At 29.4% G+C, this 69547-nt stretch overlaps 5 protein-coding genes, 1 non-coding gene and 3 pseudogenes across 6 annotated transcripts; all 9 read right to left on the bottom strand.

The window, feature by feature from the left end:
- Positions 1–11265: 11265 nt before the first annotated feature.
- Positions 11266–18815, bottom strand: LOC110651048 (CSC1-like protein At3g21620). Its single transcript, XM_021806239.2, has 12 exons — positions 18492–18815; positions 17673–17990; positions 16968–17114; positions 16563–16698; positions 15554–15655; positions 14680–14799; positions 14434–14514; positions 13499–13839; positions 12712–12957; positions 12068–12392; positions 11680–11913; positions 11266–11584 (listed from the first exon to the last, which is right to left on the bottom strand). The coding sequence occupies exons 2-12, from the start codon at positions 17984–17986 to the stop codon at positions 11324–11326; spliced, it is 2307 nt and encodes a 768-aa protein (XP_021661931.2). The 5' UTR covers positions 17987–17990; positions 18492–18815; the 3' UTR covers positions 11266–11323.
- A 2621-nt stretch (positions 18816–21436) lies between these two features.
- LOC110651046 (uncharacterized) lies at positions 21437–24827 on the bottom strand. Its single transcript, XM_021806236.2, has 3 exons — positions 24429–24827; positions 22614–23909; positions 21437–22037 (listed from the first exon to the last, which is right to left on the bottom strand). The coding sequence occupies exons 1-3, from the start codon at positions 24609–24611 to the stop codon at positions 21810–21812; spliced, it is 1707 nt and encodes a 568-aa protein (XP_021661928.2). The 5' UTR covers positions 24612–24827; the 3' UTR covers positions 21437–21809.
- Positions 24828–33946: 9119 nt separating this feature from the next.
- Positions 33947–34053, bottom strand: LOC131169906 (small nucleolar RNA R71). The gene has a single exon (XR_009140853.1). It is a non-coding gene; the product is annotated as a small nucleolar RNA R71 (small nucleolar RNA).
- Positions 34054–36145: 2092 nt separating this feature from the next.
- LOC131169337 (ribonuclease 3-like protein 3) lies at positions 36146–37294 on the bottom strand. Its single transcript, XM_058128553.1, has 3 exons — positions 37162–37294; positions 36566–36705; positions 36146–36424 (listed from the first exon to the last, which is right to left on the bottom strand). The coding sequence occupies exons 1-3, from the start codon at positions 37292–37294 to the stop codon at positions 36146–36148; spliced, it is 552 nt and encodes a 183-aa protein (XP_057984536.1).
- Positions 37295–45606: 8312 nt separating this feature from the next.
- On the bottom strand, positions 45607–46228 carry LOC131169335 (ribonuclease 3-like protein 3; annotated as a pseudogene).
- A 377-nt stretch (positions 46229–46605) lies between these two features.
- Positions 46606–47239, bottom strand: LOC131169334 (ribonuclease 3-like protein 3). The gene is made up of 2 exons (XM_058128552.1): positions 47027–47239; positions 46606–46884 (listed from the first exon to the last, which is right to left on the bottom strand). The coding sequence occupies exons 1-2, from the start codon at positions 47237–47239 to the stop codon at positions 46606–46608; spliced, it is 492 nt and encodes a 163-aa protein (XP_057984535.1).
- Positions 47240–47616: 377 nt separating this feature from the next.
- LOC110651047 (ribonuclease 3-like protein 3) lies at positions 47617–48253 on the bottom strand. Its single transcript, XM_058128551.1, has 2 exons — positions 48038–48253; positions 47617–47895 (listed from the first exon to the last, which is right to left on the bottom strand). Exons 1-2 carry the CDS (start codon positions 48251–48253, stop codon positions 47617–47619), a joined length of 495 nt encoding a protein of 164 aa, XP_057984534.1.
- Positions 48254–48626: 373 nt separating this feature from the next.
- Positions 48627–52601, bottom strand: LOC110651049 (ribonuclease 3-like protein 3; annotated as a pseudogene).
- A 2060-nt stretch (positions 52602–54661) lies between these two features.
- On the bottom strand, positions 54662–56737 carry LOC110652138 (ribonuclease 3-like protein 3; annotated as a pseudogene).
- Positions 56738–69547: the final 12810 nt, after the last annotated feature.

Below are 69547 nucleotides of genomic sequence, written 5' to 3'. Positions count from 1 at the left end.
TCAGGTCCACCAACGCATGCTGCAATATAAAATACGCAAGCTGTGTCATATATTGTGTAACTTTCTATTTCTTTAAAATTCAACTTCAAATTTTTCTCTTTAAAAATTTATAAATCAGCTCTGATTTTTCCAAATGGTTGCTCTGATAAAAAAATCATCAAAATTCTTCATATTTCAACCTACAAAATAAGTAAATTCTATAAATTAAACTAAGAAATATGAAAAGAGAAAATTAACTAAATAAAGGCTAATTTCTATCATAAAAGCTATAATCAATGGTAAATTAGTTGCAAGAATTATACCTAAATAATGATATAAAATTCATGCATCAATTATTATAATGGCTAACTTATGGCCATTGAATTAAAATAGCTAAGTAAATAAAAAATATTTTACTGTTATAAAAATTGAATTTAAATATTTTTATTAACGTTTTTTAATTAAATAATATTTAATTATAAGATTAAAATTTTATTTAAATAGTTTCTATTTGTATATCCATATATAGTATGTCATCTATAAAACATTTGATAAATATCAATCACTCTACTCTCATCAAGTACTTTCATTTCACCAAAGTGCTCTCAACTTTTTTTTTTTTATTTACTCTGATTTTTTTATTATTTCTTTCAAAAGTTATTATTTATCATTCCTAAAATTTATTTATTTAAATGTATTTAATTAATATTTATTTAATTACTATATATTTTTGTATAAATTTCTTATTTAATACGTCTTAAACTTTTTATATACCAAATGTAATTATAACTAATATTTTGATTATTTATATTTTATTATCATTAATTTTCAACAAAAATAATTTTAAATTTTAATTAAATATCTAAATTTTTATGCATAAATTATCTCTCAAATATAATTTTATGTAAAAGTATAATTTCAAAAATAGAATATAAATATGATTATATTGAAAATTTAACTGGGAGCAAATATGATTAAGAAAAATAAAATTATAATATTAAAATTATGTAATGTCTTTTAAAAAATAGTATATTTTTTAATATTTATTATATTAATAAACAATAATGATTTTAAAATTTTAATTTTTATGAAATATATTTACCCTATATCATAAATTTTAGTAAAATGATAACCATTTTTTAAAAGAATTATTTTATAAAAAATATATCAGATTAATAAAAAAAATTTACACTTTATAAAATTTAAAAGATATAATATTTTTAAAAAATACATAATAAAATGTTATTTTTAATTAATAATAATGTTATATATTTTCATTATTATTAAAATTAAATAATTCAATTCATTATTAATAATTTAATATATTTTTTTATTTCTCTTTTAATTATCGTTATTATTTACAATATTACTTAACATTTATGATTTAAATTATTATTTTCTTTAAAATTTTAATTTTTAAAAATTAAGATATTTTATAATTAAATGTAATATTTAAAAATTACATATATTATTTTATAAATACTAATTATTATTTAATTATTTTATTTATCTTTTAATTATTATTATAATTATTTACAGTAATACTTAATATTTATTATTTAAATTGTTATTTTTTTAAATTTTAATTTTTTAAAAAATTAAAACCTTTTATGATCAAATGTAATATTTAAAAATTATTTATATTATTTTTTATATATATTTATTTGCGTAAAAATATTATTTGTCACGTGTTCTTAATAATAATAATAATAATAATAATAATAATAAGTCATTAATAATCATTAGTTTAAAGAAAATTGATAATTAATTTGTGATTTTATAATCAATCATAAATATTCTCCTTTATATTAATTATTATTTAATTTTTTAATTATAATTATTATTTAAAATACTGCCTTAATATTTATAATTTAAATTATTTTTTTTTAAATTTAATTTTTAAAAATTAAAATATTTTTTAATTAAATATAATATTTAAAAATTATTTATATTATTTTATAAATACTAATTATTATTTAATTTTTTTATTTCTCTTTTAATTATCATTATTATTTATAATACTACTTTAACATTTAAGATTTAAATTATTATTTTCTTTAAAATTCAATTTTTAAAAATTTAAGTTTTATGATTAAATGTAATATTTAAAAATTATTTATATTATTTTTTAAATAAATTCATCTATATAAAAATATTATTTATCATATATTACCTTCTATAATAATAATAATAATAATAATAATAATAATAATAATAATAATAATAATAATAATAATAATAATAATAATAATAATAATAATAATAATAATAATAATAATAATAAGGTCATTGATAGCCATTAGTTTAAAAAAAATTAACTATTAATTTGTGATCTCATAATTACTATTAATTTGTAATATCATAATTTACTATCATATAATTTAATTAACCTTAAATTATTTTATGTCTTTAACAAATGTTTCTGTTACTTTGTTATATTGTCTATTATTTTTATTAGGAAATATTTATTAAAAAATTTGAGAGACAAAAACTATATTTTAAATAAAAAATTATAAAAATAAAATATAGACATTTGACTTATTTATAATATATATAATTATTTACATTAATAATTTTATATTTTTTTATTTCACTTTCCTTATATTAATTAACGCTTATTATTATTATTATTATTATTATTATTATTATTATTATTATTATTATTATTATTATTATGACCAACTTATGAAGATTTAATTGAAACGGTCCAATAAATAAAAAATATTTTACTATTATAAAAATTAAATTTGAATGTTTGTTACCTTTTTTTAATTAAATAATATTTAATTATAAATTATTTTTTATTTAAATAGTTTTTATTTATTTGTCCATGTATAATATATCATACAATGCATTTAATACATATCGAGTACTTTTTTCTCATCAAATATTTTCATTTCATCTAAATACTCTTAAATCTTTTTTTTTATTTATACTATTTTTTATTTTTTTTTCAAAAATTATTAATTATCATTCCCAAAATTTATTTATTTAAATATATTTAATTAATATTTATTTAATTATTATTTTTTTATAAATATCTTAATTAATAACTTTTAAATTTTTGAATTTTTTATTTCATTATAATTATATATCTTTGACTATCTATATTTTATTATTATTAATTTTTAATAGAATTATTTTTAAATTTTAATTAAATATTTATATTTTAATATATAAATTATCTCTCAACTATATTTTTATATAAAAGTAGAATTTTAAATATAAATTACAAATATGATTACATTGAAAATTTAGCTACAAATAAAGATGATTAAAAACAATTAAAGTTACAGTATTAAAATTATAAAATTTGTATTTTGAAAATAATATATAATTTTTTAATATTTATTATATTAATAGAAAGTGAGGATATTTTAATATTTTAATTATTATAAAAATATATTTATTTTATATTATAAATTTATGTAAAGTGATAACCATTTTTGTCAAAAAATTATTTTATAAAAATATATCAAATTAATAAAACATAATTTACACTTAGATATATTATTTTTAAAAATAATATAATAAAATGTTATTTTTAATTAATAATAATGTTATATATTTTAATTATTATTAAAATTAAATAATTCAATTCATTATTGGTAATTTAATTTTTTTCATTATATTTATGACAAAAAATATTATAATTATATATTTTTAAAATAATATTATTTTATTATTAATTTAATATATTTTTTTATAATTTATAAAAAATAAATATTAATTTAAATAAATTATGATATAAAATAAAAAATTTATAAAATTTAAATTATTTTTTAAATAAAATATTTTAATTACATTTTAAACGAAATAATCATGAAAATTATTACTAATATATGTATAAAAAGAATTAAATAAATATTTTAATTAATTATATCGTACATTAATAAAAAATTTATTATTATAATAAATAAAATTTATTTAAATTAAATTAAATAAAAGATAAATTTTAATTTAAAATTAATTTAATAATAATAATTTATGTTATTTAAAATATAATTAAAAATTAAATTAAAAAAATAAAAATTATAAATTACCTAAACATTGTGGTAGTTTTCAAATAAGAAATAGGTAACAGCATTCACTCCACTGGTAGGAAAAAAGAGTAGCATTCACTCCACTATTGCACTTGTGATCTCTTTTTGCAATCCATTAAAAAAAAAAAGTTTATATATATATAATTAAAATATATTATTACTTATAAAAATAAATAAATAAAAATAAATAAAAAATATATAAGTGTTACCATAATGATTTATAATTAAATAATCATGTAATTTGTAATATTCAAATTTAATTGAATAAATATGGTTACATATTTTATAAATTTTTGCTATAATTATATAATTAAATTAAATTATTATTTTTTTAATTTTAAATAATAAAAATATTATAATAATTAAATGACAATCAATATTATGATAAAAATATTTATAATTTTTTTAATTAATTGCATAGGTTTAAATATGTATTAATTAAATTACTTACAGTTACTCATTACTCATCATAATAATGAAAAAAAAAAACGACGACAATTGCCAACACACATATTTCATCGGTAATTTCCAATATATTGCCGGTAGAAAAGAGATACAAGAGAATTAAAATATGAAATAAATTTTATTAACCACAATTTCAATAAAATCTAACATGTACCTTCTCTGAGGATTATTTTGATTAACGACTTCATTCTGCCTGCTCTGATCATTTCCTCCATTGTTTCCATCATCAGCTCTATTTTAATTCTCCATATTTTCAATTTTCTCCTCTTGTTCAAGCCTTTGTTGCTCTTCTTTTTCTGCTTCCTTTCTCTTCTTAGATTCCTTTTTGTTAGCTCAATATAATTTTTCAATTTTAGGGTTGAACAATAATTGAGTATCACTTGTGCTTTTCGATCGTCTCATAAATAAGAAAAGTATCTGAAAAACACAAGGAACGGTAGTGAAAATAAAAGAAAATAAAAATTCTAATATACTTAAAACAATTAAAATCCAACTTAAAACCACACAATTCCTCGGCAATGGCGTTAAAAATTTGATGTTGCTGTAAAATAGCTTCCGCAAGTGCTCGGGTCACAGTAGTATAGTTTTAAAAATATTGTTCCTACAGAGAATTGTGCTTAAATTTAAAATAAACGAATAAGCTAATTAGAATGCTAAAATTTAAAGATATTGATAACAAAATTTAAACTTAAAATTAGTATTTGAGGAATTTAAACTAAATCAAACAATCAATTAAACTAATTAAAGTAGATGATTAAAATTCAAATTGAAATCACGAATTATGAAATTTGGAGAAATTAAATCTAACTTCAATAAAAATTAAAGTGATTCTAGAGATAGGACTTTTCAATATTAATTGTATGTGGTTTATCCCCAATTTAACCAATCACACGAGATTTGCAATCTTTGAAGGAAATCAATTCTTAATTCTTTGAAACCTTTCTCAAACATTTCAAAGTTAGTTTTCATCAAATCAATCCCTGTTTTCACGATATTTCAAACCTGATAAAAACCTATTTAAAACTGTAATTGATTATAAAAGTCCTCTTAATCTTCTTAACTTATTTCTAACACCAAGAAAACCAAGTTTATTGTAAGATTATCTATCCTAAACATTCACTTTTTAGTCCATCTATAAAGGATTAAGACTTAACTTAATGAGAGCTCTTTCATCAAGCAAGACAATAAACTCATAAGCAATAAATAAAAAATGCAGCAAATCTCATTAAAATAGCTAAATCAGTTCAAAAGCCACAATACAAGGCAATATTTACATACCTATCCCTTAAATCTCAAAGATTTACTCATAAATCATGATTTCAAGACAAACCCAAGTGAAGAAATGAGGAAGAAATGAAAATCTAAGCTAAGGGAAAGAAAAAATCAATAAAAATAGTGAATAATCTGCTGCTAGAACACTGGAGAAGACGTCCTCTTGGCTGCTGCGACAACGATCCAAGGTGCTTCTCTCTCTCCTTCTCTTTCTAGCCAAAAAAATCCTTTGTTTTCTCCTTGTCGTAAGAGAGAGAAAAAGATGATTTTATATCCCTCATGGGTCTGCCCTAAAAATGGGTTAAAAGACAGAAGATTCTGGAGAAAAGATGATGTATTAGGTCAAATAAGAGAAAGTGCAATGTCGGCATTTTCATTAAAATGACATAAGCTAAATCAGGTTGTGTTGCGCTTGTGTCATAAGTTGTGCAACTTTCTAGACAATTTTCGGGACTCATCAGGTCCACCAACGCATGCTGCAACATAAAATACGCAAGCTGTGTCATATATTGTGCAACTTTCTGTTCCTTTAAAATTCAACTTCAAATTTTTTTTCTTTAAAATTTTATAAATCAGCTCTGATTTTTTCCAAATGGTTGCTCTGATCAAAATATTATCAAAAATTCTTCATATTTTAACATACAAAATAAGTAAATTCCATAAATTAAACTAGGAAATATGAAAAGAGAAAATTAATTAAATGAAGGCTAATTTCTATCATAAAAGCTATAATCAATGGTAAATTAGTTGCAAGAATTATACATAAATAATGATATAAAATGCATGCATCAATTATTATAATGGCTAATTTATGGCCATTGAATTAAAATAGCTAAATAAATAAAAAACATTTTACTGTTATAAAAATTGAATTTAAATATTTTTATTAACGTTTTTTAATTAAATAATATTTAATTATAAGATTAAAATTTTATTTAAATAGTTTCTATTTGTATATCCATATATAGTATGTCATCTATAAAACATTTGATAAATATCAATCACTCTACTCTCATCAAGTACTTTCATTTCACCAAAGTGCTCTCAACTTTTTTTTTTTTATTTACTCTGATTTTTTTATTATTTCTTTCAAAAGTTATTATTTATCATTCCTAAAATTTATTTATTTAAATGTATTTAATTAATATTTATTTAATTACTATATATTTTTGTATAAATTTCTTATTTAATACGTCTTAAACTTTTTATATACCAAATGTAATTATAACTAATATTTTGATTATTTATATTTTATTATCATTAATTTTCAACAAAAATAATTTTAAATTTTAATTAAATATCTAAATTTTTATGCATAAATTATCTCTCAAATATAATTTTATGTAAAAGTATAATTTCAAAAATAGAATATAAATATGATTATATTGAAAATTTAACTGGGAGCAAATATGATTAAGAAAAATAAAATTATAATATTAAAATTATGTAATGTCTTTTAAAAAATAGTATATTTTTTAATATTTATTATATTAATAAACAATAATGATTTTAAAATTTTAATTTTTATGAAATATATTTACCCTATATCATAAATTTTAGTAAAATGATAACCATTTTTTAAAAGAATTATTTTATAAAAAATATATCAGATTAATAAAAAAAATTTACACTTTATAAAATTTAAAAGATATAATATTTTTAAAAAATACATAATAAAATGTTATTTTTAATTAATAATAATGTTATATATTTTCATTATTATTAAAATTAAATAATTCAATTCATTATTAATAATTTAATATATTTTTTTATTTCTCTTTTAATTATCGTTATTATTTACAATATTACTTAACATTTATGATTTAAATTATTATTTTCTTTAAAATTTTAATTTTTAAAAATTAAGATATTTTATAATTAAATGTAATATTTAAAAATTACATATATTATTTTATAAATACTAATTATTATTTAATTATTTTATTTATCTTTTAATTATTATTATTATTATTTACAGTAATACTTAACATTTATTATTTAAATAATAATTTTTTTAAATTTAATTTTTTAAAAAATTAAGACCTTTTTATGATTAAATGTAATTTTAAAAATTATTTATATTATTTTTTTATGAATTTATTTATGTAAAAATATTATTTTCCACATAATAATAATAATAATAATAATAATAATAATAATAATAATAATAATAATAATCATTAATAGTCATTAGTTTAAAGAGAATTGATCATTAATTTGTGATTTTATGATCAATCATAAATATTCTCCTTTCTGTTAATTATTATCTAATTTTTTATTTTTTTAATTATCATTGTTATTTACAATAGTACCTTAATATTTATAATTTAAATTATTATTTTTTTAAAATTTATTTTTTAAAAATTAAAACATTTTGTAATTAAATATAATATTTGAAAATTATTTATATTATTTTATAAATACTAATTATTATTTAATTTTTTTATTTCTCTTTTAATTATCATTATTATTTATAATACTATTTTAACATTTAAGATTTAAATTATTATTTTCTTTAAAATTCAATTTTTAAAAATTTAAGACCTTTTATGATTAAATATAATATTTAAAAATTATTTATATTATTTTTTAAACAAATTCATCTATATAAAAATATTATTTATCATATATTACGTTCACAATAACAATAATAATAATAATAATAATAATAATAATAATAATAATAATAATAATAATAATAATAATAATAATAATAATAATAAGGTCATTGATAGCCATTAGTTTAAAAAAAATTAACTATTAATTTGTGATCTCATAATTACTATTAATTTGTAATATCATAATTTACTATCATATAATTTAATTAACCTTAAATTATTTTATGTCTTTAACAAATGTTTCTGTTACTTTGTTATATTGTCTATTATTTTTATTAGGAAATATTTATTAAAAAATTTGAGAGACAAAAACTATATTTTAAATAAAAAATTATAAAAATAAAATATAGACATTTGACTTATTTATAATATATATAATTATTTACATTAATAATTTTATATTTTTTTATTTCACTTTCCTTATATTAATTAACGCTTATTATTATTATTATTATTATTATTATTATTATTATTATTATTATTATGACCAACTTATGAAGATTTAATTGAAACGGTCCAATAAATAAAAAATATTTTACTATTATAAAAATTAAATTTGAATGTTTGTTACCTTTTTTTAATTAAATAATATTTAATTATAAATTATTTTTTATTTAAATAGTTTTTATTTATTTGTCCATGTATAATATATCATACAATGCATTTAATACATATCGAGTACTTTTTTCTCATCAAATATTTTCATTTCATCTAAATACTCTTAAATCTTTTTTTTTATTTATACTATTTTTTATTTTTTTTTCAAAAATTATTAATTATCATTCCCAAAATTTATTTATTTAAATATATTTAATTAATATTTATTTAATTATTATTTTTTTATAAATATCTTAATTAATAACTTTTAAATTTTTGAATTTTTTATTTCATTATAATTATATATCTTTGACTATCTATATTTTATTATTATTAATTTTTAATAGAATTATTTTTAAATTTTAATTAAATATTTATATTTTAATATATAAATTATCTCTCAACTATATTTTTATATAAAAGTAGAATTTTAAATATAAATTACAAATATGATTACATTGAAAATTTAGCTACAAATAAAGATGATTAAAAACAATTAAAGTTACAGTATTAAAATTATAAAATTTGTATTTTGAAAATAATATATAATTTTTTAATATTTATTATATTAATAGAAAGTGAGGATATTTTAATATTTTAATTATTATAAAAATATATTTATTTTATATTATAAATTTATGTAAAGTGATAACCATTTTTGTCAAAAATTATTTTATAAAAATATATCAAATTAATAAAACATAATTTACACTTAGATATATTATTTTTAAAAATAATATAATAAAATGTTATTTTTAATTAATAATAATGTTATATATTTTAATTATTATTAAAATTAAATAATTCAATTCATTATTGGTAATTTAATTTTTTTCATTATATTTATGACAAAAAATATTATAATTATATATTTTTAAAATAATATTATTTTATTATTAATTTAATATATTTTTTTATAATTTATAAAAAATAAATATTAATTTAAATAAATTATGATATAAAATAAAAAATTTATAAAATTTAAATTATTTTTTAAATAAAATATTTTAATTACATTTTAAACGAAATAATCATGAAAATTATTACTAATATATGTATAAAAAGAATTAAATAAATATTTTAATTAATTATATCGTACATTAATAAAAAATTTATTATTATAATAAATAAAATTTATTTAAATTAAATTAAATAAAAGATAAATTTTAATTTAAAATTAATTTAATAATAATAATTTATGTTATTTAAAATATAATTAAAAATTAAATTAAAAAAATAAAAATTATAAATTACCTAAACATTGTGGTAGTTTTCAAATAAGAAATAGGTAACAGCATTCACTCCACTGGTAGGAAAAAAGAGTAGCATTCACTCCACTATTGCACTTGTGATCTCTTTTTGCAATCCATTAAAAAAAAAAAGTTTATATATATATAATTAAAATATATTATTACTTATAAAAATAAATAAATAAAAATAAATAAAAAATATATAAGTGTTACCATAATGATTTATAATTAAATAATCATGTAATTTGTAATATTCAAATTTAATTGAATAAATATGGTTACATATTTTATAAATTTTTGCTATAATTATATAATTAAATTAAATTATTATTTTTTTAATTTTAAATAATAAAAATAATTATAATAATTAAATGACAATCAATATTATGATAAAAATATTTATAATTTTTTTAATTAATTGCATAGGTTTAAATATGTATTAATTAAATTACTTACAGTTACTCATTACTCATCATAATAATGAAAAAAAAAAACGACGACAATTGCCAACACACATATTTCATCGGTAATTTCCAATATATTGCCGGTAGAAAAGAGATACAAGAGAATTAAAATATGAAATAAATTTTATTAACTACAATTTCAACAAAATCTTTACCAAACACAAAGATTTCATCGATAAAAAAAATAAGAAAATAAAAATAAAATTTTAAAATGCACCAATCTGCCTTTGGCAAAAATTTTGTTGGTAAAAATAAGAAATAAAAATAAAATTTTAAAATTCAATAAAATTACTGATGACAATCTTATGTGATTTCGTTGATAAAAAAAAAAAAGGAAGCAAATAGAAATAAAATTTTAAAATGTAATAAAAAATTTTACCAATAACAATAATTATTAATCACAAGGATTTTATTAATAAAAAAAATAAAATTTTAAAATTAATAAAAATTTTATCAATGACTATTAGCGGTCGATAATTACATAATTATATGGTTCCGTCATTAAATCACAAAAAGATGTGAAATTCACATATTATCAAAGGAATCAACTTCCTGCGTGAGAGTTGACAAACTCATTTACAATTTGACAAACTCCAACCAACTAATGACATAGAAAAGGCCAGGGAAAAACAGTTTCAAATTTGTGAAAGTTCCTGATCTTCAGGCAGTAGGGATGAAAATGAACTACCACATTTACTAGCCAATGTTGTATGCCTTCGAGACTGGCGCTTCGTTGGGACCAAAACAGGTTCTTTCTCTCTTTCTTCTGTAGCTTCTTCGCCGTTGCTGTCATCTCCGGCTCTGAATACTGGGTGGATATATGCAGTCTCAAGGAAGCTTTTCAAGTTCAGGTTGGGCTCCCTTGCACGTTCTAATGTGTCTTTCATCATGGCTTCCTGGATAACCGAAACAATTCCAAGAATAGAAGATGAGATTATGGTCCAACTGACAGAAGATAAACCAGTTATGACTAGCTGCAAATTTAACCAACCTGTAGAGGATATCTAACAAAAGCAGGTTCATAACGTCCTTTGCAGAACCTATGGAACCATATTGTCAATACTGGAAGTGTAACAAGCAATGGAGTTGACTGAGCAGCATGTTTTGTGCTTAACAATCCCATCAATAATAGTTGTGAGACGACTAATGCAACTATGATACGTCCATGGACATCAGGCCAGAATGCTGCAGCACTCTCATACTCTTGATTGTAAACATTTATAAGCTACAAGTTTACACAATAAATTATTTGAGCAACAGTCCTCAATAAAAAGATATCCAACCATGCAATGTGCGCCCTCCACTTAGCAAAACAATTTGTAAACTCATGCCTGAGGGTAAATTGAATGTTAATTTTGCAGCAGAATATAAATTTTTACCTGATGACGATGAACAACATACGCCAAGCTAAAGAATACTATGATGAAAGGAAGTAATATAGGAGAAACCACTGCATAAACAAGGCCAAGTAAGAAATAAAGTTGTATTTGTGGTTCTCCTGTGTTGAAACCAGAAGTCCCAGGATCCATTGCCTCTTCTCTATCCCTTTCGGTCTTCACCAAGAAGAAGTTTTTCAAATGATAGAATATTAAAGGTTTCAATCTTAATATCTCCCCAGCAACTCCGGCCCACCCATCAACCATAATATAAGTTATGAAGAATGTTGCTTTCATAGGAATTGAGGCACCAATTATCTTCGGTATGCTGCAAAAGCAAATACCTGATATTAAGATGATATCAGAAGATGAAAACTCCCCTCTAGCGCATGCAAAATAAGCTGTGCATAACAGATATGGGTTAGGGTGTGCATGATCTCCTCTCTAATGTATGCAAAATAAGCAGTGCATAACAGCCGCATAACGCAGAATATAACAAGATCTTTTCTAACCCTGAGTACTGACTAAAGTAGGCATAATGAAAACATACACATGCAAATATATAATATATGACTGAAGAGGATCATTTTCCTAAAAATCAAACAGCCATTAATAAATTTTAAAGTATTGAATATATGAGAACATACTCATTTGCAGACTGGTGGATAAAATTATTTAGCTGTTGAAATGCAGTTCCAGTGATTATGCTCCCAAGAAATACATTAATAAATTGGAAAATATAGCATCTAGTTGCAGATCTTCTCTCTAGCCCTGACAGGCTGATGAATCCTTCAAATTTAGACATTAACATCAATATTGAAGGAAGAAATATGAGAAATATCTTCAAAGCAATACCAGGAAGGAAACCTTGAATGAATGAGTTTATGACTTTCCTGCACGAAAAATAAGTCTGTTAATGTAAGTCAGAGATAAGATCATTCGCTCACAACCAAGCGCATATTGGGCAAAACAATAATTAAAAGCAAAAAGGAAAACAAAAATGAAAAATAAAGAAAAGGTAGTTTTCATAACTATGATAGGTAAATGTCAAGCTAAAAAATAGTAAATTTTTTGCACACATCAAACTTTCTGCAAGACTTGGCAAGTAATAAGCTTTATTGGCATACCGAAACTCCTAAAGCAATAGAACAACTTACATAATCATAGGAAGCAAGAGAATCATGTGCACTGACTGCCAAATGATACAGAGTACAACAAAAAAAGATTAAATGAAATAATCTATAAACTTCTCCAATCAGTATAGATTGCATACATTTAACACAATATAAGCATCTAACTTGTTTGGCAAGCACAAACAGATCTACTACTAACATAATGATATGACACAGTGCAGCGCATAAAAAGACATTCATTATTAGATATAATAACATAGCATATTAGTGTAAGATCACCATAGCACAGGATGATACTTACATTTCAATTATGGATTTCAGAAAAGGCAATGATTTCTCAATTCCCTCAATGTTTGCAAGAGTTTGTACAAATGCAATGGGGATCATGAAAAAGAAGGTAAGGAAGAAAAATGCAACTGCAACAATAAGCCTTCTCACTGAAAGTGATACAAATGGAATTGCCAAGTTATCCCAGTATACATCTCGTGGTTCTGGAGCCCACTCAGTTAACCATATAGTTGGATTTCTAGATTGTTGAGTTTGTGCACAAACAGCAGCCCCCCATCGAGTCTGAAAAGAAACAAATGCTGCTGGCATGATAGCCTGCCGGCTATTCGCTATCTTATCTATCTCCAAGGAAATCTGGAAATTATTTATTTAGAAATAACATACAGTTTATCATATGCTTCAAGATTAAGCCACAATTCAATAAAATGTTGATAGTAACTGACAGCGTTAACACTTTTCAAACAGTAAAAAAATATACGTGGATACACTAGATTCAAACGATAAATAATGAAATTAATTATGGGTGCCAATGAAGATTTGAGGAGCATCTGGTCAAATTGACTGTGTTATACAGTAATTTCAGGACTTTAAAAAAATTGCAAAAATCAGAAACTGCTTCAATGCATATGGAAATGTTCAAAAAATAAATAATGAATTAGTACAAAAACAGTAACTTGAGAATTTGCAAATAATACCTAAAATATGCCTGCTTAAAAGATGCTAATATAATAAATATGAAGTCAGGACAGAACATGCACAATAGGAATGGTTAAGAATAAGTAGAAAGTTAAAATAATAGTTAAGACATTTTTAATCTAAAACGCAGAACTAAGGACAGAGATAACGTGCACATAGGAATTGCCAAGACAACTAGAAAGTTAAAATAATAGTTAGACATCTTTAATCTAAAATGCAGAACTCATAAAACTTTTCAGCAATGCCACATACTTCTTTTGACAGTTTCTCAATTTCGGATGTATGGTAATCAATTGCATCCACTGTCTTTCCCCAAAGGCCAAGAAAACCGGTCTGTATGATAAGATTCTCACTGTATACGTTAGTGCTTAAAAAAGTTTAAAACAACATTATGGCCATAACACTATTTACGGATAACAACAAAACCAACCAAAAGGGAGTGGATGGGGGAAGAAGCTATGGTAAAAATTCAATAAGGATATCATTAGCAACAAATACCTTCAATGAGGGCTTTTTAGATTGATTTCTTGAATATTTGAGTTGATAGAAATCAAGCCAATTTTGCATCTTCTTCTTCTTATTGACCAACTCAGAGAGTTTGTTAGCATTGTAAACAACCTGCTACAAAAAATTAGCTTCAAGGAAAAATGAATAGCAATGATTCATGTAGCCAACTGAAATTATGATATCTTCTAAGTGCAATTAACTGGTTACGAAGAGAAGGTTAGCAAGATATAAATACATAATCTAAAGATTTTGTCAATATCATCATTGTAAATAGAATCTGACAAACTTCTATGTTAGCTAATGGGAAATAAGCTTGATAGAAGATATGGCTACTATGCTGAATTTTCGTCTAAATGAATGACTGGCAAGAAAGTTGATGAATGGCGTGGTGTGAATTTTAATGGTGAAACAGTTATGAGGGAATTGGAAACAAGCTAACAGGAATCAACAAAATCAATGCCAGCTACTTAATTCCAAGTGCACTTGTTCCAATTTTCTTCTTTACCATGATAAGTCTGCTTTGAAATAACTTGAATGAAAGGCAAAAATAGAAAGGAGTTCAGAGGCGTCCTGGGCCATCTGAGATAATCTAAGATTCTTTTCCGAACCTGCTCCATTTCTGGTGGAGTCGTACATAAATGTAAACATCCCATTGCACTTAATGGGGATATAAAATATAAATAGTGATTGAGGAGTTGTTTACACCAAAATGTTTATCTTGTTGATACATTTGATCTTGATTGATAGTAACAAAAGAAATTTAACTATTTCTTACTAGTTGCAGATACTCTTATCTCCACTAGCCTACTCATGCACTGATTAATACATTTTTTTTTTCACATATGGATATGTAACGACATCAAACCTGATGAGTGAGATAGTGATCTGGATGGTTGACCACAAAAAAATGTTCCATGAGCTCACTGACTGATTCATGAGGGTCTGGTGGCACATTTCTAACCAGTACCTACAACAAAATTTACAAATTTGACAAATCTAGAGCAGGAAGAAAAAAAGATATTTATGATTCTTCAATGAATATAATTTTAAAAATAAGAAGACTCAACAATGACTGTCAGAGTATCATGGATGCATAGTCCTAAATTATCTTCCTAACAGCAACAAAAAATGTGCACAAATTAAGTTGCAAGACCAAACTCCACAGAAACAACAAATTTTAACAGAATTAAGGGGGACAGAACACAAATTTCAAAATCCTGAACTCTTGGGAACCAATTTGAAGAAAATCCCAGGGAACTCCAACTCTCTATTTGCAGCAACCATGAAGGAAAACCTCAAGAGAAAAAAAAAGCCAAAAAAAAAAAAAAAAACCCTCTATACTTTCAGAAAGCCATGAGCCAAAAACAAAATGCAAGCATCTCAAGAAAGGAGTCCTTCACAAATGGCAAGATACAATCACATGCAACTGGAACCATGTCATTCATCAAAAATGCAGAATTCAAAACAACTCATGATTTACGATTCAATGAATGTTTATGTACTTTCTAGTGAAAGAATTCAGTATCTAACAAATGATGACTAGCAAGCACACTAAAACTGATGCGTGGTTGCAGACCATGTCATCAGTCATGATCCCATTTAGGGATTTTATGTTGATAAAAATGTTTTCCCCTGTTTTCTTCTCCTTTCAGCTCTATTATTTTCTCTCTCTGTATCTTCTCTTCTTTTTCTCTACTCCTATCTCAGATAGATATATCTGACATCTGATTAATCCAAACAGATTCATTCGTCCTATATGTTACTTAAGGAAGCTACTTAAAACTGCATTTCTTTGATTGATGTTAAGTGTTGAACCTTGATTCCAAGCCAAATTTGCAAATGACATTAGCTGAATGATACAGAGTTACTCTTACCGTAAACTGATCAGGGCGCCGATGTTCTGATGCAAGAAAATGCAACCTCATCGAAGCTACTATCTCATACTCCTTTTTTAACACATAGCATGTCCAGAAGGCGAAGACATAAGCCATTAGCAAATGGGCCCAAAATCTGCAACCAAAAAACTGGTAACTGAAAAGTTGAAAGTTAAGAAAATATTGTTAAAATGCAAGAATATGAATTCAATCTTCAAAAGAATCAACACCAAAAAAATTATCCAGCAAGTGGAATGGAAAGCAGTCTCAACCAGGCATGGCGGTTTCATATGATTGAGAAGGCACAGTTCACAATACAGTTAGCCAAAAGGAAAATCAAACACAATGATATAAAAGAAGTTGATAACAACAAAAAAGAGCTTAGATTCAGCAAGTGTTGGATACCTGGTTGATCCCATTGGGATATTTGATATAGAGAGCTTATCCAAATCACTGTAAATCAAATTTGAATGTTCTAACATGCTATCAGTCCAATTAATTGGCACTAGGATGGTAAATGCCAGGAATGTAATAGGAACAAAAATTTTAAGCCTGCACTCAAAGAGGACAGCATTCAATTCATCAGCACCAGAACACCTATAAATCAATACCAACTACAAAAGAAGCATTCACTTGATAAGTCAGAGTCACATATTTAAAAAGCAAAATGTTATTCTGTGCAAGGAAAAAAAAGATTAAATTCTTAGCAGTCCATAACCAGTTGACGATACAAATGAAACAAATTGGCCAAGTTGCTCAAAATTGCTCTCTCGCTAGCTATCTCCTTCAGTATTCCTGCTACTTAAGGAGAAGCATGATTACTTTATGCACACTGATTGCTAATAACTTATCTTCTACAGCTTTCCTAAAATATCGTCATTTTGTTTAGTCCATTACAATAATCAGGACTATGCAAAATTCAGAAATTCATACCCAGTTTCTTTATTCTACTGACACAAATTTTTATATTCAAAACTAATAATACGTAAAACAGCAGTTGGGACATTCAAAATGTGAACTAAAAATCCACAATCTGGTACGTAGGTCACAGTAAAATCAAATGACCATGGATCATAAATGGTAAAATGAAATGATCAACCAAAATCATACCCTAACAAGTAAATCCTCATGTAGACAGCAGAGTCCAATCCTGCATGGTCAATTAGCTCAGGTTCCGGCATTCGCAATGCCGCAGGCATCCAGTTCAAAAACCTTACATATGATCTAAAATCCAAATTCACAAACTTGCCAACAAATGCTCCTGTGCCTAAAGGACTGCTCCTTAGACCCTTGATATACCACTTAGGGAAGTAGACCCTGTCATTGACAGGTTGAATCCGAAGTATAGCAAATGCCAAGAAGAAAGAAAATGCACCGAATATATTGATAGCTGCTGCCACTCCTATATCACTTAGTGTTGCCATATGTCTGCTTAAAATAAACAAGAAGTTCTTTTTACTGCAGGAGAAAAGCTAAAACCTTTTAACAACATAAAACAATCCCAAAAAAGAAAAATAGAAACTGAAGCAGAATCAGAATTCTGTTTGCCTGCGAAACGCCTAAAAATTAGATTTACAATCACAAGAAATTGTCATTCAAACAACCTACAATTATCAAATGTCAAAATCAGCGAATTATTTGAATATAAATTTTCAATATTTTTCTCCTTAAAAAAACAGTCAAAATAAAAAATGGAATGTTTTGACACGATTTTTCTCAATAATCTTCATTTTCTGAGAAACCAAACAAGCTTAATTTTTTTTTTTTTAAATCAGAGATTCATCCAACAACTAACCAGTTAGAAGAAACCGAAAGAAAAAGAAAAAAAACTTATACTTTCTCAGTAAACAAACAAACTTTTTTTTCCAACAACCAAAGAAGAAAAGTAAAAAAAAAAAAAATATTGCAAGAACCCAAAAGAACTCTCACCTTCGAATTTGCTAAAAGATCGTGGAAGTGCAGCTTTTGAGTTCGAAAGAAATCAACGTGCTCGCGAGAGTGAATGCGCAATGACAGAAAGCAACAAGTACAAGGAAAACTTGTTGGGAGGGGGGCGCGGAGGGGGTGTTGGGGTTGTGAAAACTGAAAACTCAATTAGAAACTTCGTGTTTTGGTTGCTTTCTGGGGGCAGAAATATTTTCTCCCGTAGTCCAAATCAAATGAAGTCAAATTGATGCATGGATTATATACGTTCTCCCCGGGCAGTGTTGAAGTTATATAATAAAATAGTTAGTGTCAACAGAGAGAAAGAACGAGAATGGAAACAGGTAAGAGAGAAGAAGAAAAGGTAGTGAGGTGGCACTGGAGAATTCGTTTTATATCCATATTAAATTCAACCCTATTGCCTCTTAGTAAAATGGCCAATGTAGCTTTCTGGTCGGCTAACCAGGCATTGGCGTGCATCCAATCCTCCACCCTCTAAAGGCATTGGCGTGCGTCAGGGTGTTTGATAAATTTAAAAAAGTAATAAATCGTTGATATAATATTTGTCGATTATAATTTATATTAATTATATTTTTAAATTTATTTTTTATCAGTTAATAATTTATTTTATTTTATTTTTTATTTTAATTATATTATTTTTTTATTTAATTTAAAAATTAATATTATTAATATTTTTATATTTTTTATTTATAATTTTAATATTTTAATTAACACATTTTAATTTTTTATTAAAATATTTTTTATTAATAATATAAAATATTTATTTATATCTAAAAATTTAAAATTAATTATAAGTTTTTTTATCAATAATAATAATTACTTTATTATTTTATCTATATTTTTAAAATTATTTAATTAATTTTTAAAAAAACTTTAATTATTTTTTTATTTTAATAATATAATAAATAATATAATATATTAATTTGATAATTATATATTTAATTTAATAATAAAATAATAATATAATATAATAAATTTATAATTTTATATTTATTTCAATAATAAAATAAATTATAATATATACCTTTATTAGTCATCTCACATATCAACAGTAATCGCTAAATATAATTTTACTAAACACTTAACATAAATCAGCTATCAGCTATCAATTAACAGTAACAATTATCAGCTAATAATTATTAGTTGTATTCAACAGTTAAACCAAACAAGCCCTTAATGAGTTTTTAAGTTGATTCTTAAATAAGTTGGTTAATTTTTGTCAATTCTCCCTCAAGTTATAAAGTTACTGCATTTTTGTCCTTCATTCGTTACTATAAAATTTCATTAACTTCAAAATTTGTTACATTTTAATCTCTCAATTTTTTGAAATTGTTATTATTTTCATCTTTCATCTTCAATTTGTTACCCTACAATCCCTTAACTTTAGAATTTGTTACACTAAAATTTCTCAATTTTGAAATCTGTTATACTTTAGTCTCTCAACTTTTTGAATTAGATATTGTCCATAACAAATTCAAAAAATAACAAGAAAGTACTTCTAAGGACAAAAAACTAATAAATAATTGATTAAAAAAGGAATCTTAAAAAATTGCTTTGAGATTTTTCTTTTTAGTTTTAAAAGAGAAGGAATAAATAATGATTTACTTTTTATTTTAATCGAGAAAAAAGACAGATAGAGAGAGTGATAAAAGAGAATATGTGGAGGATTAGATAAAGAGTTGAGAGAAAGAGAGTGATATGAATTTCATATATGATATTTTATTATCATTATTTTTTTTATTTTACATTGTGATATTGTCACGTATAAAATTAGCCGGATATATTAAGGGTTTTTAGCGTGAAAGATTAAAGTATAATAAATTTTAAAGTTGAGAGATTTTATGGTAATTAGAGAACGAAAGAGTAACAAATTCAAAAGTTGAGGAACTAAAGTATAACAAATTATAAAGTTAAGGGATTTATGATAATAAACTAAACATGAAAGATAGAAGTGTAATAATTTCAAAAATTGAATGATGACCGATAAAAATTAGTATGAACAAACTTTATTGGCTTATTTAATTTTAAGTTTATTATTCTAAACTTAATCAAAATTATATAATTTTAAATTTTATAATTATAAATTTTAAATTTATTAAGGTTGTAAATAAATTGAACTATTTGAAATTTGATTCGATAAAAACTTACATGATTATTTATTTTTATATAAGTTCATGTTTAAATTATTGATATTCAGCTACGTGAAATATTTGATGAATTATAAAATTTTTAAAGTATATGCTAAAATATGAGATTTACTCATAGGTCACTGTAAATGACTGATGATATCACTAATTTTGTTGGGTCTCTTTGGAGCTACTGCAAGCTTTCATTACTTGGTATCCTAACAATACAAGAAGTTCATCGACTTATTTAAGGGTGAACATTGGAAGTAAAATTTTTACCTAACTAAACTTTAATCGATTTTAAAATACTAAAATTAATAAAAATTTGAATTTAATTAAAAATAAAAATATTTAATGGATTATTCATTATAACTAAATTTTAATTAATTGTTAATAAAAATACATTCAATTATTTTTATTTATAAAAAATAATTATGTTTTATTTTTAATAAAAAGATAATTATAAATTAAATATTATTAAAAATTTGCAAAAATAATAATTATAAATAAATTAATATATTAATTAAAAAAATTAGACTATTTTGATTAATTTGGTTACAAACGATTCGAATTGAATTTTTTCGGGTCCTCCCACGTTGGTAAGAGCTACGTGTTTGACTACTGATTATAAACATTGAATTATAATAAAATTTACCATTATTGATTATGAAAATACATACCAGCCACAATTACCAAAGTATAAATTAATCCAGATGAATAAATGGCTATTTAATTCTTAATAGAAAGTTAAAAATTTTAAAAATTCTGTGATGACCATATGATTCAAAATAAAAAAAAAAAAAATTACATGAAAAAGACCACTGCCATTCGATAATATGAACACCAATGTTTTAGCAGGGACATCAATCTTCTTTATTAAAAAATTTACAAAATTTAATAATAATAAACCAGGTACCCCAAGCAATGATGAAAAGCTACACACCCGATATTAAACAATCAAATGATACAACAGTTTTTTCTTTCCCTTTCTTTTTATGTCACCCCTTTTCACAAAGGACAAGAGTCGATTGTAAACACATATAATTAATCAAAACACCTATAGAGCAACAAGGTCCAACTCGGGTAAAAATTGGATTTGCTAGATCATGCTTCCACGCTACATGATCACATAGCCAGCCCCTCGTGCAGTTGTGCCTCAAAGCTTCGTTCTTCTCATTTAACTTTTTGGATGAACGGCAATTTGGTGGATATCCATCTCCTTCAACATGATGGATCGTCCGCAAGAGTCGCATGGGGCTGTTCTTGACCCGCAAATACTCTCGTGCTCAGATAATCCTCTTAATCTGTCCCTCACATCCATAGCTGAACTCCCAGCTTGAACCATATCGCCGCAAAATCGGCATGTAATGAGGCGTAGGGGACAAGCTGAAGCCTGGTGTTGTACCTGCCACAGGCAAATAAATAAATAGGTAAATTGTTGTTCCCTAACAAATTAAGATGCCAGCAATGAAATGCCACACATTATATGCTTGCTATGTTTCGTTTTCAATGATTTTTGGAAAACTTTTTATCACACTTCCATTTTAAGATGACATTTTAAATCCTCAATCCAGGGGGCAAAGGATTAACCCTGACAAGTTCCTCATCTTCTGCAACTTCAAATGGTTTAAATATCATCTCAACATTTCAGACCTAGAATTAATTCTGGAATTTCTACCTTCATCATCCATAGTAAACACCACAAAATCATCTAAACAACTGATCAATGGTTTTATCTTAGGCAACCAACTGGGCATCGTGCCTCAATGATTGGAATGCAACATAACAATAGACCCATGTCTCTTGCATTGACCAATTAATTGGGCCACCCAACATAAGTCCTATAATTCGACAAAAAAAACAGAAGTCCTATTAAGGCATTTGATGGTATGATGCACATATGCAGTGTTAATATTAATTAAATAATAGAAATTCTAAATTTAAATTAGGAAGAATAAGACAAAGGGTTCCACTTGCTTACCATCAGTTCCTTCTCAAGGACTACTCCACAGGGACACTGCAGTGGTTCATGGAAAACTTTCATGTGCTTCTCTATTTCTCCCCTATGAGAAGCTTGCCCACATTTCTCACAATGCACGTGGTTTTGGGCCTCCTCAATCCTCAGCACAATTCCACAACCAGCATGCTGACAAACAACATTATGTCTGCTACAATATGCTTCATGCAGTGCTATACTTCTAGAGGGTATAAAATGCTTGCAATTCCTACACTCTACAGTATCAATCTCCACAGATGAGGAAGATCCAGTTTGTTGACCTATCTTAAAATTATTATTACCTTCAACGCTAACCAATAGCTTGTATTTTGTTGTTGCCTTGAAACCATATACACCAATGCTGTAAGTATCCACTCCCAAGTTCTTATCATTAGAGTTGAGGATCAAAATCTTTGAACCCACATCATGAGAAGACCATTCATGTTGATGTCGAGTTGGAAATATGAGAGGATGTTTGGACATGTAAAGATCAGTATCACCACCACCAGTTTCAACATCTATCTTTACTTCAACTCTGACATCCCCAGAAGCAATTTTTTCCCAAGTATCATCATCAATAGAAAATTTATAATAATCATAGTTCCCTTCTTCAACCATTCCTGACAGTGACATTCCTAAAGTAAGTGGCTTCAGGATATGTTGATTTGTGCTCTCTGAAGCTGAATCTGAACCTACTACATCAACCTCAATATCTGTTTCCAGGACAGAGACGCTAGACGAAGGTTTCAACTCTAGAACCCGCAACTTGTATGTTAGTATCCCATGGTTGACAGTGATCACATCTCCTTGAGAAAGAGTGGCATGCTGCCGAAGCGTTGTTTCAAGCACAGCCTTGTGATTGGGGATGTCTGAAAAGCCAACAACTTCAGGTTGAAGCTTTGCATAAGTTCCTTTGGGCAGCCAGACATAATGAAGCTCAACTAGAGGAGCATTTGGAGCACCTACAGGAAACAGGTTATTCCATACATGAGGAGGAAGCCCAACATAACCTTCGTCTGCAGTGAACTCAAGAACACCCGAGTGGGTTGTCTGCTGCTTTGGGTCATTAGCCTTTGTCTCAGATGGACTTTCTTGATGAATCACTGATAATTGCAAATATATTGGTCCTTTGTCGAAAGCACCTTGATCAGACAAATCTGTGAAACAGGAAGGAGGCAATTTAATCTTGTCTCCACTACCGTTAAAAGATACAGCTTCCAGTATACGAGAAAACATTATTCCTCTCCCAACAAATAAATTTTCTTGCATTTGCTCATCAGCCTGTAGAGGAAACCAAGATTCATGAGCATCACAGCAACCATTTTAAATTCTAATCAATTTGAAAATCGGATATGGAAACAGAGAAGAGAGTATGAATATCTCTTTCTACGCCTTATTGGCTTGTAACATTATATATATATATATATATAACCCACAACAATTTGTAAACTGCGTAGAGATGGTCAGTTACATCACACGCATAATTTCAAAGATTAAAAAAAATGCCCAATTTCATAAGATAAATTAGGAAATTAATAGAATCACCAAAATGTGATCATAAACAAAAACCCTAAATCAGAATAATCAACATCAATTCATAATTCATATTATAATAGAAAAAGAAACAGGTAATGCAGAGCGATCAATAAAGCAAAAATAACAATTAAATTGAATGAGGAAAAAAATTCAATCTTTATTAACTAAAGGGGAGAGAGAGAGAGAGAGAGAGAGAGAGAGAGAGAGAGAGAGAGAGAGTTTCAACATTTAAAAAACAGAAGGGAAGATGGCTAGGTGAAAGACCTTGAGCTGGGCTTCAATAGCATCAAGCCTTCGAGATCTCTGAGCAGCTTCAATGGCCTCTCTTTGCATTTTGGCTTCTGCTTTTGCTATTCTCTCTCTTTCGAGTTTCAATCTGGCTTTCTCCTTCCTCTCTCTTTGCTCTTTTTGGAGCTTCTCTGCAGCCCTTCTCAGCTCAAAATCCATCTTCGCTGTAAAAGAAAAATCTGTAAGAAGGGTATGATGAATCAACGCGTATATATAAGTTAAGGTTTGTTGTTGGATGCGTCGGTAGTTGGTGACACAGGTGACGAATGAGGCTGCGGAGAGAGGGCCTAGAGAAGGAATTGGGAATCTTCCTCAATAAATAAAGAGGCTTGCGCAAGCGCACACGATTCATTAGACTAAGCCTACGTTTGGGAATGTGTTAGTAAAGGAAGGAAAATAAGAAAGGAAAATAAAAATAATATAAAAGTTATATATATTTTTTTTCTTTATTTGAATATTTGAGATAAAAATAAGGAAAAAAATAATTTTTAAATAATAAAATATTTATTTTATTATTTTTATTTAAAATTAAAATAAATAATTATAAAAATAAAAATAAATAATAACATTTATTTATTATTTTTTATTCTTATTTTTTATTTTTTAAAATTTTTTCTCTTCTTTTTTTAAAGTATTATTATCCTTTATCATTTTTTTTTTCTCCCTCATTTTTTTAATTCAAACATAGCATAATTGGATTTCCATTCCCGAATCCGGGTCTTTCTTCCTCTTTTTACTTAAGGCATCACTTTTTGGCTCAACTAGGGCCACACCACAGCCTGAAATATAATTTCAATTTAAAATCAATTTCCCATTCTAAAAAAATTAAGAAGTTTGAAACATTAGAAGGCTTTAATGTTTGACACATCAAGTTGGCAGATGTTTACAAAAAATCTCTCACTTTAAGAAAGAGAATTTTTCTCTCCTTGGCTCTTTTATGAATCTGAAACACTTACCTCTTTTTTGGTCAGTTTCGTGGTTTTTCTGTCCCTCTAGGTGGACTACGCTATCTATGGCCAACTCTTTAGCTTATAGGCTTTTGAGATTTATTATATAGCTTCTTTGAACTAATATGTGTGTTTCCTTCAAGCTTTATCCAACTCTCTCTCTTTGGTTTGGTTCGCTTTTGGGTCCCTTGTGTTTCATCTAGCAGTTTTGTCTTCATCAAGTGGCTGGTTAAGATGATGGTGATTATCTTCTATTTCGTCCAATGGATTATCTTTTGCTTTTAGCAACACATTCATTTGGGTATGCGGCTCTGTTTCATATTGATGTTAAAGCATGTCTTTAAATATATTAATTAGAAGTATTTAAAATTAAATTTGATAAATTTTAATTCTAAAAATATCAAAATAATAAAAGAATTTTTTTCAAATTTTTTTCTTATAATATTTAAAATAATACTTTTTCTGAAAGTACTTTTTAATCCCTAAATCACAATGTCAAATAGGAATTTAGCTTCATTCATTTATTTTTTTTTTATTTACTTCATATTTAAAAAAAAAAAAATGAAATCTATTAAGCCTTATTTGAATTACCTTTCTTTGCAGAGAAATTTTATTCAAAATAAAATTAATCAGAAATGAGTGATAATAATAATAATAATAATAATAATAATAATAATAATAATAAACCTGAATGATGTCTGAACAGCAATTAATCAAATACACTCATGACTGGTTATATATATATATATATATATATATATAATACCCATAATTATTGAACAATAATTTTTTTTGTTAAAGATGTAAATTTATTAAAAAATAAGATGAGTATAAGGTCCATGGCCTATATATAAGAGATATTTTGTCAAAAATGTAAATTCATTAAAGAGTAAATTGAGTATAATTCCATAGCCCATATATATATATATATATAAGAGTAGAGAGTAGAAAGGTATTTTCTAAGAGAATGTCATGTGATATTTTCTTTTATAGTATTGTCACGTGACATTCCGTATTAACACATGATATTTTTTATTATATATAAATTATAAATTATTTAATAATTATCCTATTAATACTATAATAAGTAGTTATTATTATAAGGTAACTTATAATATATTAATTACATATGTTTATATCTATATTATATATAGATAGATTTTAATTATTTCTATGATGAAATTTTTATTAAAAGGGTATTCCTGTATTGCTACTTAGTATTCTCTATTATAGGTAAATTATAAATTATTTAATAGTTACTCAATTAATATTATAATAAGTAGCCATTATGATAAGATAATTTATAATATATTAATATATATTAATTATATATAGAGAGAGATTTTAATTATTTCTATTATGAAATCTTTATTAAAATGTTTAAAAGATAAAATTAATAAAAATAAAATTGGCAATAATTAATAAAATTTTTTAAATATTATATTTTTTTATATATTAAAATTAAAAAATATAAAATTATTAATAATCACGTATATTAATATGAGTAATTCACTCATAGCCAGAGAATATGTCAATTAGATAAGACTGCTCTAAATTTTGGTTTCATAGCAAACAATTTCAACCCATTTTAATGATACATATCTCCTCCATGGGCTCATAAAGCGTGATTGGTTATTCAGAAAATACAGGGAAGGGAAGAAAAGTGTAATAGAGAATTTGAGGAGACTAATAGAGAATTATTTAGGGTATGTTCAATATTACTTATTCTTTGAATAACTTAAATAAAAAAAATAATAATTTAATTAAAATAAAAATATTAAACGTTATCTTAAAAGCTATTACTAAATAATATCTTATAATAAAGACTTTGAGAGAAAAAGTATACCAAAAACTATTGTTAGGAAGATTATAGAATATTTTTGGTCAATCACAATTTATAAACTCAAGATATAAGATGTATGATGGATTACTTATTAAATATATGAATCCCACATATTTGTATATTTGATTTATAATAAATCAAATTTAAGTAAGAATTTATAGTAATTTATTTTTAATAAAAAAAAGTAAACCATGTTTATAAATTTTATATGATTATGAGGAAAGATAAACGTGGACCGAAGTCACCTAATAATCACTCCAACTGAATGAATGATTATAACTCGTCACTACCAAATCAGCAAACAAACTTAGTGGAGTATCTAATTACTTGCCGAACGGGGAATTTTTTTTTTTTTCGAAAGCCGACCTGAGAAATTGCTTGCCTAAAATTAGGTGCATGGCTTAATTTAAGTACCCATGCATGCTTGAAGATATACATTCCTCAAAATTGTTGGATTAAACGCATACCAACACCAACTTTCAAAACTCTCAATACATATATAACTCAAACGCAAATTGATTTTTTTTCTTAAGAAAAAAAACCTTATCATTTTAACTTTATTTTTATGTAAAAGAAAACTTTCTTTTCATAAAAAATATATTAAATTTAAATTATAAATATGATTCTATTAGGAAATATTTGATATAAATGAATTCCATAAAAATTTATAAAATTCATTTGTAAATCTAAAATTTTAGCGTATGGTTTAAATGAAAATTCATTTGAAATTTTTATGAATTCCATAAAATTTTATAAAATTCATTTGTAAATCTAAAACTTTAGTGTTTGGTTTAAATTAAAATTCATTTGAAATTTTTAATAGTCAATTTTATGAAATTTATTATAACTAAACTAAATTCCATCAAAATTGATAGAATTTGCAAATGAATTCCAAACTTAAAATCACATATATTTCAAGTGATAATATTATCCTCTTATTATATATCATTTTATTTTATTTATTCCAAACACAAAATTCATTTAATTTGAAATAAATTTCATATTTAATATAAAATATATTAAACAAAGAAATTCATTTGTGAATGAATTTTATCATAAAACTCATTTGCAAATGAAATGGATTTTACCATAAAATTTAACCAAATGGATTCTTAATAAAACTTGGAGTTTTTTTTTTTAATCAACTTATGTTAATTATATTTTTAATTTTGTAACTATATTTCTTATAACTTCATTATATCATAATTTTAAAATTAATATATTTATAACATTATGAAATACATTAATCAATATAAATAAGTTACATTTTAATATAATAAGATAATTTACCGAGTTTATAAATGATTTATCATGAATCTATTATCTATTTAAAAAGTCAGATTTGCTAGTTTTAACAAACTGTGTATTAATGAATGTGAACTTGATTTATTTATTAAACAAATCTAAAAATTCGACTCAAACTTAACTCTTTAAGAAAATAAGCTCAACGGAGCCTTGAACTCATGAGTGGATCAGCTCATTTACAACAAGGAAACAATATTGAGAGAAAAATATTGAGAGAGAGTTTTGGGAGAGAAGATGAGGAACAAAAGATTGATCAATAGACACTTAAAAAAAGTTTTAGGAATTAGAAAATGTAAACAGACTTTCATTTGCAAGCACCCAAACAACATAGCATGATTTTTTGAAATTTGTCGCAAAGGGTTTTGTAGTCGCCAGGCTATTCTCACTAAAGTGGAAAGTGAGGAGTCACCATTTTAATTTCGAGAGAAAATTAAAGAAAATCATTTATTATTTTAAAAAAGAAAAAAAATATTTATCACTTTTAATATTAGAGATCCAGGGTTCGGGATCTATATACATATGAAGAAGGCGTTAGACACTCCACAATTGTCCCTAAACAGGGTAGGTAGATTTAATAATGAGCTAACAATAATTTAATGTCAGTAATTCTAATGAAGCTTAAATTATAATATTGGTTTATTGTGTTTGTTCAAAAACAAAGGGGCATAAATGTAAAAACACATAAACTTCTCATTATTAGGGTAAGTCAGATATAAGAGTAAGTGAAAAGATCTAAAAAGTGAATTGTGACTATTTATTTTTATTGTTTTTATCTATTCCAAAAAAAAATCAATTTTTTGGATTTTGATCTTCTAAAATATATAGGAAAATGATTAAAATAATATAGTAAAGAAGGGAGCTATCCAGTTTGATAATTGGTGATTTTTATGAGATTGAATCATAGCTTTTAAATTATTTAAAAAAAGGTCTGAGAGGTAATTTCACAGGAAAATAAAATCTAGAATTTCTTGATGAAAACTAAATTTGCTAAAATTTAAAATGTATGTAAAAAATTGAACGTTGAGTCATTTGCCAATTAAAAATTAAGTTTTGCTTAAAAGAAATGAATTTTGAAGATAGAACCACATTGTCAAAAATGAAAGCCGTTTTGGAATTAAAAAAATTCAATGTATAATATCGATCCAGAAATTAAATTAATATAGATTAGGACTTCGATTCATTTTAATCACTATCCCAATTAAAAAAGAATGTGTTAATTAATACATAAAGAGTTTGACCCATTAGCAGGTACCCTTCTTAATAAAGTCAAAGTTCCATCGTCGGCACTAATTAACCACAATTTTAATCTTTATTAATTTAATTAAAAATTATCAATAAGTTAAGCATAATTTAAATATAGTAGCGAAGAGATTGGATTAATACAAATCAAAATTTCCATTCCTTAACCAGTTCCCCGATTGAAATGAATGTGTTAATTTAATGCCTAAAGAGTTTGATCAATTAGCAGGTATTCCCACCAGACCGAATCAAAGTATCATCATCGGTATTAACTTAATCATAATCTTAATTCTTATCAATTCAAATAAATTTATTATTTACCATGTTTTGTTAAAAAAAAAAAAAAACTTTTATTAGTTCAATTATTTTGCAATTGTACACTTTGTAATCCATGAATTGAACATCTTTAACAATTACAGAAATAAAATTAAATTAATATAGGTCAAGCCTTTCATTCTTTTAGTTTGACCCACTCGTGGGTATCCCACTAAATAGATCAAAGTCTCATCATCATTGGCACTAATTAATTATAATCTTAATCTTTACTAATTTAATCAAACTAAAAAAAAAATACCATACACATTTCATCATTCATGAGTTAAACATAATTCAATAACAAAAGAGATTTAATACGCATTAAATCAAATATTAGTTACTTACAATTTTGTCGAAAATTCAACAGAGTTTTCGCTTAAAAATTGGATATTTTCTAATTTTTAACAAAATACAACCAGTACAAAATTGCCATCATGGCTTGCATATTTATTTATGGATCTTCCATCTCAACAAGAAAATTATATAAAATAAAATAAAGAAATTCAACTAGAGGTGGATTTTGGTTTTAGGTAAGACCTTGACTGAAACTAGACTAAATTTAAAATACTCTTATTTGCTATTCCTTTCAACTAGCCATTTATTTACTTCGCAATTTATAACACTAAAAGCACAATGAATAGAAGAACCTCAGAAAAAAACAACTGGTTGATAATTAAAATAATAATAATAATGATGATTTAAGGGGTATCCCCTTATTTAAGTAATTAAAAGGTACCCTCTTTAACTACTAAAAAAAGAGACATTTTATGCAGAAAGGACTGATTAATTTTATTAATTTATATGATTCAAGGTGTCTTCTCCATTTGAATGGCTCAAGGGAAATCCCTTAAAAAAATATTTGGCCTAAATTAATTAATAATAATTTGATGGCACCCCAATTAAGTAACTTAAGGGGTACCCCTTTAACTACTGAAAGGACATTTTTATAGAAATATTTTATTTGACTCAATAAATTAGAAACTATTTAAGGGGCATCCTCCTATTTAAGTAGTTAAGGGGTACCCCTTTCTACTAATAAAAATATATATATATATATATATATATATATATATATATATATATATATATATTTTAAAAAAAATTATTTGATTTAAATAATTTTAATAATTAATAAAAATTAAAGGGACATCCCCCATTTAAATAGTTTAAGGGTATCCCTTTAACTACTGAAAAATTTGTATAAAAATATTATTTGATTTAAATAAATTTTAATGATTAATAACAATTTAAGGGGTATCCCCCATTTCAGTAGTTTGAGGGGTAGCCCCTTTTAACTACTAGAAAAAAAAATGTATTTCTAAAAAAAAATTAATAAACTAGTAACAATTTAAGGGGTATCCTCCATTTAAGTAGTTTAAGGGGCACCCCTTTAACTATTAAAAATTCTATAGAAAAAACATCTTTTGTTTTGAAAATAAATTGGTTTTTCTCTATTTGTAGGTTATATAATGTCACATCAATATAGTTCACACAGTGGAATATTCATTACTTCAATATTAAATCTCAGAGTATAGCTCAAGTATTCACTTTGGCACATGCACTATGGCCGAATCCATCACAATGAGGCAGTATTCACTTTGACTGATGCACTGTGGCCGAATCCATCACAATGAGGCATCCCAAAGTTACGGACAAAGACATTTCAAAAACTCTAATACATGTTTAACTCATGGAAACAATTTCCTATTAACATGCTATTTGTACTGAATAAGACATGTTCTAACATTACTGGCTTCTCACTAGTTAATAGTAACATAGTTACAATTTTAAAACCGCCATGAATTTGTAAAAAAAAGTACTTCAAAATGAAATTAATGATAATGCTAACAGCAAACTATGAAGTGCAAAACCTTCCCATTACCAAAATATAAAGTCCACAGAGTGTCTCCTGACATTTAGATCTTAATATGTCCATTTAATGATAAAACAACACTTCCTAGAAAGTACTAGTAGTGAAAAGTCAGCATCTACACATATGAATGGTTAGGCATATTTGACAGTTCAGGTTCTCTCTCAATCCAAAAGTGTGTGCAGATTAAACATAACTTGCAAGCACAGAGAATAATATAAATCGTTTGATTATCCTTGTAATATATATATATATATATATATATATATATATATATATATATATATATATATATATATATATATGTATATATATATAGATAAACTCAATCATTCATCTTCTATGGAGAACTCACAAAGACCAATCAAGACAAAATCAACAAAATTTCACCTGAACATAGATGGAATGATACTTTGCTTTTGTACGAAAACGGACACTTTGGAGAAATAAGGGAACAAACAAATCTGGTCCTGAATATGGATCTGAGGTTCGTCTATGTCACGGAAGGAGGGGGAAGTTGCAATGGGTCTCAATTATGTACTATTATCAATAAGAAAGAAACGGCCCATCAGGCGGCGTTAGCAAGAGGCGCTGAAAGTTGTGTCTCCACTTAGATCTAATAGAGGTAAAGGGTGAATAGGGGAAGGAGAGAGCAGCGTCGTATAGAATGAAATGCTGATGGGTGGTGTTTCTTATAAAACGGCAAGGGGATGAGTGTTTTGTCCTGTGATATTGTAAAGGATGGTATTTATAAGGAGTAAAAATTCTAAAATCAAGGGCCATGATCTAAGATACCAAAAGAAAGGTTGAGATTAAAAGAATGAATTGTATTTTTGATTTATTATTATTATTATTTAACTTTAAATCTAATGGTAAAAAAAAAATCAAAGATTTAGATTAAAATAGGACTATTTTGTTTTATTTCCTTTTGATCTAAGGGTCAAGATTTGCTCTTACAAATTAAATCAATGGTTGAAATTAAAGTGTACAAAATTTGTCTTCTTTACTTTAACTAATTCTTGATCTAATAGTGGAGAATTAAATCTTTAAAAAAAATAAGGGCTAGGATTTAATAGTACTAACATTTGTCTTTATTTCTTTAACAAACCCCTAATCTAATGGTCCAAAATTAATTCCTAAAATATTTAATGGCTAATATTAATTTGGGACTATTTTGTCCTATTACTCTTTGGTCTAAGGGTCTAGATTTGCTTTTACAAATTTAAAGGCCTAGATTAAAATGTACAAAAATTTCTTAACAAACTCCTAATCCAAAGGTGAAAAATTAAATCCTAAGAAAATAGATGGTTAAAATCACGTTGTACCATTTTGTCATTTTCACTTTTAATCTTAAGGTCTAAATTAAATCATACAAAAATTAAGGGTCAAGATTAAAAGGTGTAAAACGCTTTAACTAATTTTTAATCTAGAGGTGGGAATCAGATCCTAAGAAAATTAAGGTTAAGATTAAAACATTAAATTTGTTTTCATTCTCTTAAATCCAATGGCTAAGAAATAAAATTAAAAAAAGAAAATAAAGGGTGAAGATTAATTAAAAAAATTTTACTCTTTTTCTTTAATTTTTAAAATTAAATTTTAAATCTAAAGAATGAAATTAAATTATTATAAAATTGATGGTCAAAATTAAAATCAAATTACAAATTAGAAATAAAATAAAAGTCGAATTTAATTAAAAAAACATTAATGAGCTAGGGAATTAAAAGTGGAATCAAAATAAAACTAAAAATTGGATTAGAGTTAAAGTAATAGTGTGTTGTGTGTTCCAGCATGTTGTGTGTTGCAGCATGAAACTACAAGGAGTTTCAGAGGATCAAATAAGCTTTGAGATTTCCCTTTCTCACTGGAGGGCACATCTAAGGATTGGTTGTATTACCTTCCTTCTGGATCTGTCAACTCATGGAATGGGATGAAGCAGATATTTTTGGAGAAGTATTTTCCTGCTTCTCGTGCTGCCAACATTAGAAAAGAAATTTGTGGCATCCGACAGTACAATGGAGAGAGCTTATATGAGTACTGGGAGAGATTTAAGAAGCTGTGTGTAAGCTGTCCCCATCATCAAATAAGTGAGCAGCTTTTGATTCAGTATTTCTATAAGAGACTTCTACCAATGGACCGCAGTATGATAGATGCTGCTAGTGGAGGAGCTTTGGTTAACAAGACACCAGAAGAGGCAAGGAGGCTGATTGCTAACATGGCAGCAAATTCTCAGCAGTTTGGAATGAGAATGGATCACGCACCTAAGAAGGCTAATGAGGTAAGTACATCTAACCTTGAGAAACAGATTTCTAATTTAACTTCTTTGGTGAGGCAATTGGCTGTAGGAAAAATGCAAACTGTTAAGGTATGTGAGATTTGTTCGGGTTTGGCTCATGCTACTGACATGTGTCCTGCATTACAAGAGGATGAATCAATGCAACATATTAATGCAGTAGGAAATTATGGACAGCCACAACACAGGTATGATCCCTTTTCTAATACTTATAATCCAGGATGGCGAGATCATCCCAACTTGAGTTATGGGAATCATCCCAAAAGGGTTATGACTAGTTTTAGTATTTATTTTGTATTTGGAGTTTCAGACGTCCAAATGAAGCAAGGTCAAGCCCAATTGAACCTTAAGAGCCACCTCTACAGCTTCTATGAAGGGTTGGATGAGAGATGAGGCCATTTTAATTGTCAAAAATGGCAATGAAGTCATCACAATGGGTTGTATTGTCTTACTGAACTAGTCCCAGTTTTTAGGCCATAAGTTAGGCTGTAGAGCTCAGATTTGGGTCCATGAGTACCCATTGGAAAGCTAAGAAATAGGGCTACAACTTTCCTGAAGAGGGCAGAGGTAGATTCAAAAAGAAAGTCATTGAAAATCTGCCTTGATTCCAGAAACATGAATGCAAGCTGAAAATCTGCATCTTGAATTTCAAAACCTTTCCTAGTTTGGTTTGGTTCCTATCTTTGGGATTAGTTTTTTTTTAGTATAAATACATCTTTGGGAAGCAACTAAGAGCATCTCAATTCAGACTTTCATTCTCCATTTACATTCTAGATTTCTTCTTTATTTCTTCTTTAATTTTCTGTAAGCCATGAAAATGAGTGGCTATGTTTTTAATTCATTTCAAGGGATTCAAGTTCTTATGTGTGATTTATGAGACCAGGTTCTTAATTTAATTTATGCCTTTTTGAATATCTTTTGTTTTCTGATTTAATTGTTTTTGATCTGTTGAATGATTTGCTAAAAAGGCTTATTAGTTAATTGTTTGATTTGATCAATTGCTAGTTCATCTTCATAATCCGTAATTGTTGTGTAAGATTAAACATGAGTAGCAATTAGGTTTTATTGATTATGATCCCAGTTTTTGATAATAACCTAAGGAAACAATAGGGTGGATTAAATAATTTATGCTTCATAAATTGTTGTTCAGCTTAACTATTTCCTTTTCTTAAAGCAGTTATTAATTTGATGAGGACTGCTTAATACTAACTCAGTTAATAATTAGAGTCAATAAGAGTGCTGGGCTCGAATTTAATGATATAGGGAAGTCAGGGGTTTACCTTACTGTTTGGAAAATCTACGTTAAGTATTCAATAAGAGATAATTGTATTTCTTTTGTCTATGATCAAATCAATGCATTGGAATGCGAATTACCTTGGACTGAAGTTTGTTTAAATTGAGATTTTCATATTTAGTTATTGAATTTCTGATTTCTTCTAATTTTGTGTTACAAAACCCCCCACCCCCCCCCCCCCACCAATATTTGTTTCTCTTGTTTTCAATTACACACAAGTGCACGAAATTTAATAATTCAGTCTCTAGGGTTCAACCTGGATTTATCACTTGCTGCAGAAAATATTTCATTACTGGTAATTTCAGTTAATTTTATTTCTGGTGGATTCGACACCCATCAAAAATTGTATTAGAGTTAAAGTAAAAGTGAAAACAATAACCCAATTAATTAAATTTTATTTATTATTGTTATTATTTTTTTTAAGTTTTTATAGGGCCAAACAAAATATGGTGTCTAAAAATGATTTTATTAGCCCGAACAAATTATAGTGTTAACAAAATTGATCACATCAAAATGAGATTTATTGTTTAAGACATCACAAGAAACAAACAAAGCATGCAAACATGTAAATTGACTGAATGAAATCAAGATCATGATTCATCTGTATTGTCTTTCTTGCCCAATATTCCTCCAATGTTGTCTAATGCATCCTTGGCTGCTCTATTATGAGCAATTTCTTTCTTGAGGCCATGGGTTCCTCTTCCCACAAGCTGATCATCTATGAACACATCGAAAGCCATGCTTTCTCTCCACAAATCCACGAATTTCACTTTCAAATGTTTCTTTTGACCTACTTCATACAACTCCATTACTGGATGTATCTTGAGCATTTCTCGACTAATTATGGGTTCCAACAAATCCTTGAATACCTAATGCCAAGATAAATATTATTGCATTTTTATTATTTCACTGTTCATATTCATACAGTTGATGAAGATCTTTATTATTGTTTTTCAATAGTTTATTCCCAACATGAAAAGTTGAGCAATGTAATTATAGAAGGACAGTACCTTCCAAACTGTATCAATTAAAGAATTGCAATCAATGAAAACAGCCACAATGAGTGATTCAACAATGTCTACAAGGAGCATTGGCACATCCACTAGTCCATTGGAGTGCAGTGGATAATCCAAGTTTGCTTGTGAGAATTCTTAAATTTTTTTTTATTTTTTACACATAAACACAAGTGAAAACAGGTATCCTTTAACAACCAAGCTATCATATGACTTGACCAACGAGGTGGGGAAAAAGAATTACATGGATGATATCGATATTATTTTAATTACCGGATTTTGCCTGAATCTTTCCTATTATTTTAAAAGTGGAATCAAAATAAAATTGAAAATTGGATTAAAGTAATAGTGAAAACAACAACCCAATCAATTAAATTTTATTTATTATTGTTATTATTATTTTTTTAAGTTTTTATAGGGCCAAACAAAATATGGTGTCTAAAAATGATTTTATTAGCCCGAACAAAATATAGTGTCTGCAAAATTGATCACATCAAAATGAGATTTATTGTTTAAGAACATCACAAGAAACAAACAAAGCCTGCAAACATGTAAATTGATTGAATGAAATCAAGATCATGATTCATCTGTACTGTCTTTATTGCCCAATATTCTTCCAATATTGTCTAATGCATGCTTGGCTGCTCTATTATGAGCGATTTCTTTCTTGAGGCCATGGGTTCCTCTTCCCATAAGCCGATCATCTATGAACACATCGAAAGCCATGCTTTCTCTCCACAAATCCATGAATTTCACTTTCAAATGTTTCTTTTAACATACTTCATACAACTCCGTTACTGGATGTATCTTGAGCATTTCTCGACTAATTATGGGTTCCAACAAATCCTTGAACACCTAATGCCAAGATAAATATTATTGCATTTTTATTATTTCACTGTTCATATTCATACAGTTGATGAAGATCTTTATTATTGTTTTTCAACAGTTTTATTCCAAACATGAAAAGTTGAGCAATGTAATTATAGAAGGACAATACCTTCCAAACTGTATCAATTGAAGAATTGCAATAAATGAAAACAGCCCCAATGAGTGATTCAACAAGTCTGTAAGGACCTTTAGCACATCTACTAGTCCATTGGAGTGCAATGGATAATCCAAGATTGCTTGTGAGAATTCTTGAATTTGTTTTTTATTATTTACATATAAACACAAGTGAAAACAGATATCCTTTAACAATAACCAAGCCATCATATGACTTGACGGAAGAGGTGGGGAAAAAGAATTACATGGATGATATCGATATTATTTTAATTACCAGATTTTGTAACACCCCTCACCCGACTACAGTGCAGCCGAGCAAAGTGTGCTACATTCGGTGTCGGAGCACCCTAACTTATCTTACTTTATTTCTTTAAAAACTTTATTCTTGTTATATTTTAATATCATTATTTTTAGAAGGAGAAACCAGCAGAGTTTTCCCTATTTTATTATCAGTTAGCATACTTCACTATTCACCTGCTTGAAATTCTCAATAATATTTTATAGTAAAAATCTCATTAATTATTCTCATAGCCGTCTCATAATTCACATCTCATTCATATATCTCAATTTCATATTCATTTCCATGCATTTCCATTCATGCACAATTTATATATATAAATTCTCAAGTTTCATTAATTTACATGATTTACAAACTAATTACATAAATTCATAATTTACATGATCTACAAATTAATTACAGTTCCATAATCTATATTTCAACATACAATTCATAGTTTACATTACAAATAATAAATAATTATAATATACAAAATACATAATATGATATATATGAGCCTTATCTACATGCATTGCTGAGGAGGTGACAGCCTTGAACACTCTGCAAATCAGAACTCTAAAATCTCTGTTTAGTATTTGCTGGGCTTTAACTTCAGTACCTGCGCGAGGAAACAAATCCATCGCTCCAAGCACTGCTGCTTAGTGGTGCAATAATATAACAAGAAATAATGTATACAAAATAAAAATAATTGGAGCATATTTTCTATACTCAAGAATTTTACTGGATTCATATGAAATTTGCCATACAGTATATTTTTCGTCATTTATGTTGCTCTCTAGAATCTCTTTTGTCATAAGTTTACTATAATCATTTATATAATGTATAAATAAATCTAAAATTTATATTTATACTTATATTCTTATGAAAGTCACATTTGTAATGTTATTTAAGTTATAATTCTTTTACTAGTCTTTTTATCACTTCCTTGATACTTTCTAAGTTGTTTACAATCATTTCATAATATTTAAAATTTTTAGAACTAATTTAATTTACTTCAGATCATTCTAAGGAACAAATTTTTGGAGCTAATTTAATTTATTTCAGAACTTCTTCTCATTTATTTACTTTCTAGCATTTTTATTTGCTAATATTCGTAACTTATTTTAGTAAATTAGACTGCCTACGTAACCTACGACAGGCTGACTAAACTGGATAACGGGTCATTGGCACTGGACACCTCGGTGCTTCGGGCCATCATACCATGGGACGCAGAACATCAACCACGTATGCAGTCAGTATGGCTAAAAAGCCATGATATCACATAATCGGGCATAAAGCCATGAATGCGGACATAAAGCCATGAATACAGGCATAAAGCCTTTCCCAGTATTGCTAAAATAATACCCTATTGGCATGCTAATCTATCCAATCTGACACACGTGTCTAGGCAATACATGGGCATAGTACCATTATGAGTTTATATGTTTCATCATTTCATTTTATTTTTCATTTATATTTTTATAGCATTATAATTTTGTTTATAGTGGAAGCATAATTTCCAAATTCACATTTCTAAGTAATTTATGCATTCATCGTAATATTCATACTAATTACAATTCAAATTCATTTGATCTCATGTACCATTCACATTCAAAACATCTTTTCTTTCTCTCTTCATGGGAACCTAAATCCCAAATGACACTTTTATCTCATTTATACATTCAACAATCTATTCATGTAAATTACATTTCATACTTCAAGTTGTATTACTAATATATTATGAATTCCATTGGTGTTGGGAGTATACGTCTCAATTACCTATTCACAAGATTTTTGGTGTTCATTAAGTCATTCAAATTCACCAATTACAATATATATTTATACATTACTCATAATGACTTATTTAATTTCTTTTATTATTTCTTATGTCTTTAAGGTTACTATTCACACATTACTATTCACTCAAATTGTGGACTTTTCATATATAATAGGTGTGTTAATTTCAATTGCACTAAGATCCCACATTTTGGGTTCTAAATTTGTTGGCATTGATTGCCAATTGCAATTCAAAGCCTTTTAAAAGTATTTCCAAATTTTCAGTTTTTATGTCCTATGTTTACTGTTTTATTGGTCTATGCTAAAGTGAGAATTTGGCTAATCTTTCTTCATGAAAGTTGTTCCTTTATGTATCTAGTTTAATTTCCTTTTTGATTCACTCCATTTGGAGTTTTGTAGCTCAAGTTATGGCCTAAACACTATAACTAGCCGGATTGCAATTTTTCCAGAATTTCTAGGCAGAATCAATTCTGTAATTTTTGTACACTGACTTCAGGTCAGTTTTTGGATATGTTATGGTCAAAATTTGGGTTTGTTTTCTCCATGAAAGTTGTAGGTCTATGTCTCAGCTTTCTACTGGTAAAAATTCAGGTCAATTAGACCTTTCTACACTGAGTTATGAGCAAATGAATAAATACTATTCAATTAATCATTTTCCAGGGACTGCATATTGGTCGCCCGCATTAGGTCAATTTTTAGAGCCACTTAGGTTGGTTTTCTGGGCAGGGTTCCTTCATCAAAATTGTGGCATTATGTATCTAGTTTCACCTTCAATTGGCCTTGCACCAATTAGAGCTACACAAGTTCAGTTAAGGCTCTCTAAACACACTGGACTCCAAGAGTCCAGACTGTAGCACACAAGACAGCCTCCCCTTTCCAACATCCAATGACTCAATTCACTTCATAGTAAGTTTAAAACTTACCAAATGGTCACTAATTAACCAATAAAATGTTCCTACACCATTATAGGAGCAAAACCTCACTTTGCTCAAAACCCTAAGTTCTCAATTTCTCAAATCTTGCATTACACATACAACTAAAGTTTTTATTTCACTTATATATATCAAGGGACATCCCTACATCATTTTAAGTTCATAAAAAACTATCATACTCATGGAAGTTCATGGCTACCAAAATTTAAAGAAACCCTAACATGTGTAGTTTGCTTCAATTTTTTTTCATTTCATTACTTAATTTGTTGTTCTAACAAGAAATAAAGTTGTAAGAGAGAAAAATAAGGCACTAACCTCAATTGATCACTCTTCCAAGTTTCCAAATCTTCCTTTTCTTCTCTTCTTTTTGCTGCCTAGAGGTGTTCTAAGGTGTGAGGATGAGTTTTAATGAAGCAAGCTAGTGGTTTTATGGTGTGTTTGTATGAGAATTCTAGTGAGAAGGAGGAGCAACAATGGAGGTGTGTGTAGAGAAAGAAGTGTCTCGGCTGAATGAGGAATAAGAAAGTAGAATTTGTTTCTTTAATTTGACTTTTTTTTCCCATTTTAAATAAATTTAAGTGTGTTGTTAAATTGTAATTGGGTGGGGGCATTTTAATGACATCATGTGATGTCATAATTCCCAATTTCTTTCATTTTCTTTTCCTTTTATTTTCTACACATTTTCAATTCAATTTTTAACAATATTTATTCACATTTTATGTCATAATAATTATTTACTTAACTGGACAAATCGGCTAAAAATCATATCTGAAGACAGGTATCATTTAACAATAACGAAACCATCATATGATTTGACCAAAGAGGTGGGGAAAAAGAATTACATGGATGATATCGATATTATTTTAATTATCGGATTTTGCCTGAATCTTTCCTGTTATTTTAAAAGTGGAATCAAAATAAAATTGAAAATTGGATTAGAGTTAAAGTAATAGTGAAAACAACAACCCAATCAATTAAATTTTATTTATTATTGTTATTATTATTATTTTTTAAGTTTTTATAGGGGCAAACAAAATATGGTGTGTAAAAATGATTTTATTAGCCCGAACAATAGATAGTGTCTACAAAATTAATCACATCAAAAAGAGATTTATTATTTAAGAATATCACAAAAAACAAACAAAGCCTGCAAACATGTAAATTGACTGAATGGAATCAAGATCATGATTTATCTATACTGTAAATCTAAGACTGCTATGGCCATTCAGTTGGAGGAACAAGGAGTGGAAAAATTGGAGGAAGAGTATCAAGAAATGGTAGAAGGTGAGGAAATTGGGGAAGGACAACCAGAAATGACTCTATCAGTTCATGCTATGGAAGGCAGTCAAGGTGTAGACACAATTAAGGTGGTGGGGAGACATAAGGATAGACAATTAGTTATATTGGTGGATAGTGGGAGCATTAACAGTTTCTTGGATGTAAAAGTGGCCAAAGATTTAAAACTTCCAGTGGTGCAAGCACCTGTGTCAATGGTTATTGTAGCTGATGAAAGGAAATTACTAAGTTCTACAATGTGTCCTTCATTTCAATGGCACACTCAGAACCAATGTTTCTCTTTTCCTATGAGACTTTTGGAGTTGGGTGGATTTGATGTTATATTGGGAGTAGATTGGATGAGAAGTGTGAGTCCAATTTTATTTGATTTCAAGGGATTGCAAATCTCATTTCAAAAGGGGGATACTTTAGTTACTTTGCAAGGGATTAAAGAGGGGATGGAACCTGCTAGCCTTCAAGAATGTAATTCCTTGCAGCAGTTGTTGCATAGGAAGGGAAATGATTTCCAGTCTCCATTATTCTGTGTTAATTTGATAGAGCAGGCTGTTGGAATTCATTTTGTTGCTGCTACTACTCGCTTGCATACTAACAGAGGTAATATTCACCCTGATATTTAGAAAGTTATTCATAAATACCCTCAAGTTTTTGCTGAACCTACTTCCTTACCCCCTTTTAGAAGTCATAACCACAATATTCCATTACAACCTGATACTAAACCTATAAATGTGAGACCTTATAGGTATCCCCATTATCAGAAAAATGAGATTGAAAAGTTGGTGACTGAAATGTTGAATTCCAAAGTTATTTAGCCTAGCACTAGTCCATTTTCTTCCCCTGTTTTATTGGTTAAGAAGAAGGATGGCACTTGGAGATTTTGCGTTGATTACAGAAAGTTGAATGACCACACCATTAAGAATAAATTTCCTATTCCTATCATAGATGATCTATTGGATGAATTACATGGAGCAAAAATGTTTTCTAAGATTGATTTAAGGGCTGGATATCACCAAATTCGAATGGATCCTCCTGATATTCCCAAGACTGCATTTAAAACCCACCATGGACATTTTGAATTCACAGTCATGCCTTTTGGGTTGACCAATGCCCCTGCCACCTTTCAAGCCCTCATGAACCAAATTTTCCAACCATTTTTAAGGAAGTTTGTTCTGGTTTTTTTTTATGACACACTCATTTACAGCCCTGATTTAGAATCCCATTTATAGCATTTAGAATCTGTTTTTAAGGTGTTGGAAGAGCGTGACTTTTGCTAAAATGTCTAAGTGCTCTTTGGTCGAATCGTTGATTATTTAGGGCATATTATTTCAGAAAAAGGAGTATCTACAGATCCAGACAAAATTGAGGCTATGGTAGCTTGGCCTTATCCAACTTCTGTCAAGGAATTGAGGAGTTTCTTGGGATTGACAGGGTATTACACGAAGTTTGTTAGAAATTATGGGGTGATTAGTAAGCCTCTTACAGATTTATTAAAGAGGGACAACTTCCAATGGACTGAAGTTACTAGACAAGCATTTGACTCATTAAAAGTAGTTATGTCTTCTGCTCCTGCTCGCATTACCAAATTTTACTCACCCATTTATCATTGAAACCGATGCTAGCGGCTATGGTATGGGAGTCAGACATAAAAATGGACACCCTATTGCCTATATTTCTAAGGCTTTTGGGGTTAGGAATCAAAGCCTTTCAGATATCGACAAAGAGTTGCTTGGCAATCACTTTTGCTATCACTAAATGGAGGCATTACCTTGAGCAAGGTCCTTCTTCATTAAAACCGATCATGAAAGTATCAAGCACCTTTTAGAGCAAAGACTTCACACTAACCTACAACGAAAGGTATTTCTAAACTCTTGGGTTTAGATTATAAAATTTTGTATAAAAGAGGGATAGAGAATAGAGTGGTGATGCTTTATCTAGAAGGCCACATTCTGCGTGACTCAATTATCATTGCTCATTCTCAAATCATTCCTACTTGGATGGCTAATGTCCTTAATAGCTATGTTAATGATTTTAAGGTCATGGATTTAATTACTCAACTTTCTTTGGATAGCAAGGCTCATTTGAAGTTTCATTTGAAGCAAGGGCTGTTGTATTACAACAATAGATTGTATGTGGGTTGTCATGGTAATTTGAGGAAGCAATTAATAGCATTGTATCATGACAGTGCTATGGGAGGGCACTCCGGCATTCACAATTCTTATAGTAGGCTGCAGAGACATTTTTATTGGCCTGGCATGTATATCAAGTCTTGCAATGGGTGCAACAATGTGCGTAATGTGCTAAATGTAAGGGAATGACTTCCGCTACCCACGGTTATTACACCTTTACCAACACCTTCTCAAGCATGGCAAAGACATCACTATGGATTTTATTGAGCGACTTCCTAAGTCCGGAGGTAAGGATACTGTCCTAGTGGTGGTTGATAGGTATACAAAATATGGCCATTTCATTGGATTGGCTCATCCCTTTACTGCATCTTCTGTAGCAAGGGTCTTTATAGAACACATTTATAAGCTTCATGGTGCCCTTGTCACAATTGTTTCAGATCGAGATAAAGTATTTACAAGTGTGTTTTGGAAAGAATTTTTCAAGCAGCTGGGCACTACTCTTTCTTATAGTAGTGCTTACCACCCTCAAAGTGATGGCCAAACAGAGCGTTTGAATCATTGTTTGGAAACATATTTGAGATGCATGACTCATCAAAGATCCCAAAGCCTGGTTTGATGGTTGTCACTGCAGTGGTGGTACAATTCCTCATACCATTCTGCTATAAAAATGACTCCATTTGAAGCCTTATATGGCTATTACCCTCCATCATTACCTGCTATTCCTTCTTTTGCATCACCAGTTCAGGCTATTGACCAATTTTTTCAGGAGAGGCAGCAGTTGAATGATGTTCTCAAGAGTAATTTGGAGCAAGCTAGGAATAGGATGAAATAGCAAGCTGATAAGGGTAGAGTTGAGAAAGAATTTGAGGTAGGGGATATGGTATATCTAAAGCTTCAACCTTATAGACAAACATCTGTTGCCTTAAGAAGGAATTTAAAGCTAGCTGCTAGGTATTATGGACTATTTCAAATTCTGCAGAAGGTTGGCAACGTAGCATACAAGTTACAGCTTCCTCCTAGTGCTGCTATTCACCCTGTCTTTCATGTCTCGCTTCTCAAGAGAAAACTTGGAGACAATGTTGTGCCACAATTACAGTTACCCGAAATGTTGGAGAATGAAATAATAGTGGCCCCTGAGAAGATCTTGCAAACTAGAACTATTACAAGGAATGGTCAGGCTGTAATTCAAGGACTGGTCAAATGGTTTAATCTTCCATTAGAAGATGCTACTTGGGAGGATCAGTCATTCATCCAAGCCCAATTTCCCACTTTCATACATTCTTGAGGACAAGAATGTTCTCGAGATGGGGGTATTGTCACGTACAGAAGAAGGAAGTATAAGAATAAGTGAAATGATTAATTAGTTGTGATGGTAGTTGAAACTGATGTAGCTTTCTGTTGGAGGTTGTTGGAGAAATTGTAGCAAAAGTTAGGTAGTTGTTTTTGGAGGGAAAGTGGCAATAAATAGGGCTGTGAGATATTGTAAAGATTCATTCAAACTCTCAATGAAATATTATCTTCTTCCTTACAATTCTCTTCTCTCTCTCTCTCTCTATCTTCTGATTCTCTGTTCTTTTAATTTCAACTCTGAAATAACTGTTGTTAGGGTTTCTACCTAACTTTCTTGCCCAATATTCTTCCAATGTTGTCTAATGCATCCTTGGTTGCTCTATTATGAGCAATTTCTTTCTTGAGGCCATGGGTTCCTCTTCCCACAAGCTGATCATCTATGAACATATTGAAAGCCATGCTTTCTCTCCACAAATCAACGAATTTCGCTTTCAAATGTTTCTTTTGACATACTTCATACAACTCCGTTACTGGATATATCTTGAGCGTTTCTTGACTAATTATGGGTTCCAACAAATCCTTGAACACCTAATGCCAAGATAAATATTATTGACTTTTTATTATTTCACTATTCATATTTATATAGTTGATAAAGATCTTTATTATTGTTTTTCAACAGTTTTATTCCAAACATAAAAAGTTGAGCAATGTAATTATAGAAGGACAATACCTTCCAAACTGTATCAACTGAAATATTACAATCAATGAAAACAGTCTCAATGAGTGATTCAACAATGTCTGCAAGGACATTTGGCACATCCACTAATCCATTGGAGTGCAGTGGATAATCCAAGTTTGCTTGTTAGAATTCTCGAATTTGTTTTTTATTGTTTACACATAAACACAAGTGAAAACAGGTATCATTTAACAATAACCAAACCATCATATGATTTGACCAAAGAGGTGGGGAAAAAGAATTACATGGATGATATCGATATTATTTTAATTATCGGATTTTGCCTGAATCTTTCCTATTATTTTAAAAGTGGAATCAAAATAAAATTGAAAATTGGATTAGAGTTAAAGTAATAGTGAAAACAACAACCCAATCAATTAAATTTTATTTATTATTGTTATTATTATTTTTTTTAAGCTTTTATAGGGCTAAACAAAATATGGTGTCTAAAAATGATTTTATTAGCCCGAACAATAGATAGTGTCTACAAAATTGATCACATCAAAATGAGAATTATTATTTAAGAATATCACAAGAAACAAACAAAGCCTGCAAAAATGTAAATTAACTGAATGAAGTCAAGATCATGATTCATCTGTACTGCCTTTCTTGCCCAATATTCTTCCAATGTTGTCTAATGCATCCTTGGCTGCTCTATTATGAGCAATTTCTTTCTTGAGGCCATGGGTTCCTCTTCCCACAAGCTGATCATCTATGAACATATCGAAAGCCATGCTTTCTCTCCACAAATCTACGAATTTTGCTTTCAAATGTTTCTTTTGACATACTTCATACAACTCTGTTACTGGATATATCTTGAGCGTTTCTTGACTAATTATGGGTTCCAACAAATCCTTGAACACCTAATGCCAAGATAAATATTATTGACTTTTTATTATTTCACTATTCATATTTATACAGTTGATAAAGATCTTTATTATTGTTTTTCAATAGTTTTATTCCAAACATGAAAAGTTGAGCAATGTAATTATAGAAGGACAATACCTTCCAAACTGTATCAATTGAAGAATTGCAATCAATGATAACAGCCCCAATGAGTAATTCAACAATGCCTATAAAGACCTTTGGCACATCCACTAGTCCATTGGAGTGCAGTGGATAATCCAAGTTTGCTTGTGAGAATTCTCGAATTTGTTTTTTATTTTTTACGCATAAACACAAGTGAAAACTGGTATCATTTAACAATAACCAAACCATCATATGATTTGACCAAAGAGGTGGGGAAAAAGAATTACATGGATGATATCGATATTATTTTAATTACCGAATTTTGCCTGAATCTTTCCTATTATTTTAAAAGTGGAATCAAAATAAAATTGAAAATTGGATTAGAGTTAAAGTAATAGTGAAAACAACAACCCAATCAATTAAATTTTATTTATTATTGTTATTATTATTTTTTTTAAGTTTTTATAGGGCCAAACAAAATATAGTGTCTAAAAATGATTTTATTAGCCCGAACAATAGATAGTGTCTATAAAATTGATCACATCAAAATGAGATTTATTATTTAAGAATATCACAAGAAACAACCAAAGCCTGCAAACATTTAAATTGACTGAATGAAATCAAGATCATGATTCATCTGTACTGTCTTTCTTGCCCAATATTCTTCCAATGTTTTCTAATGCATCCTTGGTTGCTCTATTATAAGCAATTTCTTTCTTGAGGTCATGGGTTACTCTTCCCACAAGCTGATCATCTATGAACATATCGAAAGCTATGCTTTCTCTCCACATGTCCATGAATTTCGCTTTCAAATGTTTCTTTTGACATACTTCATACAACTCCATTACTGGATATATCTTGAGCGTTTCTTGACTAATTATGGGTTTCAACAAATCCTTGAACACCTAATGCCAAGATAAATATTATTGCATTTTTATTATTTCACTGTTCATATTCATATAGTTGATGAAGATCTATATTATTGTTTTTCAACAGTTTTATTCCAAACATGAAAAGTTGAGCAATGCAATTGTAGAAGGACAATACCTTCCAAACTATATCAATTGAAGAGTTGCAATAAATGAAAACATCACCAATGAGTGATTCAACAATGTCTACAAGGACCTTTGGCACATCCGCTAGTGCATTGGAGTGCAGTGGATAATCCAAGTTTGCTTGTGAGAATTCTTGAATTTGTTTTTTATTTTTTACACATAAACAGAAGTGAAAACAGGTATCTTTTAACAATAACCAATCTATCATATGACTTGACCAAAGAGGTGGGGAAAATGATTACATGGATGATATCGATATTATTTTAATTAACGGATTTTGCCTGAATCTTTCCAATTATTTTAAAAGTGGAATCAAAATAAAATTGAAAATTGGATTAGAGTTAAAGTAATAGTGAAAAAAACAACCCAATCAATTAAATTTTATTTATTATTGTTATTATTTTTTTTTTAAGTTTTTATATGGCCAAACAAAATATGGTGTCTAAAAATGATTTTTTTAGCCAGAATAAAATATAGTGTCTACAAAATTGATCACATCAAAATGAGATTTATTGTTTAAGAACATCACAAAAAAACAAACAAAGCCTGCAAACATGTAAATTAACTGAATGAAATCAAGATCATGATTCATCTGTACTGTCTTTCTTGCCCAATATTCTTCCAATATTGTCTAATGCATCCTTGGCTGCTCTATTATGAGCATTTCTTTCTTGAGGCCATGGGTTCCTCTTCCCACAAGCTGATCATCTATGAACACATCGAAAGCCATGCTTTCTCTCCACAAATCCACGAATTTCACTTTCAAATGTTTCTTTTGACATACTTCATACATCTCCGTTACTAGATGTACCTTGAGCGTTTTTAGACTAATTATGGGTTCCAACAAATCATTGAACACCTAATGCCAAGAAAAATATTATTGCATTTTTATTATTTCACTGTTCATATTCATACAGTTGATGAAGATCTTTATTATTGTTTTTCAACAGTTTTATTCCAAATATGAAAAGTTGGGCAATGTAATTATAGAAGGACAATACCTTCCAAACTGTATCAATTGAAGAATTGCAATCCATGAAAACAGCCCCAAGGAGTGATTCAAGAATGTCTGCAAGGACCTTTGGCACATCCACTAGTCCATTGGAGTGCAGTGATAATCCAAGATTGCTTGTGAGAATTCTCGAATCTGTTTTTTATTTTTTACACATAAACACAAGTGAAAACAGGTATCCTTTAACAATAACCAAGCCATCATATGACTTGACTAAAGAGGTGGGGAAAAAGAATTACATGGATGATATCGATATTATTTTAATTATCGAATTTTGCCTGAATCTTTCTATCCATATTATATTCAAATTCAACTAGGCTTTGGTCGGTGATTTTGGACTATCTTATATGGGACCATGTTGAAAAGTCCAAAGTAATACTTAGGGTTGTCTAACATTGCTGGGGAGACTCCTAATTCATGAGAAATTATTAGGTGTGTCCAATGCATATGCATAACTAAGACTGAAAGGCTCATTGGGATCCACATCTCTATCCAAAGAGATTTTATCCCCCGAATCAGGGTGGTCTTTTTTTTTGAAAGAAAAAATCCTAAAAATTATGGTATCTTCATGTATTTTTATTATATATTGATGAGAATAGAATGTTGCATAATTATTTTTTATACAAAATATTTACAAAATTGTACAAAAAACTCAATATTTATATAAACTCATAAAATCTTATACAATTATATGTGACACCCCTTACCCGTCTATAGTGTAGCCGAGCAAGTTATGCCACTCAGTGTGTCGGAACACCAATTCATGTTTCAATTTCAATTAATCCCTTTTTATTCATTTATTTATAATTTTTGATAAATCTAAATTTTTTCGCAAATTTTATAGAAAATCCGGCAGAGTGCCGGCTATAAATTGGAAAACAGTTCTTCTGAACCTGTTTAAAAACACTTCCAATATAATTATAATCTCAATCTTAGTCAACCACCAACATTTTTCAACAATTTCTCAAATCAATTCAGTATCTCAAAATTCACTTTCATCTCATATCACACCCAATTCAATGAGAAATACTCATATTTATTGGTATCAGAGCCGCTCGCGTGTCCTCTTGGGCGATGGTGGGGCAAACCTCAGCGAGGATGCTGAGTCCTGAAAGGGGGGGAGAAAGGTCCCTTAGGCAAATCCCACATCGGCAAAGCACGGAGATGGTCTTGGATTTAAAAAGTAATGATATATAAAATGGGGGAACATATTGGTATCAGAGCCGCTCGCGTGTCCTCTTGGGCGATGGTGGGGCAAACCTCAGCGAGGACGCTGAGTCCTGAAAGGGGGGGAGAAAGGTCCCTTAGGCAAATCCCACATCGGCAAAGCACGGAGATGGTCTTGGGTTCAAAAATTAGTGATATATGAAATGGGGGAAAATCTAAATGTGACACCCCTTACCCGTCTACAGTGTAGCCGAGCAAGTTATGCCACTCAGTGTGTCGGAACACCAATTCATGTTTCAATTTCAATTAATCCCTTTTTATTCATTTATTTATAATTTTTGATAAATCTAAATTTTTCTGCAAATTTTATAGAAAATCCGGCAGAGTGCCAACTATAAATTGAAAAACAGTTCTTCTAAACCTGTTTAAAAACACTTCCAATATAATTATAATCTCAATCTCAGTCAACCACCAACATTTTTCAACAATTTCTCAAATCAATTCAGTATCTCAAAATTCACATTCATCTCATATCACACCCAATTCAATGAGAAATACTCATATTTATTGGTATCAGAGCCGCTCGCGTGTCCTCTTGAGCGATGGTGGGGCAAACCTCAGCGACGACGCTGAGTCCTGAAAGGGGGGGAGAAAGGTCCCTTAGGCAAATCCCACATCGGCAAAGCATGGAGATGGTCTTGGGTTCAAAAAGTAATGATATATAAAATGGGGGAAATAATCACAGGAGGCGCCTTTTGGTGGAATGGCCTGGAGAGTTGGAAGAACTTTAGGGTTAAGCGTGCTCGCTTGAGAGAAATCCTAGGATGGGTGACCTCCTAGGAAGTTCTCCATTCCACCTACGGGACAAAACCGTGAGGCTTATGGCCAAAGTAGACAATTCCTCTAGTGGTTAGAGCCCGATCGTTACAATTGGTATCAGAGCTGCTCGCGTGTCCTCTTGGGCGATGATGGGGCAAATCTCAGCGAGGACGCTGAGTCCTAAAAGGGGGGGAGAAAGGTCCCTTAGGCAAATCCCACATCGGCAAAGCACGGAGATGGTCTTGGGTTCAAAAAGTAATGATATATGAAATGGGGGAAATAATCACTAGAGGCGCCTTTTGGTGGAATGGCCTGGAGAGTTGGAAGAACTCCAGGGTTAAGCGTGCTCGCTTGAGAGAAATCTTAGGATGGGTGACCTCCTGGGAAGTTCTCCATTCTACCTACGGGATAAAACCGTGAGGCTTATGGCCAAAGTGGACAATTCCTCTAGTGGTTGGAGCCCGATCATTACAATTATTTCACCTACGGGACAAAACCGTGAGGCTTATGGCCAAAGCGGACAATTCCTCTAGTGGTTGAAGCCCGATCATTACAATTGTCCCATAAGTGGAATGGAGAACTTCCCAGGAGGTCACCCATCTTAGGATTTCTCTCAAGCGAGCACGCTTAACCCTGGAGTTCTTCCATTCCACCTATGGGACAAAACCGTGAGGCTTATGGCCAAAGCGGACAATTCCTCTAGTGGTTGGAGCCCGATCATTACAATTATATGTCTAAGGACGGATTGAGTGATCACCAATGACACCATCGATCTTATGACAAACCTAACAGGCTAGCTGTCATGGTCATTCGATATTCATACAGATTTGGGTCTTCAATTTTCAATTATTGTTTGATAATAAAAAAAAATATTATCAAAATATATTTAATAAATATATTAAAAAACATAAATCGTATTTTATTTCTCGTTTAAACAAACAACTAATAAAAACAAAAATTAATATGGATATTCACTTTATAGTTATTCATAGACAATCTTAATGATTTCTGTTTTTCTTCTGGTAGATTGTGCAATCAGGCTTTGTTTGAGTAAAAGGTGATTTTTATTTTTATTTTTTTCTTGTTTAGACGTCCAAACCTAACAAATCACAACAGTATCAAGAAAAAAATAGAAGAAAAATTCAAACAATTTTCGTTGACTTATTTGTTCCTCAAGAAGGGTTTTCTTGTGAAGCAAAAAGCGATGCAACCCGTGTTTGATGGTCACACGTGCGAGCTTTTCAGTATTAACATTGGCAGCACATAGACGGGTCAAGGCACCAGGTGGCAAATCCGAATACTTGAAGTAGTGTTCCTTGGTGAAGAGAAGGTTAAGCACAGAATCTCCGACATGTTCTAACCGCTCATAAAAAACACGCTTATCTGGAAAAGATGAATCCGTAGAAGCCTCCTCCAATAATCTCCGATTCTTGAACTTGTAACCAAGAATCTCCTCTACTCCATCGAAACTAGGCAGCGATTCCACCTGATTCGGCTCCAAGTTTAGGTGGAGTGCACTGACTTTTGGTTCTGGTTCTGGTTCTTGATGGTATGCCATAGCAGTCAATGCAAAAGGATATATATATATATATATAAAGAAAGTGGACTTTTTTGCTTTTTTTTTAATGAAATTGCTATTTAGTCCTTGTATTGTATTTTAATGAAATCAATTACTTAATCTTGTATTTCAAAAAATATGCTATTTAGTCCCTTTATTTTGCTTCCATTAAACTATTTAATCCCTCCATCAAATTTTCTGTTATTCATACTATTCACATTACTATTAAATCTCTTTATTTTAAGGAAACTAATTAATTGATTTATATATTTTGAAAAACACTTATATTTAGTCCTTCTATTTTAGTAAAACTAATTAGTTGGTTCATATATTTTGAAAAATATATTCTTAGATAAAAATAGAAATTTTGGCATATGAAAACTAAATTGATATTTTTTCTTAAATTTTCAATTTTTGGACATTATTGTTGTTTTTTCTTTATTGGGAAAATTTTTTTTTCTTGATTACTTAGAAATTTAGGAAATAATTTCCTTTATTACTTAGAAATTTAAGGAAACTAATTAACTTTTTTGTGCAGATAGTTTGTACCATTTTTTGTGTAAAGGAGAAGAAACACGGAAAGAGAGAGAAATAAAGGAGTATAAGGGAAATAAGAGTATAACTAATTAATTGATTCATATATTTTGAAAAATACTTATATTTAGTCCTTTTATTTTAGTAAAACTAATTAGTTGGTTTATATATTTTAAAAAAATATATTCTTAGATAAAAATAGAAATTTTGCTATATGAAAACTAAATTGATATTTTTTCTTAAATTTTCAATTTTTGGACATTATTTTTGTTTTTTCTTTATTGGGAAAAAAAAATTTTCTTGATTACTTAGAAATATGGGGAATAATTTCCTTTATTACTTAGAAATTTAAGAAAACTAATTAACTTTTTTGTGCAAATAGTTTGTATCATTTTTTGTGTAAAGGAGAAGAAACACGGAAAGTGAGAAATAAAGGAGTATAAGGGAAATAAGAGAAAGAGAATTAGGATAGTTTGGATATAAAAAATAATTATAGGACTAATTAATTAATGAAGTCAAATTATATGGACTAACTAATATTTTTTTTAAATATAAGGATTAACTAATCAGTTTCACTAAAATAAAGAGACTAAATAGTAGTTGGACCATTATTGACTAATAAAAAGTTGACAAAAAAACTAAATAATTTAACGAAAATAAAATATAAAAATTAAATAGTATATATTTTAAAATGTAAAGACTCAATAATTAATTTCTTAAAATACAAAAATTAAATAATAATTTATCTTTTTTTAAATGTTGTGTGAGCTGAGTAATTTGGGGTTGAGATTTTCCCGGAAAAAGGATTGTGCTTTTTACGGTCAAGTGAAAGTGGGACTACGGTTTGATGCAGGCAAATAGCAAGTGGAAGTTCACTTTTTATGAACAGACAAAAATATTTTTATAAATATTAATTAATTTTAATAATATAAATTAAAATTTTAACTATATCTTAAAATTAATTATATTTTTAATTTTGTAACTATATATCTTGTCACTTCATTTTAATCAATATAAATGAGCTACATTTTAATATAATGAGATAATTCACTAAGTTTGTAAATGATTTATCATGAATGTATTATATGAGCTCACAAATAAATCTATTTAATAAGTTGATTTGCGAGTTTTAACAAACTTAATATAAATGAGACTGAGATTGAACTTGATTCATTTATTAAACAAATTTAAAAATTAGACTCAAGCTCAACTTGTTAAGAAAATAAGCTCAATGGAGCCTTGAGCTCAAGTAATTCAGCTCATTTACATCAAGTAAACAATGTTGAGAGAAAAATATAGAGAGAAAGTCTTGGGAGAGAACATGAGGAACAAAAAATTGATCAATAGACACTCAGAAAAAGTTTTAGTAATTAGAAAATGTACACACAGTTTCATTTACAAGCACCCATACAACATAGCATGATTTTTTGAATTTGATAACATCAAAATGAGATTTACTGTTTAAGAACATCAAAAGGAAACAAACAAAGTCTACAAACATATAAATTGACAAAATGAAATCAAGATCATGATTCATCTGCACTATCTTTCTCGCTCGGTATTCTTCCAATGTTGTCTAATGCATCCTTGGTTGCTCTATTATAAGCAATTTCTTTCTTGAGGCCACAGGACCCTCTTCCCACAAACTGATCATCTATGAACACATCAAAAGCCATGCTTTCTCTCTACAAATTCACGAATTTCACTTTCAAATGTTTCTTGGGACATACTTCATACAACTCCATTACTGGATGTATCTTGAGCGTTTCTCAACTAATTATGGGTTCGAACAAATCCTTGAACACCTAAAGCCAAGATAAGTATTATTGCATTTTTATTATTTCACAGTTCATATTCGCACAGTTGTGAATATCTTTATTATTGTTTTTCAACAGTTTTATTCCAAAGATGAAAAGTTGAGCAATGTAATTATACAAGGACAATACCTTCCACACCGTATCAATTGAAGAATTGCAATAAATGAAAACAGCCCCAATGAGTGATTCAACAATGTCTGCAAGGACCTTTGGCACATCCACTGGTCCATTAGAGTGCAGTGGATAATCCAAGATTGCTTGTGACAATTCTTGAATTTTTTTTTTATTTTTACATGTAAAAACAAGTGAAAAAAGGTATCCTTTACAATAATCAAGCCATCATATGATTTGACCAAAGAGGTGGGGAAAAAGAATTACATGGATGATATCGATTTGGATAGACATATAATCCAACTTCAAGAAGTTATTATAAGTTCTAAACCCCACCACCCCCCCTCCTCCCCCAACCAAAAAAAAAAAAAAATCCATATTATTTTATTTTTCTATTTTGCCTGAATCTTTCTTATCCATATTATATTCAAATTCAACTAAGCTTTGGTCGATGATGTTGGACCAGCTTATATGGGACCACAAAGAAAAATCCAAAGTAATACTTAGGGTGGGCTAACATTCCAGAGCAGCCCCTAATTCAAGTATTCAACTAAGACTTAAAGGCTCATAAGGATCTACATCTGTATCTAATGAGATTCTATCCCCAATCAGGAGATTGTTGGTTCAATTAGGCCTTATTGGAGTAACTGTTAATATTCTATCAATTGAAATTTTTTATTATATATTAATGAAAATAAAATGTTGTATGATTATTTTTTATACAAAAATATTTTAAAAATAATAGAAAAAAACTCAGGATTTATATAAACTTATGAATTCTTATACAATTGTAAAACTAAGGACGCAGTGGGTGATCACCAATGACACCATGATCTTATGACAAACCTAACAGGCTAGCTGTCATGATCATTTGATATTCATACAGATTTTGGTCTTCAATTTTCAATTACTGTTTGATAATAAAAAAAATATTATCAAAATATATTTAATAAATATATTTCTAAATATAAATAATATTTTATTACTCATTTAATTAATATAAATAATATTTTATTACTCATTTAATTAATATAAATAATATTTTATTACTCATTTAATTAAAATTTTTTCTCAAATATTTGTTATACTATTAAACAAACAACTAATAAAAACAAAAATCAATATGAGTATTAACTGTATAGTTATTCATAGACAATCTTAATTGTCTGCTGTGTTCTTCTCAGCTGATTGTGCAATCAGGCTATTATTTGGGTAAAACGTGATTTTTATTTTTATTTTTTGCTTGCGTAGACATTCAAACTTAACAAATCACAATAGTATCGAAGAAAAAAAAGAAAAATTCAAACAATTTTCGGCGACTTAGCGATGCAACTCGTGTTTGATGGCCACACATGCGAGCTTTTCAGTATCAACGTTGGTAGCATGGAGCCGGGTCAACGCACTGGGTGGCAAATCTAGATACTTGAAGTAGTGTTTCTTGGTGAAGAGAAGGTTAAGCACAAAATGTCCGACGTGTTCTAACCACTCATAAGAAATGCGCTTATCTGGAAATGATGAATCCGTAAAAGCCTCCTCCAATAATCTCCAGTTCTTGAACTTGTAACTGAGAATCTCCTCTACTCCGTCGAGACTAGGCAGCGATTCCATTTGATTTGACTCCGAATTTAGGCGGAATGCACCAACTTCTGGTTCTAGTTCTTGATGGTATGCCATGGTAGTCAATGCAGACAGCTAAAGGCAAAAGGATATATATATATATATATATATATATATATATATATATATATATATATATATATATATATATATATAAAAGAAAGTGGACTTTCTTTTTTTTTTTAATGAAATTGCTATTTAGTCCTTTTATTATATTTTAATGAAATCAATTACTTGATCTTATATTTTGAAAAATATATTATTTAGTCCTTTTATTTTGCTTTCGTTAAACTATTTAATCACTCCATTAAATTTTTCGTTACTCATACTATTCATATTACTATTAAATCTCTCTGGGCCTGTTTGGCATTACTGTTAAAATTGCTGTTGAAAAATCACTTTTTTAAATATACTAGTTAGAGAGTGTTAAAAAATAATTAATAGTTAAATTTGATCAGTTTTAGTCATAAGAACACTAAAATAACAAAACAACTTTTTCCTAAACTATTTTTTTTAACAGCATCTAAAATAGTGCTTTTATTCAGAAAAAACACTTTAGGCTCTGAAACTCAATGCCAAATAGGGCTTCTATTTAAATGAAACTAATTAATTAATTCTTATATTTTGAAAAACACTTCTATTATTCTCTCTATTTTAGTAAAACTAATTAGTTAGATCATGTATTTTAAAAAATATATTCTTAGATAAATATAGAAATTTTGCTATGTAAAAACTAAATTGATATATTTTTTAAAATTTTCAATTTTTGTAAGGAAACTAATTAATTGATTCTTATATTTTGAAAGATACTTCTGTTTAGTCTGTCAATTTTATTAAAACTAATTAGTTGGTTCATGTATTTTGAAAAATATATTCTTAGATAAAAATAGAAATTTTGCTATGTAAAAACTAAATTGATATATTTTTTAAAAAATTTTCAATTTTTGGACATTATTTTTGTTTTTGCTTTACTGAGAAATAGTTTTCCTTAATTACTTAGAAATTTAAGAAATAATTAAATCAATTTCAAAAATCAGTTATTGTTAGCAACCAATTCGTAAATCGGTTGCAAATAAAAAAAATAAAAACAAAAACAAAAAATTGGGAGGTAATTTTTAGAGGAAAAAAATCAGTTGCAAAATCGATTGCTATTAGCAACCGATTTTAATTGATTGCAAAAATTGATTGCTGTTAGCAACCAATTTGCAAATCGGTTGCAAATAAAAAAAATTGTGTAGAAATTTTTTGGGGGAAAAATCGATTGCAAAAATCGGTTGCTGTTAGTGTCATAACCCAATTTCTGGGCCAGACCGGTACTAGGACTTGAGTCAGTATAAGGCTTCCGAAGCTCGTAATAAGCTTAACTATTTCTAGCCCAATCATAAAACCCATAAATATAGTCCAATTTCAAGAAATCAAACGAACATTGTCTTGTTATAAATTGGACTATGCAATGGGGAGTCTCAACTCACACGACTTGCAAACCAATAAAACAATAATATGGGGAGCTCAGCTCACCCTTATAATCCTCAAAGTAGATAAATAATCAAATGAGAGCTCAGCTTCCTCATCCAAAGGAATGAATATCTCATGCATCCAAACATTTCCACATAAATAAATTTACAACCCCAAAAGTTTAGTTATTACAACCTCATATAAGGATAATATACTACTAGTACATGCAGAGTTCTAAAATTTAACAAAAGATAACAACAGTAAACTAAACTTTTTTTATTTAACTTGTGAGAAAAGAAAGAAGATTATTTTCAATAAGTCCACCTATTACCTGAGAAATAATAGTTGAACAGGGGTAAGTGTTCAACTCATAGAGTAAGATAATAATTTTAAATACAATTTTTATAACTATCTAAACCTAATGCATTCTATGTATGAAATGCAACACACACATATAATTTCAAACAATTTAAATAATATTCACACAAAAGATAATTTGGAGCACTCACACACCTATATGTCATATTAACATATATATACATATGGGAGCTGATCCCCTATACAGCTCTCTTAATTCCAATACCTGCCAGCGAGGTCAACTCAAGCTGGACTTTCTCTTTATAATCCAAGTACGGGGCTAAACGGGATCAACTCAAAGCTCTACTCACCTCGACTTATCCACATATAAGGATCGGGTTCCAGCGAGTCAAGCTCCAGCCTCGACTACCCATCCTACCCATATCCATATCCACACCGCACACACCCCAACACACACACACAGTTTTAAATTACCTTAAGGCTGTATCCACAATAATTTCATCAATAAAATATGCAACACAAGAGCATGCCCAACATTATATATATATATATATGTGTGTGTGTGTGTGTGTGTGTGTGTGTGTGTGTATTTATTTATTTATAAGTGAATACACGAGGATGCCTTGAATAAATAATAATACTGAAATTATAAATAAAATCAATATCTACTCATAGATCAATCAGAGATCACTGAGGCGGCTGGGCGAAGGAGGAGGGTGACTCCTTTCACCTAAATAATTATATTAATGAACTTATCAATATTAAAACAAAACAAAAAGTTAAAAGAGTCAAAGATATCCTAAGTTTATGCTAGAAATCTCATAGATTTTTCCCTGTACCTAGAACCTATCCAATCTGCTATGCAACTCAAACAACACTTTCAAATCCAATGACCTTAGGCCCACATCACAACAATATCATACTGTCCCTCTTAGGCCCGCCAAACCAGTCAAAACTCATATAACTACACAATTCAGCTATTAAGCTTAAAATTAAAATTTTGCCAAAACTATCCAAACTAACCTCAAAAATTCTATAATCATGCCCCGCAGTCCTTAGCGATGCTATTATATTATTGCAAAAGGAATTATAATTTTTTGGCTACCCACAAAAAATTTATGAATTTTTATTTTAAACCTAACATTAGGCAAAAAGGGTATTCTACAGTTCGGGTTTATTTACACCAATTTTGGCATCTAAAACGCATCCGTGGCATCTGAAAATGGTGAGAAACACTGTAATATTAACCCACTTTTGAAGTGGGTCCGGCAGCCCGCCTATCCGGCCTGAAAATACAGTCCCATCGCCGGTGGAATTTTATCGAAATGAGAATACTACACGAAGCCCACAATATCAGGAGTTAGAATATAATTTTTATTTAATTAAATAGACTCATTTAAGACACAAACAATTACTGGCAAGATTATGGGACTCACTAAATTTTTGGTGTTAGAAAATTTTCAAATTGGCGTCGTTGCGAGGCTCTGGACGAGTGGAGCGTGCTGGTTGTCTCAGAATCTTAGTGGGGTTCACGATTTGAGAGAAATCTAGCTCAAAAGTCGAAATGGGTTAAAACTTTCTGGGCTTGATTCGCACGAACTGCCCGATAAAAATTGATAAAATTAGCGTATATGGAAAACTCTCAAGAAGTAGAACATAAAGGGAACTAAACCTAGTCTGATTTGTGGCCTGATTGACCGAAATTGGCCAAGGAAGATGGAATGGTGCATGAGGAAGGGAGAGACTTTGGGTGTAACACCCTAATTTTTTAAATAATTATTTTATATGTAACTATATGATTTTTTACTGTTTTGGAGGGCCCAGGAGGGGCCATATGATATTGATGAGATGTTGTGGGAATTTGAGATTTAGAAGTGTTATTTGGATCTTTTTGCAGGTTGGGTAGGTCGTAGGTATAGTAGAAATTCTATTGAATTTTCGACAAAACTTAGGATTATCCCTTGATTCTTTAAAATTTTGTTTGAAGTAAATATTGATAAAATTTTTTATATAATGTTTAGGTGAGCCAAGTCAGCCTTCCTCCTCCGTTCAGCTGCCGCAGTGACTTTCTGTTAATTTGTGAGTAGATATTGATTTTATTTATAATTTTAATATTATTATATTTAAAGCATGTTCATTCATCACTTATACATATATGTATGCAGTAAATATTAGGCATGTTTAATATTGCATTTGTTCTTGATGATATTGCTGTGATTATTGTCTTATGGCAATCTAGAGCTGTGTGTGTGAGTGGCTGTCTATCTGGTGTATATATGGATATGGGTAGGACGGGTAGATGCGACCGGAGCTTGACTTGCTGGGACCCAATCCTTATTATCGATAAGTCGGGGTAGGCATGGCTTTGAGTTGATCTCGCTAACCCTCACTTTTGGATATTAAGAGAAAGTCCGGCTTTGAATTGATCTCACTGGCAGAGGTTGGAGCTAAGAGAGTTGTATAGGGGATCAGCTACTATATATATATATGTATGACTGTGGATGTGACACACAGGTGTGTGAGTGCTCCAGATTGCCTTTGATATGATTATAACTTGCTTTGTTTAAAATATGTGAAGATGATACATTTAACTCTTATGATGCACTAGACATAGATAGTTATAGAAATTGTAAGTAAAATCAATATCTTACTCTATGATTTGAATGCTCGCTCCTGTTCACCCTATATTTTCAGGTTACAGGAGAGCTTATTCTTGTATTTAACCTACTTCCTACCTCGCAGGTCTACTAGCTGTTATTTCCATATCTTGTATTGTTAAATTTGAAATCTAGATCTCCACATATGTAGAATCATTTTATTTAGCTTGGGATTGTAAGATTAATTATTTTAGGGTTGTAAACTTATTAATCTATATATGTGTAAATGTGTGCATGGATGACCTATTGGATGAGAGAGTTAGACTCCTATTTGATTTTATATTGATTTATGGATGATTGTAAGGGTGAGCTGAGCTCCCCAAATGGTTTTATTTTGAGATTACAGGTCGAGTGAGTTAAGAACTCCCCGTTGAATGGTCCATATTATGGTCGGACTCTGTTCAGTTGAATTCTTGAAATTGGGCTCAAAATATGGGCTTCATGAATGGGTTAGAGATTAATTAGGCTTACTACGGGCTTTGAGGGCCTTATGCTGACCTCCGTCCTAGTGTCGGTCTGGCCTGTGAGATCGAGTTGTGACAATATTGGTATCAGAGCTTAGGCTCCAGATTCATGGGAAGTGCATGTCTAGGGATTTAAAAATGGGTCTTGTTAGGAGGCCACATGCGGAGTATAGGTTCTTGTTTCGTCTTCTTCTGTAATTCTTCTTCTGTAATTCCTTATTTCTAGATTCTGTGTTATTTTTTAGGTAATATAAGAGTGGTTTAGTTAGTGTCTTGGGTTTTATGAAGTATGTAGAGATATGAAATAGAGTTAGCAGACGTGTTGAGGTCTACCATCGGGTTGCATGCTCTAAGAGATGTTGTGTTTCTCCTAGTATAGGGCTAAGTGGCGTACCTATCTAGTATAAGGAACGAGAACATAAAGTTGAGTTGTGGTCATATAGTTGCCCTAGATAGGGGTGAGGGTACTGCTGCTAGCAATCATCAGTGGATAACCCTGTCAGAGTAACTTTATGGTGCTAGTGGGTTCAAGAGAAATAAGAGATTAGGAAACCTAGTCTGTTGGGATGTACTATAATAACTGTGTAATGTTCTCGATATTTGTGCTGTAAGCTGTAGATTACAGTTCTTACATGAGATTATTATGTAAAGCTGCGTGCTTCCCCGCGATGTTCCATGATGAGAGTATTTGCAGGTAACCTTTGGTTTGGTATAGATATGCCATAACATAGTTTTATATCTGTAGAGGAGTTGGAAACTCCAAGTTAGGGGTTTAAAACCATTGAATTAGAATATTAAAGGTCACAGTTAAGTGATAACTAAAGTCAGTGACTCAGTTATCCTAACTTGAGTGCATAATTATAGCATAAGTGGCACGAGACTAGAGGTTTTTAGCATGGTTGTAGTGTAATGATGGCACCTACTTAGTGGGATCATCTAGTCTCCAATATGGGGTCTTGGACATTTTGGCATTACAAGAGACGTTTGCCCTAAAGCTTAGTGAGAATAATATATCCCTCGTGTGTCAGCAAGATACAAAGTACAACCTTACTCCCTAGAGAAGACCAGAGGCTAGGAATAAATTTCATAGCCTGTGGAATGATAATTTAAAGAGTTATGGTTTGATGAGAGGGTAAATGATCTAACATGATTTTGGCAAGGTAGCAGATGCAGTACCCCTGTTGTAGTCAGTTATGATGTAGGGTTTGATCATATGTCTTCTTAAGAAAAATAGAAGAGTACCATTGATATAATGATCTGTGGAATAATTTCCTAAATAGGACTGTAGTGTAATAGAAAATAGTTAACTCAAGTACCCCCCCTTAGGGAGAGTACAATTTTCATTATACGGATTATAAGGGATCAAATCAAAATGGATGCAGAGCTTTGGAGTAGTAAGGGAAAAAAGAGATTCTATAGATTCCCTCCTTGAAGTATTATAGGGTAGTTTGTAGTTAAGCAGAGGAAAGGACAATGACTACAAGTCAGCGAAAATAAGTCATAAAATATCAGTAAATAAAAAGAAATATAGAAATAAAAATTTGAATAGTTAGTTTCAGATGTAACAGGAGAGAAATTCGAATGGCAGTGGAAGTGCTAATCAAAGTGGTTGAAAGACCAATTCTAAATAGTACAAAGGTGAAGATGACCTAGTAGAGATACTAAAAAGTATAGTTATCTAGCATAGCTGTCAGGTCAAGAAGAAGCATGGAGCTAAGGAACAAAGTAATCAAGGTTGTATTTTAGGTAAGATTAAAGAGATGAATTAAAGAGCAAATCAAGAATATGACAAGATTAGGAAGATCAAAGTGAGATATAAAGTACATAAAGTGCCATCTTAGGCAAGGTAAATAGGATGAACAGAAAAGCAATATTAGAAATCCCAGGACGAAATTACATGAGTGAGAATAGTTGTCAAGATATAGGATCTAGAAGTGTAGGACTTAGAACAGGTCATAGTTCTGGCAGTGTCAAGAGCCAAAACATGGAGTTCAGAGTTGTAGGATACGGATTGCAGAATATGGATCAAACTCTCTCTATTCTTGTTCCCAAGATGAAGTAGGTAGCACTGGGATAAGATCCAATTAAACTTCTAACAGTCTGAGGAAAGTTAGATGAGGAATGTAACCAGAGCAAGCAAAGGTTATAGGATGTGCAATGGTGTCTTGAACTGTCCTATTAGGCAAAGGAGTGAATTAATAAGTGGTAAGTTAAATAAAAGTAAACCTAATGGTTCAAATAGGCATGACGAACAAAAAGGATGGTGGAAAATGGCACATAGGCTTAGGTCCTAAGTAGAAGTGGTGAGATAGCAGTTATGGGGTCTGCGATCAAGGGTTAGGTGAGCATTTTCAATATGACCAATAGGATCACTTTATAAGGAAACATGAATAGAAAAAAGTGACAGAACGACAATAGGAGATAGAGCAGAAAGAGATATGCATGAGTGGTAGTCACAAGTCTCTGAGAAGTACAAGGATAAGAGTTATGGCAGTAAGTATGATTAGGATCAATTCTGGAAGAGTCTATTAGTGAGAGGTATCTTCTAGAATATGATAAGATGTAGGGATGTAAAAGAACAAGGGTAGGCATAAAAGGTAAAAGTAAAGATAGTAAATCTTAAGATGATATGTCAGACAAATTAGTGGTACAACAGAAGGATTGTTGCAACTGATATCTTATAGAAAGAGATGATGAAATTTCAAGAAGAAGACTAAGAGACATGGGTTGAACATTATCTACAGATAACAGTGTGCTGATGACTGTAGGAGGAGATTTCTCTTTCTCTTCAAGTTTAGCTCGTGCTTTTGGCTCTAGAAGACTACATAAGCAAAGGAAATTATGTTGAGGTGACCTAGTATTTAAGAATTTGATAGGCACTAGTTTATACACTATTTCTCGAGAAGAAAATGATGGTAAGTGCATACCTAAGGTCAAGGATGAAAGGACAAGTACGGTAGTGACCGAAGATAAATCGAGTTAGTTACTAGGGCTTGCAACCCTTCTAAACTACAAGTTAGAGGAACTACTATTAGTAGATGAGTTTCAATGGATGAAATTATTGCTAATGGGTAGATTTAAGGCTAAAGTCTAAAAAGCTATAGGCAATAAATGTGGCTAGATCAAGAAGAATGAATATATACAGTATCTTATCTAGGATTGTGGTCTCACTGCTATGATAGTTTAGTTGAAACTTATAGGTTCAAAGATACCTATCTAACTATGAAGGGCAATTCCTTACAATGGATAGTAGGGGATGATAATGTTTTGATGATAATGTTAGGAAGGAGGAACAGGAAGAATCATCCATGGTGAATGGCCAGTGTTTCATAAAATAAGTAGTAGGTTAGTACTATAGTATGATACTATATGGTGGATGTGCTGGTGAAAACCAATCATAGAGTTAAGATTAAGAAATAATAAAAAGGTGTATTTCTATATTCCTCGAGTGAAAGAGTTTAGCTTTGATGGTGACAGAGTGTAACTCCATACAACTTAGTGTCAACCATTAGTGCTAGAAAGATGTTAAAGTGTGGATGTTAGGGATATTTAGCACTAGTGAGGGACACATTTGTTAAAGGTACTGATGTGGAGAATGTACCTGTTGTCAAAGAATTTGTAAATGTGTTTCCTGAGGAGTTTCCAGGATTGCCACCAGATAGGGAAATTGAGTTCTGCATAGATATTGTGCCAAGTAAAAATCCCATTTCTATGCCATCTTACAAGATGACACCACCAAAGCTAAAGGAACTGAAGGAGCAACTACAAGAGTTATTGGATATGGGTTTCATCAGGCTAAGCACTTCACTTTAGGGTGCTTCTGTTCTGTTTGTGAGGAAGAAGGATGGAACTTTGAGGTTGTGTATTGATTATAGATATTTGAACAAAGTGATTGTTAAGAACAAATATCCACTTCCTCGGATTGATGGCCGATTTGATCAGCTACAATGTGCAAGGTACTTTTCAAAAATAGACTTACGGTCAGGTTATCACCTACTGAGGATCAAAAGTGAGGATGTGCCAAAGATAGCATTCAGGACTAGGTATGGTCATTATGAGTTTCTAGTGATGTCTTTTGGACTCACTAATGCACCAGCGGCCTTTATGGACTTAATAAACAGACCATTTAGGTCGTTCCTGGATTGCTTTGTCATTGTATTCATAGATGACATTTTGGTGTATTCTCGAATTGAGGAAGAGCAAGTATAGCATCTGAGGATTATGTTACAGACATTGAAGGAGCATTAGCTATATGCAAAATTTTCAAAATGTGAGTTATGGCTAGAGAGCTTCTCATTCTTGGAACATGTGGTCTTTAGTAAAGGCATTCAAGTGGAACCTAAGAAAATTAAAGCAGTAACTAATTGGCTTAGGCTTACTATAGTCACTAAGGTGTGAAGTTTTCTAGGCCTAGCAGGTTACTACAGGCATTTTGTGCAAAATTTCTCTAGAATAATAGCTCCTCTAATACGATTGACTCGAAAGAATGTCCCGTTCTTTTGGTCAGATGAATGTGAGGAAAACTTCTAGAAGCTTAAAGACTGTTTAACTACAGCTCCTGTGTTGACTTTGCTGGTGAGTGGAGAAGGGTATAAGTGTACTGTGATGCTTTTAGAGTTGGGTTGGGGTGTGTCTTGATGTAGCATAGTAAAGTAGTGGCCTATGCTTCAAGGAAGTTAAAGAAGCACGAGCAGAACTACCCCACTCATGGTATGGAAATGGAGGCTGTAGTCTTTGTACTAAAAATCTAGAGGCATTACCTGTGAAATGTGAGAAATATACTCTGACTATAAAAGGTTAATGTCTATTTTTTAATAGAGGGATTTAAATTTGAGGCAGAGGAAATAGATAGAGTTCTACACAACTGGTTACATAAGACAGGCAGGAGTTGGTACAATGACCTCATGGTAAAAAGTAGACTAAAAGCTCATAATATCAAGGAACTAAGAAGTACAGGTGCTTTTATCACAGAGAAAAGTCTTACTAACTTTAATGGCTAAATAGGATCAGCAATGATTTTCGATAAGGTGTATGCAAAGGTAGTTATTTCAGAAGGATGCTTCATGAAACATTATATGATAGGAAGTGTAGATCTCCTCTGTGTTGGACAGAAGTTGAAAAGATAAGAGTACATGATTTAGATCTGGTGCAGTACACTTTAGAGATGATTCCTTTGAGCAGGGAATGTTTAAAGATAGCTTTCAGTATGCAGAAAAATTATGCAAATCCCTATGGTTAAAGTCATGTGGAGGAGTCAATTTGTGGAGGATTCACTTGGGAGTCAGAGTGGGATATGCACAGCAAGTACCCATATTTATTTGATATGTAACTCTATGTCATTGTTCTACCTTGTGTAAAATTTGAGGACGAATTTTTTTATAAGGGGGGAAGAATGTAATACGTCAAATTTTTAAATAATTATTTTATGTATAACTATATAATTTTTTACTGTTTTGGAAGGCCTAGGAGGGGCCATATGATGTTGATGGGATGTGGTTGTAGGAATTTGAGATTTAGAAGTGTTATTTGGATCTTTTTGCAGGTTGGGTAGGTCCTAGGTATAGGGGAAATTCTGCTGAATTTTCTGTAAAACTTAAGATTGGCCCTTGATTCTTTAACATTTTGTCTTAAGTAAATATTAATAAAATTTTTAATATAATGTTTAGGTGAGCCGGGTCAGCCTTCGTCCTCCGCCCAGCTATCGCAGTGACTTTTGGTTAATTAATGAGTAGATATTGATTTTATTTATAATTTCAATATTATTATATTTAAAGCATATTCATGCATCACTTATACATATATGTATGTAGTAAATATTGGGCACACTTTATATTATATTTGTTCTTGATGATATTGCTGTGATTATTGTCTTATGGCGATCTGGAGCTGTGTGTGTGAGTGGGTGTGTATGTGGTGTGTATATGGATATGGGTAGGACAGGTAGACGCAGCTGGAGCTTGACTCGCTGGGACCCGATCCTTATTATGGATAAGTCGAGATAGGCACTGCTTTGAGTTGATCTCACTGGTCCCCGCATTTGGATATTAAGAAAAAGTCTGACTTTGAGTTAATCTCACTAGTAGAGGTTGGAACTAAGAGAGATGTATAGGGGATCAACTCCCATATATATATATGTGTGTGTGTGTGAGTGTGGATGTGACACACGGGTGTGTGAGTACTCCAGATTGCTTTGATGTGATTATGACTTGCTTTGTTTGAAATATGTGAAGATCATGCACTTCACTCTTAGGATGCACTCAACATAGATAGTTATAGAAATTATAAGTAAAATTAATATCTCACTTTATTAGTCGAACGCTCACTCCTATTCACCCTATTTTTCCATGTTACTGGAGAGCTTATTCTTGTATTTAACTTGCTTCTTACCTTGCAGGTCTACTAGTTGTTATTTTCGTATCTAGTATTGTTAAATTTGAAATCTAGATCTCTGCATGTGTAGAACTATTTTATTTAGCTTGGGACTATAAGATTAATTATTTTGGGGTTGTAAACTTATTAATCTATGTATGTGCAAATGTGTGGATGGATGACCTGTTGGATGAGGGAGTTGGACTCCCATTTGATTTTATATTGATTTATGGATGATTGTAAGCTTGAGCTAAGCTCCGCAAATGGTTTTATTTTGAGATTATAAGTCTGGTGAGTTAAGAACTCTCCGTTGAATAGTCCATGTTATGGCCGGACTTTGTCCGATTGAATTCTTGAAATTGGGCTCAAAATATGAGCTTCATAAGTGGGTCAGAGATTAATTAGGCTTACTATGGGCTTCAGGAGTCCTATGCTGACCCAAGTCCTAGTGCCAGTCTGGTCCGTGGGATCGGGTATGAACATTAGGTGAGTTTTTTGTTCGGCTACAAGGGTGATGACGGCAGGGGAGATCGGCCGAAGGGGTGCCAGTGAGTGGAGGAGCAGTGGGGTGGGTTGGCCTGCGGTAGGAAAGGGAGGAGAGAGAGAAAAAGAGGAGAGAAGGTGGAAGGGCCAATGCGTGCAGGGAGGGGGAAAAAAAAAAAGGGAAAGGGTCAATTTGTTCCGGTTTGATTCGGTCGATCTGATTTAGGACATCCAAAATTTTATTTTTGCTCCGTTTTAAGACCCAAAATGGGGCCTAAAAATTCCAAAAAAAATTACAGAAAACTCAAAAAAATTTATAAAATTTAAATATATTTTTAAACATCCCACGTATTCTTTAAATTAATTTTTAAAAATTATTAAAAATAATTGTCTCGAAAAATAAAACCCGATTTTGAAAACCCCAAAAATTTAAATTAAATACCATAATATTTAATATATTAAAATATCATAATTTGTATATAGAATAATTATTTAAAAATTTGGAATGTTATAGTTTGCAATCAATTTGCAAATCGATTGCGAATCAAAAAAAAAAAAAAGGTGAGAATTTTTGAGGAAAAAATTTAGCAATCAATTTATAATAGATTGCTATTAGCAACCAACAAGGAATCAATTGCAAATAACAATCGATTTTAGCAACCGATTCCCTATCAGTTGTAATTAGCATCAAGCCTTGAGATCTCTAAGCAGCTTCAATGGCCTCTCTTTGCATCTTGGCTTTGTTTTTGCTTTTCTCTCTCTTTCGAGTTTCAATTTGGCTTTCTCCTTCCTCTCTCTTTGCTCTTTCTGGAGCTTCTCTGTAGCCCTTCTCAATTCAAAATCCATCTTCTCTGCAAAAGAAAAATCTGTAAGGAGGGTATGATGAATCAACGTGTATATATAAGTTAAGGTTTGTTGTTGGATACGTCGGTAGTTGGTGACTGAGGTAATGAATGAGGTTGCGGAGAGAGGGAGAGAGAAGGAATTGGGAATCTTCCTTAATAAATAAAGAGGTTTGCACAATCGCACACGATTCATGATACTAGGCCTATGATTGGGAATGTGTTAAAGAGGAAAAAAAGCAAAGGAAGGGAAATAAGAAAGGAAAATGAAAAAAATAT

This window comes from Hevea brasiliensis, chromosome 10 (genome assembly GCF_030052815.1).
Source record: "Hevea brasiliensis isolate MT/VB/25A 57/8 chromosome 10, ASM3005281v1, whole genome shotgun sequence".
In the NCBI taxonomy this organism is placed as follows: domain Eukaryota; kingdom Viridiplantae; phylum Streptophyta; class Magnoliopsida; order Malpighiales; family Euphorbiaceae; genus Hevea; species Hevea brasiliensis.
This window is presented reverse-complemented; position numbering and strand designations above follow the sequence as displayed.

Excerpts from the sequence above, each read along its gene's own strand:
- LOC110651048 (XM_021806239.2), bottom strand. The coding sequence starts at position 17,986 with ATGGCAACACTAAGTGATATAGGAGTGGCAGCAGCTATCAATATATTC. Across the intron at positions 17,115-17,672 it reads ATGAGGATTTACTTGTTAGG|GCTTAAAATTTTTGTTCCTA; the intron begins GTATGATTTTGG and ends CTTTGAGTGCAG. Across the intron at positions 12,393-12,711 it reads ATCCACCAGTCTGCAAATGA|CATACCGAAGATAATTGGTG; the intron begins GTATGTTCTCAT and ends TTGCTTTTGCAG.
- LOC110651046 (XM_021806236.2), bottom strand. The coding sequence starts at position 24,611 with ATGGATTTTGAGCTGAGAAGGGCTGCAGAGAAGCTCCAAAAAGAGCAA. Across the intron at positions 23,910-24,428 it reads CTATTGAAGCCCAGCTCAAG|GCTGATGAGCAAATGCAAGA; the intron begins GTCTTTCACCTA and ends TTTCCTCTACAG. Across the intron at positions 22,038-22,613 it reads TCCTTGAGAAGGAACTGATG|GTACAACACCAGGCTTCAGC; the intron begins GTAAGCAAGTGG and ends TGCCTGTGGCAG.
- LOC131169337 (XM_058128553.1), bottom strand. The coding sequence starts at position 37,294 with ATGGCTTTCGATGTGTTCATAGATGATCGGCTTATGGGAAGAGGAACC. Across the intron at positions 36,706-37,161 it reads AATATTGGGCAATAAAGACA|AATTCTCACAAGCAAACTTG; the intron begins GTACAGATGAAT and ends AAAAAATTTAAG. Across the intron at positions 36,425-36,565 it reads TAATTGATACAGTTTGGAAG|GTATTCAAGGATTTGTTGGA; the intron begins GTACTGTCCTTC and ends TCTTGGCATTAG.
- LOC131169334 (XM_058128552.1), bottom strand. The coding sequence starts at position 47,239 with ATGGTTTGGTTATTGTTAAATGATACCAGTTTTCACTTGTGTTTATGC. Across the intron at positions 46,885-47,026 it reads CAATTGATACAGTTTGGAAG|GTGTTCAAGGATTTGTTGGA; the intron begins GTATTGTCCTTC and ends TCTTGGCATTAG.
- LOC110651047 (XM_058128551.1), bottom strand. The coding sequence starts at position 48,253 with ATGATAGATTGGTTATTGTTAAAAGATACCTGTTTTCACTTCTGTTTA. Across the intron at positions 47,896-48,037 it reads CAATTGATATAGTTTGGAAG|GTGTTCAAGGATTTGTTGAA; the intron begins GTATTGTCCTTC and ends TCTTGGCATTAG.